The 72,089-nt window shown below is 43.9% G+C and overlaps 1 protein-coding gene across 5 annotated transcripts; it reads right to left on the bottom strand.

The window, feature by feature from the left end:
• Window positions 1–37,056: 37,056 nt before the first annotated feature.
• Window positions 37,057–70,466, bottom strand: PKM (pyruvate kinase M1/2). Of its 5 annotated transcripts, none has more exons than XM_036456981.2 (11): window positions 70,329–70,466; window positions 58,120–58,286; window positions 57,639–57,730; window positions 48,585–48,716; window positions 47,935–48,121; window positions 47,096–47,366; window positions 44,602–44,752; window positions 44,241–44,393; window positions 40,581–40,747; window positions 38,431–38,612; window positions 37,057–37,770 (listed from the first exon to the last, which is right to left on the bottom strand). In XM_036456981.2, exons 2-11 carry the CDS (start codon window positions 58,271–58,273, stop codon window positions 37,664–37,666), a joined length of 1,596 nt encoding a protein of 531 aa, XP_036312874.1. In that variant the 5' UTR covers window positions 58,274–58,286; window positions 70,329–70,466; the 3' UTR covers window positions 37,057–37,663. The 5 variants fall into 5 exon arrangements, with proteins under 5 accessions (XP_036312874.1, XP_036312865.1, XP_036312884.1 ...); XM_036456972.2 differs by lacking the exon at window positions 70,329–70,466 and adding an exon at window positions 60,668–60,783; XM_036456991.2 differs by lacking the exons at window positions 40,581–40,747; window positions 70,329–70,466 and adding exons at window positions 41,147–41,313; window positions 60,668–60,761.
• Between the last annotated feature and the right edge of the window lie 1,623 nt (window positions 70,467–72,089).

Genomic DNA, 72,089 nt, shown 5'->3' with positions numbered 1-72,089 from the left:
CTGCAAAGGAAGCCCCCACCCCACCATGGAACCCCTCTTGCGTGGATGCCCAGTCCTAAGGAACCTGGCCAGCTCTGCTGCCTCAAACTGTACTCCAGCTAAGGATTCACATTCCTGAGCAATGACCTAGTTTTAAGGAGCTTGCTGGGACCTTTTCCTTCAGGGAGAAGCCCTGATTGTCCAAATAATGGAAACTCCCTAGAAACGCCTGCTCTTGCCAACATTATTCAACATTGCTCTGAAGGTTCTAGACATTTGCACAAAAGCAAGAAAAATAAATATAAAAAGACTCTTGTTTATTTGAAAGATGGTAAGATTATTCAGAGGACATACTATAATCAATTGGGGAAAAAAACAACAACATAAGAAACTGGCCAGATATTCTTATACTTAGGCACTGGGCTTGTTACAGAAAACCGGAGAAGAATCAAGCAATACTTAGAGAGATGGAGTTACATTTATTACGCGTGGGTCCAGAGGAAAATGTCTCTCAAATTCTGGGCCCCAACATGGAAGAACTTTCCCTATTTATATGTTTTTACCTCCTTTGTCTCCCAAATATGGGGTGTTTCTGGCCTCCTTTGCAAGTTCTTAAAGAGCCCTATGTGCAGGGGCCTTGAGACCTCACTCAGAGGCCTGGCCAGGTGCCAGCACTGATAATTTTTTTTTCCTGGGAAGATTTAATGGTCTCTCTGAAGTGCAAGTAGTCTTATTTTTCTTATTATTTAAACAAGCAAGCATTTACAGAAGCAGAATAGCAGGGTTAAAATTTCTAAAGCAGTTCTTATATAAGATGGATGCTTCAGGTTAGACAGAGCTGTGATTGGAATAGAAATATAATGACCTCTTATGGAATTAATTATTATTTGGTAACAAGATTAACATGAAAATCAGTAGTTTCACCCTGCCTGGTGTGGCTCAGTTGCTAAGAGTGTGATCCTGTGCACCCAAAGGTGGCGGGTTGAATTCTTGGTCAGGGAACATACCCAGATTATGGACCCCATTCCAGGTCCCAGGCAACCTATCAATGTTTCTTTCTCTTTTCCTTCCTTTCTCTCTCTCTCTCTCTCTCTCTCTCTCTCTCTCTCTCTCTCTTTTTCTCTCTCTCTCTCTCTCTCTCCTTTCCCTTCCTCCCTCTCCTCTCCTGCTTCCTCTTTCTCTCTAAAAACAAACAAACAAAAAAAACCCAGAAGTTTCTCTGTAGACCTGCAATAAACAGTTGTAAAATATATTTGGGAAAATTATTCTTATATATCAACAACACACATAAGATACCCAAGAATAAACATTTTAAAATATAAAGAAATATGAGAGGAAAATCGCAAACATTTTAAAAATTACATAAAAGGTGACTTGAATAAATGGAGAGATAAACTCTGTTCTTGAGTGGGAAGATTCAAAGTTTTAAAGAAGCAAATTTATCTCAAATTTAATTTAAGGACTTTGCCCTACCATATGTTAGAACAAATGACAAAGCCAAATTAATTAACGTAACATAGTATTTGCTAGTTTAGTAAAGATTAATAAACCAATAAAACATAAGTCCAGAACATTACCTATGGGTATATAATTAAGAACATATTTCAAATAAGAAAGAGAAGAATAGATTGTCCAATAAATGGTATTGGGACAATTGGCTACCAAACTACCAGTCACAAAATAAATTCAAGATAGATTAAAAATCCAAATATTTTCTAAATTAATAAAAAAACTAAAATAAAATAGAGGAAATTATTAAAATATCAGGAAATGTTTAAGCAAAATATAAAACCCAGAACACATAAAAATATGAAACCCAGAATACAATAAAATTAAAAACCTTTCTACATCAAATAATGAACTGGTACTTTTTATTATTATTGATTTTCAGAGAAGAATGGAGAGGGAGAGAGATAGAAAAATCAATGGTGAGAAAGAATAATTGATTGGTTGCCTTTTGCACGCCCCCTACTGTGGATTAAGCCCACAACCCGGGCATATGCCCTTGACCAGAATTGAACCTGGGACCCTTCAGTCCACAGGCCAACACTCTAACCACTGAGCCAAACTGGGTAGGGCTGAATTGGTACTTTTTAATATTTAATGAGCTCATCCAAGGCAAAAGGAAAAGGTAAAGTAATAGAAAAGTGATTAAGAAGGATATGAAGGCAATCTGGCTGCCACATCTGTCACCCCATTGATCAGGATTGATTCGGCTGATCTGGCTGACTAGGCGGGTGTCCCCCTCCTCCCTCACCGATCCATGTGCGTCCCTCCCGAAGCTGCGCGCTCGGTCGAAGAGGACGACTTTCCCCCAAGAGGAGAGGACCGGTCTTCAATCAAGGGTATACGAGTAGCTGCGCTCCCCTGCTAGAACCTCCAAACAAGCTCTCAAGAATATGAATAGGCCAGTTACAAAAGAAATCTCTCTGTTTATAAATATTTACCTATCTTGTTCATACATATTTAAAAATTATAATGCTCAACATTACCAGGAATGTTGAAAATAAGCATTCTTTATACCTCATGATGAGAGTGAAAGCTAAATTAACCTTTCTGACATATATCAATGACTTAAGAAATGCAAATCCTGCCCTAACTAGTTTGGTTTAGTGAATAGAATGTTGGCTGTGGACTCAAGGATTCCAGGTTCTATTCCAGTCAAGAGCATGTACCTTGGTTGTGGGCACATCCCCAGTAGGGGGTGTACTGGAGGCAGCTGATTGATGTTTCTAACTCTCTGTCCCTCTCCCTTGCTCTCTGTAAAGAAATCAATACCATATATATATATATATATATATATATATATATATATGCACATATATATATATTTTTTTTATTTTTTAAGAAGAATGAAATCCAAATCCTTTGACCCAGCAACTCCATAACTCCATTTCACAGAACTTGGTATCTATAATCCTATCTAATAAAATAATAATATGCAAATTGACTGTCATTCCAATACACACAAGATGGCTGCCCCCATGTGGTCAAAGATGGCTTCCCCCATGTGGACACAAGATGGCCACCACAAGATGGCCTGCAGAGGAGGACAGTTATGGGCAATCAGGCCTGCAGGGGAGGGCAGTTGGGGGGGTGGGGTGGGACCAGGCCTGAAGTGGAGGGCAGTTGATGGGACCAGGCCTGCAGGAGAAGACAGTTGGGGGAGACCAGACCTGCAGGGGAATACAGTTGGGGGGACCCAGGCCTGCAGGGGAGAGCAGTTGGGGGTAACCAGGCCTGTAGGGGAGGGTAACTGAGGGGGGGGCAGCCTGCAGGAAAGGGCAATTGGAGGGAACCAGGCCTGCAGAGGAGGGCAGTTGGGGGGTACCAGGCCTGAAGGGGAGGACAGTTGACTAGGCCTGCAGGGGAGGATAGTTAGGGGCAAGCAGGCCGGCAGGGGAGGGAAGCTAGGGGCAATGAGGCTGGCAGGGGAGCAGTTAGGTGTTGATTAGGCTGGCAGGGGAGTGGTTAGGGGGTGATCAAGCTGGCAGGCAGAATCGGTTAGGGACAATCAGGCAAGCAGGCAGGCCAGCAGTTGGGAGCCAGCAGTCCTGAATTGTGAAAGGGATGTCCCAGATTGTAGAGAGCGAAGGCTGAGCTGATGGACACACACATCCCTCCTCAGTAATCTATATAATAAAGAGCAAGGTCATAATGACTATTATAACTGAAGGCTTGACCAGACCGGAAGTCAGTGCTGGGTTACCCTGCCAGGTGGGAGTCAGTACCAGGTACCGGCTGTGCCAGGCGGGAGTCAGTCTGGGCTCGAGTCAATCCTAGGTCATGTAGGTGTAAATGGTAAGAAATAGAAACAAGGCAGACCTATTCCCTCCACATGGGGAGATATTGGCAGAAGAATAGCAGGGAGCCAGAACTCCCTCCACCTTATAACAATAATGAATATCCATCCCCCTTCCCTAACACACACACCTTGGGCCAAGTGGGGAACCTGGACTTCTATTCTTTTCTTGAAAAGATGAAGAATTCAGCATAACAACTTATATAGCATCTCACCCTTCCCTTACCAGAGCAGTATCAAAGCAAAGCCAGGTAAAACAGGGTTGAAAAAGACACAGAGTTTCATAATGCTCAAAATTTCTAGGTTTCAATTATCAAATTATTCATAGCAAGAAGCAGAAAGATCTAAAACTGAATAAAAAAATAATAGATACTAACACTGAGACAGTAGAGAGGACAAAGTTATTTGAGAATAAGTTTAAAGCAGCCATCAATACAATCTTTACATGAGTGATTTTAAACATTCTTAAATGGGGAAAAAAGGAAGATATGGCAAATAAGTAGAAAGTCTCAGCAAAGAAAATGAAGCTATAAAGAAGAACCAAATGAAAATTATAGTTATAATAACTGAAATAAATAACTCAGTGAATAGGCTGAAAGCAGAATGGATGGAACAGAGGAAACACTCAGGGAACTAGAAAATATAACAATAAAGATATCCAATGAGAATAAGGAGAACATGGGCTTGAAAACAACCGAAAAAGATCAGAACCACAGAAACTAGTGGAGACATAACAACAACAACAACAACAACAACAACAACAATAAATAAATAAATAAATAAACAAACAAACAAACATTTAGAGTCCAGGAAGAAATTAAAGGAGATGGAGCTGAAAGAGTACTTGAAGAAATAATGGCTGATGCCGAAACCGGTTTGGCTCAGTGGTAGAGCGTCGGTCTGCGGACTGAAAGGTCCCAGGTTCGATTCCGGTCAGGGGCATGTACATTGGTTGCGGGCACATCCCCAGTAGGGGGTGTGCAAGAGTCAGCTGGTCGATGTTTCTCTCTCATCAACGTTTCTAGCTCTCTATCTCTCTCCCTTCCTCTCTGTAAGAAATCAATAAAATATATTTAAAAGAAAAAAAGAAAAAAAAAGAAATAATGGCTGAAAGCTCTTCCAATTGGTTAAAAGACAGAAATCCTCAATTTTAAGAAGATGAACAAAAACAAAATGAGATAAACCCAAAGGTATCAACACCCACATCATAGTCAAACTTCTAAAAAATAAAAACAAAGAAAAAAACTTGAAAGTTCTGAATGACCAATAACACTTTATATATAAGGAAAAGTAATTCTCATGAAAGAGAATTAGAAAACATAAAGTCTAAAAATAAAAGAACTGTCAACAGAGTCTTATTTCCAAAGAAAATATCCTTCAGCAATATGGAGAAAATCAAGACATTTCAGGAAAGAGAAAACACAAATGTAAACAAGAATTGATAAAGAATAATATCCAAATCTTAAAAAATATATGAAATATATTCAATATCACCTATCCAGGTAAACTCTAATTTATTGCTCCATTACTTATTTATCAGGCTAGCTAAAATTAAGTAGGTTTATAATATTAATTATTGGCAAGTATCTGCAGGATCTGGAACTCTCATTCACTGCAAGTGATTGTATAACTTGGATAAAAGGATGCAAAACTGTATCTACTAAAACTAAACATATGCCTACAGCATGAGTCATTAAATTTACTACTTTTATATATCCAAAAGACATGAGCATATAGATCCTAAAAATCATATGTGAAAAGATGTTTAGTGTAGCTTTATTCATAATATTTTAAAATTAGAAACAACTTACAAATCTGCCTACAGGAAAATGGAAGAATGGTAGTAAATTCAAATAATAGAATACTACACACGTACCAAAAAAAAAAAAAAAAAAAGGATAAAATCCTGTTATGAAGAATAACATGGGTTAATTTCATAGATATTATGTTGAGCAAAGGAAGTGAGACACAAATGAGAATGCATCATATAAAACCACTGATAAGAATTTCATGAACTGATGGTACTATCAATGATTATAAAGGTCAGAAAATTAAGAAATTCTGAGTGTAATAGCAGAAAGGGAGATGAAAGAAACTTCTAAAGTCTTGAAAAAGATTCTACATCTTATATTGGGTGTTACATATGTAAACAAGTTTGATCTCTACATTTTCTACATACCAGGTGGAGTTTAATATAAGTGTTTTCAAGCACTGAAAGCTGCTTATTATTTGAGCTTGGGTTTCTCAACTTTCAGAGTCTTCATTATGTCATATTACCATCTGAAGATAAATAGTGACATAACAATCTAATTCTACAGCTCAGTAACCATGCAAAATGAAAGAGGATTTATCCTGATTAAGAACTCTGGCCCTGGCCAGTGTTGCTCAGTGGATAGAGTGTCGGCCTACAGACTGAAGAGGGTCCCGGGTTCAATTCCTGGTCAGGGCACATGCCAAGGTTGCAGGCTCCAACCCCAGTAGGGGGCCTGCAGGAGGCAGCCAATCAATGATTCTCTCTCATCATTGATGTTTCTATCTCTCCCTCTCCCTTCCTCTCTGAAATCAATAAAAATAAAACATTAAAAAAAATACAGCAAGCATCAACCACATGTGCCTTCTAAAAAAAGAGAACTCTGGGTCGAGGATCCAAGATGGCTGCTCGGGTAGACACCTAACCGCAGCAGCACACAACAATTTCAATGGAATACAACTAAAATGTAGAGTGGACATTGCCCAGAGCTACAGATAGTCGACTGACTGAAAATTCTACAACAAGAAGGAAAGAGAAAACCAGAAGGAAAATCAGAGGAGCTGAAAAAAAGCCTAAGGTACTGAGACATGCTGCGCACTCGCACGCACGTGCGCGCGCGGAGAGGTCGCAGCCGGAGAGGAGGAGGGCTGGGTGCAGCCTGGCGTTCCCTAGCAGGAAGGAAATAAAACCCCCAGCCTGGGCTAAACCCCCGAACTGGCAGCGCTGACCCCCAGTTATGAGCCAGACCCTGGGGACCCAGGCTCCGGTGGGGGAGACGAGGCTGTGAGGCAGAATCCCAAGCGAGCAGCGAAAAGCAGGGCCCCCGGAGTTGCGCGCACATTGTGCGCAGAGGACTGAATGTTGACTTTGATGCTGGATTACCCTAGCGTGAAGAAACAAAGCCTCCGGCAGCGCTGTGCCTCAGTCCGGACTGCTCTGAACCCCAGTCCTGGACCAGACCCTGGGGACCCAGGCTCGGGCAGGGGGAGATGGGGCTGTGAGGCGGAATCCCAGGGGAGTGGCGAAAAGAGGAGCCCCCAGAGTCGTGCACTGCGCGCAGAGGACAGACTGTTGAGTCTGATCCTAGGCTCCCCTAGCGGGAAAGAGAAAAAAAAACAAAAGCTCCAGACTGGAGGAATGCGACAGGGAGAAGGAGCCCCTGCCGGACACCAGCCAGCCGGGCGCCAGCAGGGAGCCGGGCAACGGGGCCCCCAGGGGGGGGGGGGTTGCCCTCGAGCCATCACCCTCTGAGCGCGGGCAACGGAGCCAAGGCCGGGGGCTGCTTCCTGGGAGGCACCGACCCCGGCAACAGGCTGGAGCAGCGCGGGAGCCCGCGGAGAACAAAGGGGTGCCACAGGCCAACCTGCTGAGCTCCCAGGACAAGGAGGAAGAAACCAAAGTTCTCAATGTGAAGAAATCAAGTGAGAGCAAAAGATAGTAAAATTACTTAAGAAAGAATACAAAGAAGATCTTGAAAAATCAAAGACTAAGTCAGAACTCAACTCACCAGCCAACATTGCAACATAAATGCGTTTGAAAAAAAAAGGACAGAATGTTGGAACAGCGGCGGCCAGGCCTAGAGTGGCCAGGCACAAGGCATTGGCAACCGGGCCCGGAGCAGCAACGGCCAGGCCCCAGAGCAGCAGCAGCCAGAACCAGAGCAACAACAGCCAGCACTGGAGCAGCCAGACCTGGGGCAGTGGCAGCCAGGCCTGAGGCGGAGGCAGCCAAGCCCAGGGTGGCCAGTCCAGGAACACCCAGACCCGGAGTGGCCGGGCCCGGAGAAGCCGGGCCCAGAGCAGTCGGGTTGGGAGCAGCCAGGTCCAGAACAGCAGTAGCCAAGCCCGAAGCATCCAGGCTGGGAGCGGCCAGACTCAGAGTGGCCGGGCCCGAGGCAGCCGGGCCCAGAGCAGCCGGGTCTTGTGCGGCCAGGCCCGGAGCAGCAGCTGCCAGGCTGGGAGCAGCCAGGCCCGGAGCAGCCGGGTCTGGTGCAGCCAGGCCCAGAGCAGCGGCTGCCAGGCTGGGAGCGACCAGGCCTGGAGCATCCGGGTGTGGTGTGGCCAGTCCCGGAGCAGCGGCTGCCAGGCTGGGAGCGGCCAGGCCCGGAGCAGCTGGGTCTGGTGCGGCCAGGCCCAAAGCAGCGGTTGCCAAGCTGGGAGCAGCCAGGCCTGGAGCAGCCGGGTCTGGTGTGGCCAGGCCCGGAGCAGCATCTGCCAGGCTGGGAGTGGCCAGGCCCAGAGCAGCTAGGCCCATAGCAGCCGGGTCGGGTGCGGCCAGGCCCGAAGCAGCAGCAGCCAGGTCCAGAGCAACTAGGTCGGGAGCAGCGGTGACCAGACCGGGAGCAGCTGGTTGTGGAACGAACCAGAGCAACAGAGGCCAGGCCCGGAGCAGCCAGGCCCGGAACAGCTCGCTCCTCGCCTGCCCCTGCCCCACGGCTGCCTCTCAGACATGGATGGAAACTTTTGTGGGAACTTGAGGGTCTGCTGAATCAAGTGATGAAGGCTTAGATCTGGATGTGTTGAGTTAGTATAGCGCTGGGGTGTTGATCTGTGAGTGCCTTGGGTGGGGCCTGGATGAGGCTGGTTGACCTATTTGGAAATGTCTTTTGTGTGAAATGTATCATTGGGCATGTGGTGGTATTATTGATATGAGAAAATGCTAAGTAACTGATTTACTATCTGAAAAGGGATTTACTATCTGGGAAAGGGAGGGAGGAAGAGACTGAACATAAACTGCACCTATGAATGAGGACAATGGGGGATGGGGAGGGGGCGGAGGATGGGGTGGGAACCTGGTGGAGGGGGGAAGAAATGAGGAACCTTTGTAACAATATGAACAATAAAGATTGATTTAAAAAACAAAAAACAAAACAAAACAAAACAAAAAAAAAGAGAACTCTGAAGAAATCATACTAACAATTCAATATAATTCACCAAATATTCTGCATAAAATATCATCTCAAATGGAATGCCATTTATGATTCAATAATTGGAATTTAAGAGGAAATAAAAGAGTAGGTCTTTTGTTATTCTCATAGTTTGGGGACTCAGTAGTAATACTGGTAAACTATTGAAAAAGTAGGTGTTTATTTTTCTATAAATATTTAAATTGTAGACTGTAAATTTTTAGCCTAAACATACTTTAATATATTTTTATTGTTAATTTTAAAGAGGAAGGGAGAGGAAGAGAAAAATAGAAACATCAATGATGAGAGAATCATTTATCAGCTTCCTCCTTCATACCCCACACTGGGGATCTAGCCTATAACTCAGACACGTGCCCTGACGAGGAATCCAACTGTAACTTCCTGGTTCATAGGTTGATGCTCAACCGCTGAGAAACACCAGCCAGGTAGCCTAAACATACTTTTAAAAAAGTGAATGTCAAATATTGGGAAATGAGACATTAAAGTAATATGTAATCCTATATAATAAAAGGCTAATATGCAAATCAACCAAGCAGCAGAACAACAAGTTGCTATGGCATGCACTGACCACCAGGGCAGACACTCAATGTAGGAGTAGCCCTAGTGGTCAGTGCTCTACCACAAGGGGAAAGCCGCTCAGCCAGAGACCCTAAGCCAGGCTCACTGCTGGCAAGTGCAGCGGTGTGGCAGGAGTCTCTCCCTTGGGGAATGGGCCTAAGCCATCAGTTGGACATCCACCTAGGGCTCCTGGACTGCAAGAGGGCACAGGCCAGGCTGAGGACCCGCCCCCCCCTTCCCCACCAAATGCACAAATTTTGTGCACTGGGCCTCTAGTCTATAATAATAAAAGCATAATATGTTAATTAGACCAGATGATCTTCCAGATCCCAGGTGCCAGAGGGAAGCCAGTGCCGGCAGCCTGGGGAAGGAAGGCCCACTCTTTTTTTTTTTCTTTCTTTATTGATTAAGGTATTACATACATGTCCTTATCCTCCCATTGTCCCCCCAATCCCCCTCTCATGCCCTAACCCCCCTGTTATCTGTGTCCATTGGTCAGGCTTATATGCATGCATACAAGTCCTTTGGTTGATCTCTTCCCCTAACCCCCACCTTTCCCTATCTTCCTTCTGAGGTTTGGTGGTCTGATCAATGCTTCTCTGTCTCTGGATCTGTTTTTGTTCATCAGTTTATGTTGTTCATTATATTCCATAAATGAGTGAGATCGTGTGATATTTACCTTTCTCTGACTGGCTTATTTTGCTTAGCATAATGCTCTCTAGTTCCATCCATGCTGCTGCAAATGGTAGGAATTTCTTCTTTTTTACTTCAGCATAGTATTCCATTGTGTCGATGTGCCACAATTTTTTGTTTTATTTTTTATAGCAAAGGTTGAAATTTATTGAACAAGTACAGACTCTCTAGTGGGGAGAGGGAAAGAATCTCACAGCACAGACTCCCACATAGGGAGGGGGAAAGAGTCCCTGAACCATAGATTTTTAATTCACTCATCTGCTGATGGGTATTTAGGCTGTTTCCAAATCTTAGCTACAGTGAATTGTGCTGCTATGAACATAGGGGAGCATATATACTTTCTGATCGGTGTTTCTAGTTTCTTGGGATATATTCCTAGAGGTGGGATCACTGGATCAAATGAGAGTTCCATTTTTATTTTTTTAAGGAAATTCTATACTGTTCTCCACAGTGGCTGCACCAATCTGCATTCCCACCAACAGTGCACAAGGGTTCCTTTTTCTCCGCATCCTCACCAGCACTTGTTGTTTGTTGATGATAGCCATTCTGACAGGTGTGAGATGGTACCACATTGTTCTTTTGATTTGCATCTCTTGGATGATTAGTGACTTTGAGCATGCCCCTCACTGGGGATCAATCCTGCAATCTGGGCATATGCCCTGACTGGAAATTAAACTGTAACCTCTGGTTCATAGTTTGACACTCAACCACGAGGCCATAATGGCCAGGCACAATTTAATTTTTTATATCTATGTTTCTCTCTCTCTCTCTCTCTCTCTCTCTCTCTCTCTCTCTCTCTCTCTCTCTCTCTTTCTCTCTCTCTCTCTTTCTCTCTCTTTTCTATTTTTTGTAGCAGTCCCTTTAGCATTTCTTGCAGTGCTGATTTAGTGGTGATAAACTCCTTTAACCTCTTTTTTTTGGGGGGGGGGGCGTCTTGGAAGCTCTTTATTTCACTATCTATTTTGAATGATAACATTACTGGATATAGTTATCTTGATTTCAAATCCTTGATTTTCATTACCTTGAATACTTCACACCATTCCCTTCTGACCTGTAGAGTTTCTGATGAGAAATCAGCTAACAGCAGTATGGGAGTTTCTTTGTAGGTAGCACATTGCTTTTCTATTGCTGCCTTTAAGATTCTCTCTTTGTCTTTATTTTTGGCATTTGAATAATGATGTGTCTGCATGTGGGCCTGTTTGGGTATTTCTTGCTAGGGACTCTCTGTGCCTCCTTCATCAGGTTAAGGAAGTTTTCTGTCATTATTTCTTTAAACATGTTCTCTATCTCCTGTTTAGTGTCTTCCCTTCTGGCACACCTATGTTTCATGAGGACAGCTCCCTTAAGCTGTCCTCCTATTTTCGTTGTTGTTTTTTGTTTTTTCCATTTTGGTTCTCTGATTGTTGATTTTTTTCTACCCTGTCTTCTAATTCACTGATCCAATCCTTGTTTTTTTCTTAATATGCTATGTATTCCTTCCACTGTGTTCTTTATTAATGCCATATCATTCTTTAAAATTACTGTATCTTTTTTTTCATGCTGTTAAACATCTTTACCATCATTATTTTGAACTGTATGTCTGATAAATTTCTTATCTTTATTTTATTTAGCTTTTCTTCTGGAGAATTCTCTTGTTCTTTCATTTCGGGCTTGTTTGTCTCCTTATTTTGGCTGCCTATTTGGGTTTATGTCTGTAGATAAATCTGCCACGACTTCCAATCTGTAGTGCCAGACAATGTCAGACACTGTTTGTGACTAGCCCTGAGTATTGTTTGGAGCTATCAGCAACAGACAGCTTATGGTTCTCTCTTCTGGGACTGGGTGCATTTGGAAAAGACCAATATGTGCACCAGAGTCTGCTTTTCCTAGCTCCAAGCCCAGAAAAAGATCAGGCAAAAACTCAAAGCCTCCAGAGATCTTCCTCTTCCTGCAGTCTGATTGTTATCAGACTTGATTAACCTCAGGCTAATGACCACAGGGTAGGCTGATGGGTTTTCCAACAGGGTGGGACAATTGCCTTCCCCCCAGGCAAAAACTACCTGGATTAGGAAGGTCTGTGGGAGAAAGATGTTCTCCACAACCTGAGGGAATAACTCAGCACAGGAAACCTAGGTGTCTGCCTTCTGAGCTCCAACCCAGATCCCCCCACCCTGAACTCTCCTCACACAGCTCCAGACCATTCTGCCTTCTCTCTGTTGGCCCCCAAGATGAGCGGCTGCACATGAAATGTTGTGCACTGGCCTTTTAAGAGAGTTCCTGCATTTCCAGCCATCTTTTGCTGGCTGACAACAACCCTGCTGCTTTTCACAGCCAGATGTTCTGTGAGCACCTTTGTCAGTTCTGGTTCTCTGGGCTAGGGAGCCAAATTTGTGGTTTAAACCCCAGAGTTCTCAGTGAGCCATCCTGTCAGGACTACAGATGATTTGTTTGGAAGCCTCATCAGCCCTTTCATACCTCTGCAACTCCTACCAGTTTATGTGTACCTGTAGATTCTACTTTCCATCCTTGGTTATCAGGGTTCTGTCTAGCTAGTTCTCTGTTAATTTTTCAGGATGATTCTTCTGTAATTTAGTTGTATTTCCAGATTGGTGATGGGTGTGTCAGCATAGCTTCCACTTACCCCACAGCCATTTTAGAATCCCTGACATTAATACTTTTTAAATATATATATAATTGATTTTTTTCAGAGAAGAAGGGAGAGGGCTAGAGAGTTAGAAACATTCATGAGAGAGAGACATCAACCAGCCACCTCCTGCACATTTCGTACTGGGGATGCACCCACAACCAAGGTTCATGACCCTGACGGAAATCGAACCTGGGATTCCCCAGACCACAGGCCAACACTCCATCCACAAAGCCAAACCGGTTTCAGCAACACTAATACTTTTCACTATGACTTTAGGTAAGCTTCTCCTGTCCTCTGTGCCTTAACAACCTCATAAGTTGATTGACATTAAATGCTTATGTACATGGCTCACAGGAAGTGGTTGGAAATTGCAGGTGTTATGATCTAGCTACTGTTGCCAGTCTCAGCACCAACTCCAATAATAACTACTGTTGATCAGCATGTTGGTGAATGGACAGTCTTACATACTGTTATGTTTAGGGCAGTGTGAGAAGGCTAGATACATTTTATATGTAGATAATCTCAGATCATAAATTCCATTTCTAACAATTTATTCTTAGAAAATAATTGGACACATTTAAATGCACAAGAATGTTCACTGAAGTGTAGTTAGAAGAGAAAAAAAATAAGGCATAAAACTATGGTTTATTCATAGAATAGATGGCTATGTAAGAATTAAAATAATATGTATCACCCTAACTGGTTTGGCTCAGTGAATGGAGTGTCAGGCTGTGACTGAAACGTCCCAGGTTTGATTCTGATCAGGGGCATGTATCTTAGTTGTGGGCACATTCCCAGTAGGGAGTGCAGGAGGCAGCTGATCGATGTTTCTCATCGGCGCTTTTAACTCTCTATCCTTCTCCCTCTCTGTAAAAAAAATCAATAAAATATATATTTTAAAAATAATATGTATCAAGTTGTTTATTAAAATTTATTAAAAACAGGTCTGAGAAACCAAGATGGCGGTTTCATATGCTGCTGTCTCGCACAATTTCAAAACTACAACTAAAAGACAAAATGGACATCATCTAGAACAACAGGAAGGCTGGCTGAGTGGAAATTATACAACTAGAAGGAAAGAGAAAAGCACACTGAGATCACAGGAGCTGTAAAAGGCAGAGGTACAAAGGAATACACATGGAGAGGGCTGGCAACTGAGTATGCAGCTGGCTTTCTCAAGCAGGAGGGAGAGAAAAGCTCCAAACTGCTCTGAACTGCAGTTTCAGGTGAGACCCTGGGGACCCAGACTCATTCAGGAAGAAACTAAAGAATCCAGCAGCGGGAGAAACTCAAGGGCGGCTTTCTTTCAGAGGTGCTTGTAGAAATTACTGCAGGACACTGAGAACCAGGGGTCTCTTAGGGCAGGGCTGATGGAAAGCCATTGTTGTCTGCTCTGCCCTGAGACTCTGCCCCATCCAAGCTGAGCACAAAGGCTTTTGAAAGTTTTGTCTCATAAGGGTGTCTCCATCACAGAAGTTCTCCCAGCATAGACACAGCTGATCTTCATAGCTAATTGGCCTGGAGGTCAATTCCTCCCAGTGATACCAACAATAATCAAGGTTTAAATACAACAAGACTGCACACACAGCGCACAAAGGGGTGCACCAAGAGTGTCTATCTCAAGTATTTGGGGAGGCTGAGCCACTGGTCCCTAATGGACACATAGCAGACAAAGCCATCAACTCAGGGAAGCAGCTAAAATGCGGAGACAAAGAGGCAGGTCACAAATAAAAGAAATGGAGAAAAACAAATGGCTAGATATAGAGTATAAAAACAACATTTATAAGGTTACTCAAGAATCTTCTAGAAAATGCCAATAAATTTAACGAGACCCTAGAGGATATGTAGAGGATATGAAAAAGGACCAACTAGAAACTAAGCATACATTGACTGAAATAAAAAATATGTAGAGATCCAACAGCAGACTATAGGATCACAAGAATCAAATCAAAGATTTGAAATACAAAGAAGCAAAAAACACTCCTCTGGAAAAGAAAAAAGAAAAAAGAATGCAAAAATATGAAGATAACTAAGACCGGTTTGGCTCAATGGATAGAGCGTCGGCTTGGGGACTGAAGGGTCCCGGGTTCAATTCCAGTCAAGGGCATGTACCTTGGTTGCGGGCACATCCCTGGTAGGGGGTGTGCAAGAGGCAGCTGATAGATGACTCTCTCTCTCATCGATGTTTTTAACTCTCTATCTCTCTCCCTTCCTCTCTGTACAAAATCAATAAAATAAAATAAAATAAAATAAAATAAAATAAAATAAAGAAGTATCTTTTCACTTTTCTTTAAAAAAATATATATATGAAGATAGTGTAAGGAGCCTCTAGGACAACTTCAAGCGTACCAACATCAGAATTATGGGGGTGCCAGAAGAAGAGAGAGCAAGATACTGAAAAACTATTTGAAGAAATAGTGACCAAAAACTTCCCCCATCTGATGAAAGAAATAGCCTTACAAGTCCAAGAAGGGCACAGAACCCCCAAAGGAATCCAAAGAGGACCATACCAAAACACATCATGATTAAAATACCAAGAGCAAAAGGCAAAGAGAGAATATTAAAAGCATCAAGAGAAAGACTGGGGCGGGCGGGGGTGGGGGGGAGGAAAATGGCAGCAGAACAGACAAACTTGATCTGAGCCTAGTCCCAGAGCAGATAGAAGGAGCGCCTGAGAGTCGCTCAGGGAGTGTTAGTTGGCAAGTTAATGGATAGTAGAACTCTAAGAGAAGGAGGGGACTTCTGGACAGGGTTCCCTGACCAAGCAGCCCACACTGTGGTGGAGACCTCTTCTGGAGCTACAGGCTCAGAGGGGAAACTACTACATCTTGCAAGGAAAAGTGGATCTTATCTGAGGCCTGAAAAACCCACAACAGTGGAGACCACCAAACAGCTGTGAAGTCGCAATCGGCGCAAACACTTGAATTCAAGGGAGTTCTTCAATCACTCATTGAAAGGTTAGATTTTGCTGGGGATAATGTGAGGGATCTGGGTCCTGGCTGTGGTGGTGGCAGCTGTGGCAGCTGCTGTAGCTGTGTGGCCAAGGCAGCTCCAAAAGTGGCAGCGGCCGGCAGAGAGAAACATGTGGGCTGCGAGACCCTGAGAACTGGGGAAGTATGTGCCCACAAAAGCCCCCCACCCCCCTCTGTTGGGTCTGGCGTGATCCATGATTTTAGAAGGCGTTCTTCAAGGTTGCTAACAGAGGAGATCTCTAAAAACCAAGCCATTCTGAACTGACATGGAGGGAGAGCACAAAAATTTGAAAGTGTGCAGACTGCTTGAATTTTCGCACTAACTCGACCTGTGCACACCTGGGCTTGTTCCCCTTCATCCCCTTGCTTCTGAGTACTAAACAATGGCTACCCAGTTTGGCATATCCTGGGAGACTGCAGGGGGAAATTGCCTTTCTGGAAACCGCGGATCAGATCAGGGAGAGACTATCCAGGAGCCAGCTCAGAGGCAGTCCACCTCCACAAACTGGTATAGAGTGCCATAGAGAAAAAAGGCTAGAGCAGCCAAAAAGACGGGGAAGTCAATCCAGAAACACTGCCTCCTAGGGGCTGAATTACAAACTGACTTCTTTTATTATTACTTTTAATTAATCAAAAATAAAGGGACATAAGTAACTAAGAAACAGCCTACTTAAAAATAAGGACTAGCTTACAACACTGAGGTGCAGTCGAACGCAGGCAACTGCAATACTATCTGGACTGAGAAACAGGCATGCCAAACAGAATAACAGAGGAAGTGAATGACCTTCACTACTGCACATTTTTATGCTAATTTTCCTATTTTTTATTTTATTTTCATTTTTTGCATATTTTTCTTAAGAAATTATATTTTTTCTTTTTTACTCACTTGATTTTACCTTTTTAATTATTACATTTTTTAGTTTCAATCATCATTATTTCTACTGCTATGTTACATTTTTTGTTTCCTTTTTCTTTTTTTTTTAAGTGCCATTTTATTTTCTCTTTATTTTACATTGTGATTAGTGTTTTTCATTCTATTTCCATCTTTCCTATAGCATCGTTTAACCCTATTTCAACTCGACCTTTATGCCATCACTCTCCTCCTAACCTTTCCTTTCTTGGCATCCTGTTTATCTTAACCCTTTCCTGCTTTAGATTTTCCCTATTCTTTCTGTATACCCCCTGCTAAAATTTTCACCCTACTTACCGTATTTTCCGGCATATAAGACGACCCCCCTAATTTTACAGTTAAAACATAGGTTTAGGCCTATATTCGCTGTATAAGACTACCCCCCACTTCCGAGGCAACACCAGTTCTTTTTTTAATAGACTGCCTCTCTGACTCTGGCCAATCTGAACAGGCTTTTTTTCATTTCAAAGGTCGTCTTATACGCCGGAAAATATAGTATATATCTAATTTCCAATCCCCTGCTCCAAGTGCATACATACCACTCTCTTCACTATCTTAACTATCAAAAAAAATTTTTGTTTTTCTCTCTATCCTTTTGTTGTTGTTTGCGTGAACGTTGATTATATTGAATTTTTATGCTTTTTAATGAGGTTGATTTGCTTGTTCTTTTGTTGTTGCTTAGTATTATTTATTTGCTTTGTTTTGTTTGTTTTTTTACTACTGTTTCCCCTTGCCTTGCTTGATGTTAGTGAGTGTTGTAGTTTGTATTAATCACCAAGTACTACTGTTGCTGGAATTTGCTAGGATTAGTGGTTGTTCTATTGAAATTTTCTACCCATATATATAGTTTGTTCCCCTTTTCTCTCTTAGTCTCTTTCTTGTCTCTCTCTCTTTTTTTTTTCTTCCTGTTTCCCAGTTTCATTTTGACACTGTTTTTTTTTCTTTCTTTTCTTTCTTTCTTTTTCCCTCTTTGTTTTTTACTCTTCTTCTTTCTCTCTTATCACCTAATTTGCCTTTCTCTAGTGGTCACCTTTATTAGAGGATATTAATATTGCAAATACATTTTTGTTCATACAAAATACATTTTGTGTTGTACCTGGTGGTGTTGTATTTTGTGCCTTTAAATCAATGCAGGAGAGAGATAACTACATAACCAGACATCCTGAAAAGAGAGACCATGGGGAGACATAGAAATAGCATGCACATGAAAGAAAAGCAGGCGTCATCAGAAAAGGAAGTAAACAAATTAGAGACAAGCAACCTATCAGAGCAAGAATTCAGAGAAATTATCATAAGATGGCTAAAAAGAATGGAAGACAAATTTGACAATATGAGTAAGAACCAAGAGGAAATGAAGAAGAACCAAGAAGAAATGAAAAATGACATCATTACTGTAAAGAAATCAAAAGAAAGCATCAAGAGTAGACTAGAAGAAGCAGAGAACTGCATCAGTGAGCTAGAAGACAAGATGCAAAAAAAATACCCAATTAGAGCAGCTTCTGAAAAAAAAAATTAAAAAGCAGGAGGAGAGCCTAAGGGGACTTTGGGACAACACAAAACAAAACAATATTAGAATAACAGGGGTTCCAGAAGGAAAGGAATGTCATAAAAAACCTGTTTGAAGAAATAATGACAGAAAACTTTCCTGAGATAGAGAACAAAAAACCCACACAAATCCAAGAAGCTCGCAGAGTCCCAAGCAAAATGAATCCCAAAGACCAATGCCAAGGCACATTATAATTGAATTGGCAAACACCAACGACAAAGTAAGAATCTTAAAAGCAGCCAGAAAGAGACAGAAAGTTACATATAAAGGAACCCTCATCAGACTAGCAACTGATTTCTCAACAGAAACTCATCAGGCCAGAAGGGAATGGGATGAAATATACAAAGTCATGCAAAGGAAGGGTCTGAATCCAAGAATACTATACCCAGCAAGGCTATCAATCAAAATTGAAGGTGAAATCAGGAGCTTCACAGACAAAAAAAGACTGAAGGAATTTATCTCCACCAAACCAGCAATGCAAGAAATATTAAAGGGTCTGCTGTAAAAATAAAAAATAAATAGAAAGCGAAGAAGGAACACAGTGGTATAGAATAAAAATGGCGACAAATAAGTACCTATCAATAATAACTTTAAATGTAAATGGATTAAATGCCCCAATCAAAAGACATACGGTAACAGATTGGATAAGAAAACAAGACCCGTATATCTGCTGTTTACAAAAAAATCATTTCATAAAAAAAGACACACAGAGACTGAAGGTGAAGGGATGGAAAAAGGTATTCCAGGCGAATAAAAATGAAAAAAAAGCTGGGGTAGCAATACTTATATCTGACAAATTAGATCTCAAATTGAAGGACATAACAAGAGATAATGAAGGCCATTTCATAATACTAAAGAGAGCAATACAAGGAGAAGAAATAGCCCTGGTAAACATATGCACCCAATACAGGAGCACCCAAATACATAAAAAAAAAAACTGCTGGAGGACATTAAGGGAGAGATTAATAGCAATACAATCATAATATGAGATTTTAATACCCCACTATCACCTTTGGACAAATCATCTGAATAAGAAATCAGCAAAGAAACATCAATCCTAAATGACGCACTGGAATTAATTGACATCTTCAGAACATTTCACCCCAAAGCCACAGAATATACATTCTTCTCTGCCAAAATCGGTTTGGCTCAGTGGATAGAGTATCAGCCTGCGGACTGAAGGGTCCTGGGTTCGATTCCGGTCAAGGGCATGAGCCTTGGTTGCGGGCACATCCCCAGTGGGGGTGAGCAGGAGGCAGCTGATTGATGATTCTCTCTCATCGATGTTTCTAACTCTCTATCTCTCTGTCTTCCTCTCTGTAAAAAATAAATAAAATATATTTTTTAAAAAAAGGATATACATTCTTCTCAAGTGCACCTGGGTCATTTTCAAAGATAGACCACATGTTGGGACATAGACAAAATCTCTTCAAATTCAAGAAGATAGAAATCATACTAAGCATTTTCTCAGATCATAGTGCCATAAAACTGGAAATCAACTACAATAAAAATAATCCAAAGAAATCAAACACATGGAGACTAAACAGCATGCTATTAAATAAGGACTGGATTACCAGAGAAATCAAAGAAGAAATAAAAAGAAACATCATGGAAACAAATGACAATGAAAACACAACAATCCAAAATCTATGGGACACAACAAAAGCAATCTTGAGAGGGAAGTTCATAGCTCTACAAGCCTATTGCAAAAAAAAACAAGAAAAAATGATAATAAATTATCTAACTATTCAACTCAAAGACTTAGAAAAAGGGCAACAAGAAAAGCCCAGTGTAAGCAGAAGGAAGTAATAAAATCAAAGCAGAGATAAACAACATAGAGACCAAAGAAATAATACAAAAGATCAACAAAACCAAGAGATGGTTCTTTGAAAGGATAAACAAGATAGATGAACCTCTACCCAGGCTCACTAATAAAGAGAGAGGCCCCAAATAAACAAAATCAGAAATGAAAGAGGTGAAATAACAACAGACCCCGCCGAAATACAAAGGATTGCTACAAAATACTATGAACAACTCTATTCCAATAAACTGGATAACCTGGAGGAAATGGACATATTCCTAGAAAAATATTATATGACCTTCAAAAACTCGATCAAGAAGAATCTAAAAAACTCAAAAGACCAGTGACTTAGGAAGAAATTGAAGCAGTCATCAAAAAGCTTCCACCAAACAGCCGAAATCAGTTTGGCTCAGTGGTAGAGCGTAGGTCTGCGGACTGAAAGTTCCCAGGTTCGATTCCGGTCAAGGGCATGTACATTGGTTTCGGGCACATCCCTGGTAGGGAGTGTGCAAGAGGCAGCTGGTCAATGTTTCTCTCTGATTGACGTTTCTAGCTCTCTATCTCTCTCCTTTCCTCTCTGTAAAAAAATCAATAAAATATATATTTTTTTAAAAAGCTTCCGCCAAACAAAAGCCCGGGGCCAGATGGCTTCACAGGAGAGTTTTACCAAACATTCAAGGAAGAGCTAAAACATCTCCTCCTCAGACTATTCAAAAAAATTCAAGAGGAAGAAACACTTCTAAGCTCCTTTTATGAAGCCAGCATCACCCTAACACCAAAACCAGATAAATACAACACAATGAAAGAGAATTACAGGCCAATATCCCTCATTGACATAGATGCCAAAATCCTCAACAAAATTCTAAAAAATCGGCTCCAGCAGCACATCAGAAAGATCATACACCATGACCAAGTAGGATTTATTCCAGAATGCAAGGGTGGTACAATATCCTCAAATCAATAAACATGATACATCACATAAAGAAATTGAGAAATAAAAATCATATAGTCATATCAATCGACGCAGAAAAAGCATTTAATAAAATCCAATGCTCCTTCCTGATAAAAATTCACAAAAAGGTGGGAATAGAAGGATCATACCTCAACATAATAAAAGCTGTATATGATAAACCCACAGCCAACATCATACTCAATGGGCAAAAACTAAAACCATTCCCTCTAAGAACTGGAACAAGACAGGGATGCCCACTTTCACCACTCCTGTTTGACATAATACTGGAAGTACTAGCCATTGCAATTAGACAATAAGAAGAAATAAAAGGCTTCCAAATTGGAAAAGAACAAATAAAATTGTCCTTATTTGCAGATGACATGATGAAAAAAAACTAATAGACTTAATAAATGAATTTGGCAATGTAACAGAATACAAAATTAACACCAAGAAGTCTATGGCATTTCTATACACCAATAATGAACTTACAGAAACAGAGACTAAAAAAGCAATCCCACTTACCATAGCACCAAAAAAACTAAGATACCTAGGAATAAACTTAACTAAGGAGGTAAAAGACCTATATGTGGAAAACTACGCAACACTGAAAAAAGAGATAGATGAAGATGTAAACGGATGGAAGAACATACCATGCTCATGGATTGGTAGATTCAACATCATCAAAATGTCCATACTTCCCAAAGCAATTTATAGGTTCAATGCACTCCCCATTAAAATACCAATAGCATAATTCACAGACCTAGAAAGAACTCTGCAACAATTCATCTGGAACAAAAATGACCCTGGGTAGCCACAGCAATCCTGAGCAAGAAGAGTAAAGTAGGAGAGATTTCAATACCAGATATCAAGCTGTATTACAGAGCCACTGTTTTCAAAACAGCCTGGTACTGGCATAAGAATAGACATATAGATCAATGGAATAGAATAGAGAATCCAGATATCAACCCAAATCACAATGCTCAATTAATATTTGACAAAGGAGGCATGAACATACAATGGAGTCAAGACAGTCTCTTCAATAAATGGTGTTGGGAAAATTGGACAGATACACGCAGAAAAATGAAACTAGATCACCAACTTACACAATACACAAAAATAAACTCAATATGGATACAGGACTTATAAGACAGAAACCATAAAAATACTAGAGGCATCCACAGGCAGCAAAATCTCTGACATATGCCAAAAGAACTTCTTCAATGATACTGCCTCTAGGGCACTGGAAGCTAAAGAGAAAATAAACAAATGGTACTACATCAAAATGGAAAGTTTTTTTTACAGCAAAAGAAACCATCAACAAAACAACAAGTAATCCCACTGTATGGGAGAATATATTTGTAAAATGTTATCACTGATAAATGTTTAATCTCCAACATTACAGACAGCTTATACAACTAAATAAAAGGAAGATAAATGATCCAATTAAAAAAAAAAGAGCAATGTACCTAAATAGAATCTTTTCAAAAGAAGACAGAAGGAAGGCCAAGAGGCACATGAAAACATGCTCAAAGTCACTAATTATCCGAGAGATGCAAATCAAAACAACAATGCAGTACCATCTCACACCTGTCAGAATGGCTATCATCAACAAATCAACAAACGACAAGTGTTGGTGAGGTTGTGGAGAAAAAGGAACCCTCGTGCACTGCTGGTGGGAATGCAGACTGGTGCAACCACTGTGGAGAACAGTGTGGAGTTTCCTCAAAAAACTGAAAATGGAACTCCCATTTGACCCAGTAATCCCACTCCTAGGAATATACCCTAAGAAACTAGAAACACCAATCAAAAAGGATATATGCACCCCTATGTTCATAGCTGCACAATCTATAATAGTTAGGATTTGGAAACAGCTGAGTGCCCATCAGCAGATGATTGGATAAAAGAACTATGGCACATCTACACATTGGAATACTATGGTGCCATAAAAAAAAAAAAAAGAAAGAATTCTTATCATTTGCAGTAATCTGGATGTAATTGGAGAACATTATGCTGAGTGAAATAAGCCAGTCACTGACAGAAAAACACATGATCTCACTTATTTATGGATAATAAAGAACATTATAAACTGATGAACAAAATGATAGATACAGAGATAGTAAAGCAACAAACAGACTGTCAAATTATAGCGGGGAGGGTAGGTAGATATGGGGGAAATAAGAGATGAACCAAACGACTTGCATGCATGCATATAAGCATAACCAATGGAAGAAAAACTCTGGGGAGGCAGGGCATGTATGGGAGTGGGGGCAATTGTAAGATATGTATACATATAATACCTTAATAAAATAAATAAATAAATAAATAAAAGCAGCAAGAGAAAAACAGTTACTTATAAGGGAGCACCCATACAATTGTCAGCTGATTTCTCAATAGAAATTATGCAGGCTGGACAGGAGTGGCAAGAAATATTCAAAGTGGTGAAAAGCAAGAAACTACATCCAAGATTACTCTACCCAGCAAAGTTATCATTCAGAATTGAAGGGCAGATAGGAAGCTTCACAGATAAGAAAAAACTAAAGGAGTTCACCACCACCATACCTTCTGAAAGGTATTCTTTAAGAAGAAGAAGAAGAAGAAGAAGAAGAAGAAGAAGAAGAAGAAGAAGAAGAAGAAGAAGAAGAAGAAGAAGAAGGAGAAGAAGAAGGAGAAGAGGAAGAAGGAGAAGAGGAAGAAGGAGAAGGAGAAGAGGAAGAAGGAGAAGGAGAAGAAGGAGAAGAAGAAGAAAAAGGTAAAGATAAAAATTATGAACAACAAATATATATCTATCCACAAGTGATTCTAAAAACCAAGGGAATAAAAAATCTGATGAATAGTATTAACTGATGAATATAATAGAATCAGGGGCATAGAAATTGAGTGGACTGACAAGGGGGAAAGAGGAATGGTGGGTGGGGGAAGAGACTGCACAAAAATGGTACACCTATGGATGAGGACAGTGAGGGGGTAAGGGCAGAGAGTGAGATGGGAACTGGGTGGAGGGAGTTATGGGGGAAAAAAGAGGAACAATTTTAATAATCTGAACAATAAAGATTTAAAAAACATGTCTATTAACATGGACAGACAGCATTATATAACATTTAAAAAAGCATTATATAGAACAGCATCTATACTAATAAACGCCTAGGTGGCATTTCACCCTCACATCATCACAAGATGGCCACCCATGACATCACAAGATGGCTGCCACAAGATGGTTACCAGAAGATGGCCTACAGGGAAGGGCAGTTGGGGGCGATTGGGACACCATGGTAGCAGTTAAGCATCAATCAGGCCAGCAGGGGAGCAGATAGAGGGCAATCAGGCTGGCAAGCAGAAGCAGTTAGGGACAATCAGGCAGGCAGGCAGGTAAGCAGTTGGGAGCAAGCAGTCCTGGATTGTGAGAGGGATCCCAGTTTGGCAAGGGTGTAGGCTGGGCTGAGAAACACCCCTCCAGTGCACAAATTTAGTGCACCAAGCCTCCAGTGTATAATAAAATAGATGTAGGAAGGATGCTCATAAAATTCTAACAATATTTTTCTTCATGAATTGGGATTTAGATGTTCTGTTAATTTTCTTTTTTAGACTTTTTCGTATACTAGTACTTGCTTGATTTTTCTGATCACAACAAATGATTTCATTTGGAGCTAAGAATTCAAAGGAAGAAGGAGGATATAGCACAACAAACAAACAACACAAAAACTTATTCCTAGGGCACAGCAATATTAACTAATAGATACCTCTGAAATTTCAAATTCCTAAAACATCATTATTCCTACATGGAAACCCTCAGAATCCAACAGAAAAAAAGACATTGATTTTAAAAATAAACTTTGAGCCTGCCTGGCATGGCTCAGTGGATGAGTTATGAACCAGTAAATCATGATTCGATTCCCCATCAGTACTTGCCCATGTTGCAAGCTCAAGGCAGCCAATCAATGATTCTTTCTCATCATTGATGTTTCTCTCCCTCTCCCTTCCTCTCTGAAATCAATAAAAATAAATTAAAAATAAATAACTAAACTTTGCCAAATCTTCACATATAATAAAACTTATAAAACACACACACACACACACACACACACACACACACACACACACGTAAATTGGTGTGATCTGAACAAAGTTGATGGGTTTATATCAATGTTAATTTTCTGGTTGTTATTGTGCTACTGCCATGCACAATTTGGAGAAATTGAGTGAAAAATACATGAGATCTCTGTATTATTTTATACAATTTCATGTAAATCTACAATTATTTCAAAATAAAAAGTGTATTAAAAATTAACTTTGCACCTTGAAATGGTAAAATGTTAAGTTTTTCTTAGAGCTGAAGCTAAATTATCAGTCTGGGTCTCAGATTCTCAAAACTGAGGCACTGAAGAGAAACTAATTTTTGGTGACTAGGCTATTACATAACCTAAGAACCTTTAAGTGAACCAGATGTGATGGTATAGATGAAGAAAGGGAGGCTCAGATCCAGTAGTAGCTCAGCATTAATTACTGGAGCAAGGATTTGTGTTCAGCTCTTTCTGAAATGCATGCTTTTCCAATTGTTATGTCACAGTGACTGCATCTACTAATGACTTAAAGCACACATGTCAAACACAAGGCCTGCGGGCCAAATCCGGCCCGCCAGGCCTTGCAATGTGGCCCGCACTGCGCTGTCATCACTGCACTCCGCTGCGTTCCATCACAATGATGCGCGGTGACATAGGAGGCTTGTGATCTCGCCGGCTGCCTCGTCGGCCGCCGTACTTGCTATCTATTACGCATGTGCATAGATAACAAGTCACACGAGATTCAGGAGGCGTGACCTATAATCTGGCATCCGATGTGGTTGTGCGGGTGGCAGAGAAGAGGAGAGAGTGAGTGTGCGGGCATAAAAAATACACAGCAGAAGCTGCCAGTTCCTGGCATAAAGTGCAGGCATAAAAATCGCAACAGAATCTGTTATCTGAACCCAGCCAGGCATTTATTAACTGACTTTTTTTCTCTCCACTCCATCTGCCAAATCAAGCTATCCCTGTGCAGTTTTCACCTTTCTTCTTCTAACGCAGATTTCCAATAAACTACAATACATCTTTTACTGCCAATATTGATCCCAAAATGTCCAGGAAAAGAAAAGTTGACGGTGAAGGCAGACAATTTAATGACAAATGGGAAAATGAATACATGTTTGTACTTAGAGAGGGCAAACCAGTGTGTATATTGTGTTATGAGACAGTGTTGGTGATGAAAGAGTACAATATACGTCGTCATTTTGACACCAAACATAATGTTAAGTATGGCAAATATACTTTGGAAGAAAAGCATAAAATTGTTAAAGAACTAAAAGGCAAACTACAATCACAGCAGCAAATGTTTACAAAGGCTACAGCGAAAAATGATGCTGCAGTGAAAGCAAGCTTTATAGTGGCTGAAGAAATTGCCCGTACTTCAAGGTGTTTTTCAGAGGGTGCCTTTTTGAAGCAATGCATGCTAAAAGTGTGTGAGCAAGTATGCCCAGACCGGATACAGAGTTTTCAAAATGTCAGTTTGTCAAGAAACACCATTGCAGATAGAGTTCAAGAACTCTCAGGAAATCTATCATCACAGCTGGCCGAACAGGCATGCAATTATCTCGCTTTTTCACTTGCTATCGATGAAAGCACAGACAACACTGATACAGTGCAGCTGTCCATCTTTATACATGCTACGAAGACCGACCTCTCTGTCACTGAGGAACTTTTGGATGTAGCTGCCATGCATGGGACGACAACTGGTAGAGATATATTTGAGGCTGTGGAGAAATCTATAAATAATTTTAAATTACCCTGGAAAAAGTTGGTGGGGCTAACTACCGATGGCGCACCTTCAATGTGCGGAGAAAAGAAAGGCTTGGTTGGACTAATGAAGGAAAGAATACAAAAAAGTCACTGCCACACACCCTTGATTACTTATCATTGCATTATCCACCAAGAGGCTATGTGTGGAAAAGTTCTGGACATGAATGACATAATGACCACAGTCATTAAAACTATTAACTTTATACGGGCACGTGGCCTGAATCATCGCCAGTTCCAGCAGTTTTTACAGGAGGTGGGTGCAGAGCATGGAGACGTGCCATACCACACAGAAGTAAGATGGCTGAGCAAGAGCGCAGTCCTCAAAAGATTTTTTGAGCTCAGAGAACAAATTGCTCTTTTCATGGAAAGTAAAGCCCTTGCCTGAACTGTCGGATCCCGCCTGGCTATGTGATTTTGCTATGATGTGTGACATATGCGAGCATCTTGCCCAACTGAATCTGAAGCTGCAGGGACGCAAACAAGTCATCACGAAGATGTCTGACATGATCACAGCATTCCAGCGTAAACTTCAACTATGGAAGTCCCAACTGGAACAGAACAATCTTGCCCACTTTCCCGTTTGTTTGAGTATCTCAACCACTATTTCTGGTACTTTTCCTTGCAGTCGGCTGGCTACCAAAGTTAGCCGTTTACTAAGTGAATTTGAGCGGCGCTTCTCTGACTTTAGAACACAGCACTCAGGCTTTGACATCTTTGCCAATCCTTTTACAGTTGATGTCAACAATGTACCCCATCACCTTCAGATGGAGATAATCGAGCTGCAGTCTGACAGTGGCCTGAAATCAAGGTTTCAGGATGTTGAAATTGAGGACTTCTACCCTCTACTGCCCCCTGACTCAATGCCAGAGCTCCGACTTCATGCTGCCCGTATTCTATCCATGTTCGGGAGCACCTATCTTTGTGAACAGATGTTTTCAATAATGAATCTGAACAAAAACAAGCACAGATCACGCATTACCGATGACAACCTCCATGCTGTTTTGCGGGTTGCTACAGCCCAAGAAATAAAACCGAACATTGACTCATTGATCCGGGGAAAATGGTGTCAGACATCTAGCCAGAAAACAAAACAATGAGCATTTTAGGTACATTCCAATATTACTGTTTTGCTTGATACCAATATTACTGTTTTGCTTGATAGCATGTGAGTTGGTTAACAGCACTGTTAAGGAAAAGATTGTTCCACTCATTTTAAATTCACATTTCTGGTTAACATTGTCAGTTTATGACTGTTCAGTAAACCATTCAGCCCGCGATTTAGGCTGGATTTTAGATTTTGGCCCCTTCTCTGATTAAGTTCGACACCCCTAACTTAAAGGAAAAGAAAAAAAGTTATTCCATATAAAATAACTAAATAAATATTTAAGTGGATGAAAAAATGGTGGAGTTCTAATTGGTAACAAGGAATATATGTGCCTACATGTGAATATTATCCATCACATATATCACTATAGCCCTGATTATTAGAAAGTTCTTTCCAACACACAAATAAGCCTAATTCAAGGAACAAACCTATGTCATCATGTTCCTTCCACTATCTGTGTGACCGCTGAAGAGTTTGGGCTATAACCACTTATAACTTCTCTTCTCCTGAGTGATATTGAAAGACCCCATATCTTTCCTACTGCTGCTTTTACATGGAGCCAACTGGTTATTGCCAGTCTCCAAAGCCCTCCATCTTTATGGACCACAGTTGACAGTTTAAGAGACTCTAGAGTCCAGGCAAGAGTTTCAGGGTGGGCCTGGGAACTCTGGAAACTTTGGGCAAAATTGTTATATCTGAACAAAGAGGTATGTATCTGAAAAGAGAGCATTCCATTTTTATTAGATTTTTTAATGTAACAAGACTACGAAAATTATAGGAAATACAACTTTAATTTGAGATGCAACAAAATGGATTTAAAATATAAATTCCAAAACTGATTACTTAAAAAAAAATATTCAGCTAGTAATAAATACCATTGGTACTTTGATTTGGTCTCTAAATACCATTTCCCACTAAAAGGAACCTACAATTCTTAAAGAAGTGGCTGATTCCATATTTGGGGCAGGGAATGCACAAATGGCATAAATTACCTAATCATACCAGAAGGCAAGGAAGCCATCAAAGACTCAGGTTATGGCACAAAGATTCAGGAGTCTTTGAGGGCGGAAACCAAGATGGCGGCATAGGTAAACATCTAGACTGCTGCCTTGCACAACAATTTCAAAAATGCAACTGGAAGACAGAGCAGACATCATACAGTACCACTGGAAAGCTGGCACAGTGAAAATTCTACAACTAAAAGGAAAGAGAAAAGGACACTGAGACCCAGAGGAGCTGTGGAGGACAGAGGTGAAGAGACTTAAGCATGCGGGAAGAGCAGGTGGCTGAATATGTGGCTGGCTTACTTGCAGCAAATGGATAAGTCAGGCAGCAAGCATGTGGATAGGTTTCTTGCTCTGGAGGAAAACAAAACCTCCCGACTGCACAGAACTCCAGTTCTGGGTCAGATTAATTTAGGGAAAAACTGGACTATCTGGCAGAAGGCAAAACTGGAGAGCAGCCTTCTCTCTGAGGTGCATGCAGCCATTGCCTAGGGACACTGAGACACAAGGGCCTTGTTAGGCAGGGCTGTCTGGAAACCAAGGCTGTCTGCTCCACCCTGAGATTCCATCCCATCCAAGCTGAGCACAGAACTCTCCAAGTGGAGACACAGCTGATCCTCACAGCCAATTGGCCTGGAGGTCAACTCCCCTTAGTGATACTAACAACAATCTAGTCTTAACTACAACAAGACTGCACACACAGCGCACAAAGGGGTGCACCAAGAGTGTCCACCTCAGGTAACTGGGGAGGCTGAGCCACTGGGCCCTAATGGACACATAGCAGACAAAGCCACTCCATCAACTCAGGGAAGCAGCTAAAATGCAAAGACAAAGAGGCAGGTCACAAATGAAGAAATAGAGGAAAGAAAATGACTGGATATAGAGTTCAAAACCACAGTTATTAGGTTTTTCAAGTATTTCCTAAAAAAGGCCAATAAATTTAACAAGACCCTAGAGGATATGAAAAAGGACCAACTAGTAACTAAGCATACACTGATTGAAATAAAAAATATTATGCAGAGATCTAAAAGCAGACTAGGGGATCGCAAGAATCAAGTCAAAGATTTGGAATACATAAAACACTACTGGAAAAGCAAAAAGAAAAAATAATCCAAAAATATGAAGATAGTGTAAGAAGCCTCTGGGACAACTTCAAGCATACCAATTATGGGGGTGCCAGAAGAAGAGAGAGAGCAAGATACTGAAAAACTATTTGAAGAAATAGTGACTGAAAACTTCCCCCATCTGGTGAAAGAAATAGCCTTACAAGTCCAGGAAGAGCACAGAACCCCCAAAAAAAGGAATCCAAAGAGGACCATACCAAGACACATCATGATTAAAATGCTAAGAGCAAAAGACAGAGAGAGAATATTAAAAACAGCAAGAGAAAAACAGTTACCTATAAGGGAGCACCTATACAATTGTCAGCTGATTTCTCAACAGAAACTATGCAGGCCAGGACAGGAGTGGCAAGAAATATTCAAAGTGATGAAAAGCAAGAAACTATTGTACATCCAAGATTACTCTACCCAGCAAAGTTATCATTCAGAATTGAAGGTCATATAAAGAGCTTCACAGATAAGAAACCAAACCAGAATTAATGAAATGCTGCAAGGTATTCTTTAAGAAGAAGAGGAAGAAGAAGAAAAAGGTAAAGATAAAAATGATGAACAACAAATACATATCTAACAACAAATCAATCTAAAAACCACGGGGATAAAAAATCTGATAAACAGCATTAACTGGTGAATAGAATAGAATCAGGGGCATAGAAAGGGAGTGGACTGACAATTCTCAGGGGGAAAGGGGAGTGAAGGGTGCGGGAAGAGACTGGACAAAAAGCATACAACCTATGGATGAATACAGTGGGGGCGGTGGGGGTAGAGGGTGGGGTAGGAATCTGGTAGAGGAAAGCTATGGGAGGGGAAAAGAGGAATAATTGTAATAATCTGAACAATAAAGATTAAATTTTAAAAAATAAAGATTCAGGAGCCTTTGAAAATGAGACAAAGAGTATTAATAAGAATGGTGTCTACAATGAATTGAAACACATCAAATCTTTTTAAACAAAAATGACTCATTGGTCACCTTTTGTGGATACTAAGGACCCATTTTATTATTTTGAAAAATTGTAAATAAAGAGTTTTACATTTTTAATTCTGCCTTTCTAGTACTAGCTATACCTCAGGGTAAACAAATAGTTGAAAGAGGAAACATTTTTTATGGAAAGATTCAAGCCAATAAATGATGAAAGAGTGATAGAATTAGAGCAATATCATTTTACAATCCCTAATGAAATAACAGATTTAAATAAGATAATCATCAGTGGCTGTTGATAAACAGCATTAACTGGTGAATAGAATAGAATCAGGGGCATAGAAAGGGAGTGGACTGAATTCTCAGGGGGAAAGGGGAGTGAAGGGTGCGGGAAGAGACTGGACAAAAAGCATATAACCTATGGATGAATACAGTGGGAGGGTGGGGGTAGAGGGTGGGGTAGGAATCTGGTAGAGGAAAGCTATGGGAGGGGAAAAGAGGAATAATTGTAATAATCTGAACAATAAAGATTAAATTTAAAAAAATAAAGAGGCAAAGAGAAATAACCAGATGTGCTTCCCAATGTTCTTCCTCAAGTGCTCAATACCTCTTGAATTTGAGCAACATCTAGACCAACTATTTAAAGGAAATTCAAGAGCAGAGGAATATTTTTAACACCAGCAAACTGGGAAATGGAACAGGACAAATAATCCCATTTTAATAAAGAAATTGCAATAAAAACAAACAAAAAATTGAAGTTTTATATTGTGGAAAACAACCCCTTCCTTCTGGCATCTGTGCTGTAGCAGGCAGGTCCTCCTTGGGGAGGCAATTTTTTTTCTGAATTACATAGGAAGTTCCATGGCAGGGACTTCTGCTCTCCCCCACCCCACTTTATTTCCTACATTAGTAAACAAGTAGGGAATTCATCAAAGTTTCAAAGGTTGGTGATAGAGAACCAGTGGTGACAAATTGATTTCCTGCAGCCCAAGTGAATTGCAGCCAGGGTGAATAGCAGCATAGTGGCCAAGATGGATTTCATGCCAAAGAATGATTTTTACTTCTCAGAAAGGAAAAACAAATAATTTCCTGGTGTCTGGACTCAGACACTGGGCACTAAAGTGGAAGGCTGTACTGTTCTCAAATTCATGGACTTTCTCTAAGTAGTTACAGTAAAGAAGAAATCTTATCTAATAAAGAGGAAATATGCTAATTGACCATCATGTCCTCACAAAAATGGTGGCACCTCAGCCAATAAGGAGGAAATATGCTAACTGACTGCCATGTCCTCAAATATGGCAGCACTCAGTCCTCTCAGCCCTGCTCGAGCGAGCAGCAGCCATGTGTCTGCCTCCAGAGTCCCCCAGTCCTCTCAGCCTCCCAGTCTCCCAGGGCCAGCCTGAGATGCAGGCAAGCTTCAATGGTGGCTGCCCAGCTGACACTGAGGCTTGCCTATGGCCTGGATGGCAGGTGCCCAGCTGCCCAGGACTGCCCGAGGCTGAGGTAACCAGGTCTGGCCACAGCTTGAGCTGCCTGCAGTGGCAGCAGAAGAGGCGTGCTCACTGGGTTGCCTCCTGCCCCTGAGGGCTCCTGGACTGTAAGAGGGGACAGGCAAGGCTGAGGGATACCCCTCCAGTTGCATGAATTTTCATATACTGGGCCTCTAGTTGTAAACAAGAAGAAATGAAATGCCTTCAGAAATAAAATTAAAAACACACACACTGATTGACTGGATGGAGAAGGGCTTTAGGGAGTCTACAGTCCAACTGCCCTTACCTAGAGGGTAGAGGTGACACCCTCTACTCACCTCTCTCCCTCCCTACATCTCTGGAAGTCTGCTCTGAAAGGAGCTAGACTTTAGAGCCATCTGGAGGTGTAAATGGACAAAGCAGGCCCAGAGAGAAAAACCTGACTTGTTTCTAAGTCACAGCAAAATAGGAACAGTAATAGGCTGAGAACTCACTTCTGATTCCCTGAATGAGGCCCTTCATGTTGGTCTGATAAATATGGTATGTGGCATTCAAAAACCAAAACTGCGGCTCAACCAGGGTGGAGTCACCCAAGCAGGTAAGTGGAAGAGCTTCAGGAAGGCTGGCTGGCATAAAGCCACCTTTAGTACTGGCAACCTCAACTTCGGGAGGCATCATAGATGAATGAGTTGGCAGAAAGGTCTGCACTATAGCTTGAGAACTTGCCTGAGCTAATTTTTTTTTTTTTTTTTTTTTTTTTTTTTTTTTTTAAATTTGAAAGCAACCAGTAACATCAAGACATAGATGGGGCCTGGGCTGTCCCCTCGAGGCTATTCAGAACATTCTCCCAAAGGCAAATCAGGAAGAAGAATTTTGATTTGCCCCCAGCAGAAACTCCTGAAAGCTCCAGCCTCTTTCGGGTTCATCCTCTACTATTTGCTCTAGAGCTGCTCACTGCTTTACTGGTCCTGTCAAACTGCAGCCTCACACCTGACTGTGCCTGTCAACGTGGACGGGACTGGACTCCAGCCAATGTGATCAGAGGACTGTGGAGGGGGCTTGCCAGTTGCCCCAGTGCTGACTAGGGGTGCCAGGCTGCCCTTCAGAGCTCAGACTGTGGCACCCTGGGAACTCAAGATTTTACAGCCTCACCCACCGGTTCTGTCTTCACCAAATATTCTCCTCTTTCCACCCTACCTTCACCAACCCCTAAAAAAGCCCCATGACCTCAGGGGCAGAGGCCACAATTCTTGATGTCACAGAAACACCACCTTCCACCTGCCCTGCCTCCCTGCCCTTTCCCTAGGTGCAAGAATTTCCTTCCTCCCAGGGCGACTTTGGATCAAATCTTGAGGCTGAGATCGGCCCCAGCCCGCCCCACCAGGGATGGGCCAATGCTTGGGTGTGGCCCACTCGTGCCAGGACAGCTCCATGCTGTCTCCTGGGCAGCCCTGGGCCTGATACAATTGCAGCCTGATATAATTGCACACCCAGCTGGGAGGGCAGGAAAGCTGACACCCCACCCCTGATCAGTAGGGAAACAGCCTTTGGGTGGGGAACAGTTAGGGGTGGGAGTCAATATGGCTAGAGAATGATGAATGAATGAATGAATGAATGAACCAACGAACGAACAGGAATGATGGTAGAGGGTGGTGGTGGACTATGGAGATGTCCCAAGGAGGGTTCTCTCCGGCGCTGGGACCTCCCTCATCCCCACGCGCAGAGCACAGTAGCTGGGACAATGTGCCTAGCTGTGAACACCCCAAAACCTGAGAAACACAGCTCTTGAGCTGAGCCTACATTTCCGCGGGCGGGAAGTGCCTACCTCCCGGCAGAAGGCACCCAGGCGCATCGGGCCCCACTCCTCCCCTCCCCTGAACCAGGCAGGCGGGTTGCAGTGCCTTACCCGCCAGCCGCCCCTTGTCTCGCCCAGAGCAGTCATAGATCCGCCTGAAATCCAGCGGCCCAACTAACACAGGCAGTCCTCGCCCTCGCAGCCGGGAGGGCCCACCTCCTGATGCCCATTGGCTGCCCTCATGGGACGGGCCCGCTCATTGGTCGGTCCTTCCCCTCTCCAGACTCAAGGTGGGGCACAGATCTCCACGCCCCTTTCAGAGTCTGAACCTCCATCCGAGCACAGCAAAGGTCTTGGGTTCCCTCCAGGTTCTTCCTCTTCAGCCTTCTGAGTCTCTTCTCGGAGCTCTGCAACCAATTCCAGCCCTCCTCAAAATAAACCCTCCCAACACAGAATTCCAGGATAGCTTTCCATTTCTCTCTACACCAGATAATTGAGGATCTGAGTAGAGAATACTAGAGGCAATAGTGAAAAACTGGGAGCTAAATGATGCCATACACTTTGCCCAGAGTTGAAAACTTCACTGTGGCCCAGGCAAAAAAACTCTTGGAGAAGTCTGGGAAGGACTGAAGATGGCCAGGAAATCAAGAGTGAGGAAGCACAAGTAGAAGAGCTGAGATTAGTGGTGTTAATGAGATGACAATGAACTGGGTCTTGAGAATGGGATCAAATTTAGGTTCCCCCAACTTTTTTGGCCTGCAGGCCCCTTCCCCCTATCTCCACCAGGTAGAGCTTAATCCTTGGGAGACAGGGAAAGGTGCAAGTGGATTTGGCTCCATTCCCAAACCTCTCCCACCTCCTTTACCCAGCTGTGTATCACAGAGAGAGGGCATAGGAAGGCGTAAGGCAGGGGTCTTCAAACTACGGCCCGCGGGCCACATGGGGCCCGCAGAGGAGTCTGATCCGGCCCGCCAGGTTTTTTGGGCAGTGAGCGCAGCCGAGGTGTTACAGTTCGGCCGCCAGGACCTGCATATACACTGTCACTGCACGGCCGCTCTGACCCCTCTGCCTCTTTAAGAGCACAGTGCCTGCTGGGGCTCAGAGTGTGCGACGTGCCGCCGCACAGGCACGTCTGTGCTGTGCTACGCGGCAATGATGTAAAAAGGCTCCCGCTTCACACCCAGGCAACGTGGTGTCTGTGTGCTGTGCCTGCCTGTCAGTGAGGTTCTCCTCCTCTCCCTCCACTGCCTTCACCAAAGGTCGGTCGAAAGTGCCAGAGAAAGAAATTTTTGCCAGATGGGGGGTTTCTGCCCGATTGGGGGGTGGGGGGTTGGTGACTCATATGAAAATTCCTCTTGGGGGGGGGGGGCGTTCGGTGCTGAAATCAAAATTCTGCCAGTTGGGGGGTGGGCGGTGGTTGGGTCAGGGCTTCGGTCGGTGCTGAATTGCCCATATGGAAAATTCTGCCAGTTTTGGGGGAAAGGTGTTCGGTGCTGATATGAGAAATCAAAATTCTGCCAGGTGGGGGGCGGGGGGGGGGACTTGGACCAAGTCTCTTTGTGGAAGAATTGAGACTGACAGCATGCCGCCCCAGCCAAAAGCAGGCCCACAGTTCCCATTGAAATACTGGTAAGTGATCTGTTTATTTATAAATGTTCTTCATTTTATTTATATTGTATTTGTTACCTTTTTGCGAAATAACATATGTGCAGTGTGGGTAGGAATTAGTTCATATAGTCCGGCCCTCCAGCTCTCTGAGGGACCGTGATCTGGCCCCACTTTAAAAAGTTTGAGGACCCCTGGCGTAAGGGGTACTAACAGAGCACAAGTTTGAAACTGTTCTGGGAACTTTGGAGCAGCAGCTGTCTCAGGAGCCAGATCTCATCCTATAGCTCCCATCAGGGGCCTCTACTGCATGAAAGCCTAAGGGGAGGGCAGGGCAAGGACCACTCCAGTTTACCCACCAGGACAAGAGGAAGGGGCCCTGGTCACTGCCTTCTCATCTGATTCAAACAAGCCATAATTTCCCCAGCAGGAGCCCAAGCAGAGGCTCAGATGACGATGATTGCATCAAAGGGTCACAGGTTTGATTGTCAGAGCACATATCCAGGTTGTAGGGGAGGCAACTGATTAATGTTTTATTTTCTCTCTCTAAAAATCAATAAAGATATATTCTTGGGTGAGAATTTTTAAAATATATTTTATTTAATTTTTACAGAGGAGGGAGAGGAAGAATTAGAAACATCGATGAGAGAGAAACATCTATCAGCTGCCTCCTGTACACCCCCCACTGGGGATGTGCCCACAACCAAGGTATATGCCCTTGACTGGAATCAAACCCGGGACCTTTCAGTCCGCAGGCCGACGCTCTATCCGCTGAGCCAAACCGGTTTCGGCGGATGAGAATTTTTTTAAAAATTCCCCCAGCTGCAGTCTTGGGTATTGATTTTAGAAACATTCTTGCTTCCCAACCAGAATAGATACCAAAACCTGGGTATGTGCCCTGACCAAAATCAAGCCCCATGACACCAGTGCACAGGACAAGAATTTCAATCAATTGAACCATACCAGCCAGGGCTTCAGCTTTTACACGCCGCCTGAAGGGGGCAACCTATGCAAGTCAGCTACTAATGGTTCACCTTCTAATTCAACTCACTATGCAACTCTGCGCTGTGGAGATGGACAGGTTGCCAGGTGGCCTGAGCTGTCCAGATTTGCCACCAGGAGCCTTGAGGCTCATGCTATTATGCCCTACTCAGAGGATAGGGATCACCATCACTCCTTTCAGAAAAAAGAGGCAACAGGTGCTTTAGCTGTTGTTTATTGACATATAAGTAGGCTGTATAGCAACAGGCCTAGAGGCATCTGCAGTACTGAGGATAATAAAGGTGGAGGATGGAGTTTGTCTGCAGTGACAGCTGAGTGGAGTGAAGGAACAGAGGTGCAGTGAACAAGATGGGAGTTGGGGAGGCTAAGGAGATTAAAGAAGCAAGTGAAGGCCAGGGCCAGAGTCTGCTTAAACTGGAACCACTGCCTTCTCTAGCCAGCCATCTTCTAACCCAGGCCAGGCTTGGGAGTTCTCTGAGTGTCCATTTCTACAGGAAGTGATTGGAATGTACAGAGAAGCAGGAGCTATTGCCTTCTATGTTCAGCTTTGGAGCCTCCAGTCCTGCACCCCTGTCTGTCTTGCTTAGGTAGGGCTGTAAGATGGGCAGCCTGGGTCTAAACTATACCTTACCTGAGCAGGGTCTTAAAAATAGCTACTTTACTAAGGCCCTAATCTTCTTCCCTGGAGCCCCAGTTCATGGGTGGCACACTACAGCCCCAAGTGAGCATTGCAAGCATCGCTGGCCTAAGGGATGGGTAGGGGGAGGGGATGGGACAGGAGCTGGAAGAAGGGTTTTGGGGCCCATCACGGCACAGGCACTACACGCATGGTGTTGGTGAAGCCAGAGCCAGGACGCCACCCAGTCAGCACGATGACCACATCTCCCTTCTTGAAGAAGCCTCGGGCTTTGCCTAAAGGAAGAGAAGAGATGTGGATGAGTAAATGCCAACTCTGGCAGGTATGAACTTGGGACATTGCCCCACTCCCAGAGATAGCAAGCAGGGCTGGATGACTATTACTTCTTTATACCACAAGGTGGCCCCAGATTCAAAGCCAGGTAAAGGGGAAGAGGACAGTCCTGAGATCTCCCTATCACTCAGATGGCAGACTTGGCAGGGACCTTTGGACATCACTCATTTTATGCACCAGAGGATGGAGACCTAAGGTTAGAGCTAGCTGCTTCCTCTCATTCAATGGCACCTTACACTTACAGTGGGACAAAGGCCACATCAGTACATAATCTGTGTGTGCCACCCCACAGTGCAGAAAACCCAATAATGAGCAGATGCCAAAGAATGGACAAATCCTTTGGCTTTGGGCCATAGATTGAAAGAGTGAGGAGACAAACTGGACTGTTCAGCCTCACAACTCAAAAGCCTTCTTCCTGCCTGGGCTCAGCCCAATACTTCAAAGACGGGGATGGAGGAATCAGAGAGAACATTCCCACTGACAGTGGCCAGCCAGGTCTCTTGCACCCTAAGGTCTGCAGGTTCCCTTTCCATAGCATCCCAGAGAGCTCAGTGTGCAAGCACCTCTACCACAGGCTCCTGCCCTTGTTCCCAGTCACTCACCAACATTCATGGCCAAGTTCACCCGGAGGTCCACATCCTCAGCCCAGGCCTCCTGCACTGGGTCCTTACACACCACAGGGAAGATGCCTCGGTATAGGTGGGCCTGGCGAGCTGTCTGGTGATTACGAGTCACAGCAATGATGGGAGCACGGGGGCGGTATCTGGCCACCTGGTGAGCAGACCTGAGAGGGGATGAAGGACAGGTAGAAGATACTGTTAAATAATGTTCCAGAAGCCTCCCAGCGGCTTCAACTCCAACTCACTATGACAGCCTGAGGCGTTGGCCACTTAAACATCTACCCCCTGGGTCCCTGTGGGAATTCCCATGGCTGGGGCAGCCCCTCTTCCTGTATTTTCCACAGCATAGTTGTGAGACCCATTTGCCCTCCACCCCTCTTCATAGGTCCAGAAATCCTCCTGACCCAGAATGGTCAGTTTCACCCACTTTCCTCACATGGCCCATAGTTGGCAGAATGCCCCCTCTGAACTTTTCCATTCTGGCACAGGAAGGCAGCCCTCATCCAAGCTCACCAGTACCCATTTCTCTAGATGTCAGTAACTCCTACAAGCTAACTAGCAGGTGACTAGTACCTAACTCTTGACACCTGTAAAGAACAGGAACAGAGCCTACCAACCCCCTGGATACCTACAACACAAGCTGCCTTCCATACTGCTAGGCCCTCCAAGACCCCATGTGGCCCCCAGGTCTCCAGGTCCTGAAACAGTTCCAGTAACTGAGCTCTAAAGATTGAACCAAACCTGAGTATCTAAGTGAGGGCAAGTCCAGGAACTGGCAGTGCTGGTGTGGGAGGCTCTGCTTGGACAGGTTCCTCTGGAAGGTAGGGGCCTCTCTGAAGCCCAGTGTTGGGTACTTCCTATATACTTGCAGTTGCAGGAGTTGGAGAAGAGTGTGCAGGAGTGACTGGGCCCCAGAAGGCAAGCTATGAGGACACTCAACAGGTGTCAATGAAACTTATACCGTATTACAGCAGAGAATGCCCAGCTTAAGGCCTGCCTGGCCTCTACAAGACTTTCAAAGGGAAGCAGTTGCTGAAATCAGGACAAGCTGTGACTGAAATCCAAGATAGGAGCTCAAAATAGCCAGATAGTAAAGGTTGGACCTTTTCATAAATGTCAACCCCAATGGTTGGGGCTGATTACCCAGAACTCTCTGCTGAAGGCATCTGCAAAAATCTAATATCTGGTTAGTCCCTCCTGCTGCTTCTCAATGCATGGAGACTGCCTGTTTGCTCCTCTTCCCGGAAATCCAAGCTGTCCTGTGGGCAGGGACGAGGAGCATACCCCAAGACTGTCCAGGGGATCCTAAGTCCATGGCCAAATAGGCCCCAGCTTGGCTGGATGACAACATGGTGACTTTTCCTGGGCCAGAAATCACTTGTCTTCGAAGTTCAGAGATAGAGAGGGGCTCATGCACCAACCATCGGGCATGTCAGTGAACAGCACTAATTTTCCAAACCAAGCTTTTAAAAAGCATACAATAACTGAAAGAAGCAAAGCTGGAGGTCTGCTACTATTTTAGAAAACCAGTCTTTAAATACCAAGTAATTAATTGTCACCGAAACTAGTTTGGCTCAGTGGATAGAGTGTTGGCCTGTGGACTGAAAGGTCCTGGGTTCGATTCCGGTCTAGGGCATGTACCTTGGTTGTGGGTACATCCCCAGTAGGGGGTGTAGAGGAGGCAGTTGATCGATAATTCTCTCTCATTGATGTTTCTCTCTTCCTTTCCCTCTTCTTCTCTCTCTTCCTCTCTGTAAAAAAAAAAAAAAAAAAAAAAAAAAAAAAATCAATAAAAAAAATATATATTTTTTAAATTGTTGTAAGTCTATTTGTAGTTAAGCAGTGAAGTCTTGATGGTGTAAACTTGCTTTGAAGCCAAATGATTCCCATGCCTTTCGAGTGCTACCTAGAGTCCTTTAGAGCCCTGGGGGGGAGGGGGGGGGCTCTGCTCGTTCCTGGACCCTGGCCTGGGGGCTGAGGGAGCTCCTTCCGTTGCAGGGTCCAGGTGGCAGGCAGCAGGGTCTTACCTTGGCTCAGTGTCATCTGAGCATTGTTCAATGCACTGCTCCAGGACCCCCAAGGAAAGGTGCCACTGAGCAGGGCATTCCCAGGGAGCTGCTGCCACCTCCTACCTGCCAGACTTGGTGAGGACGATTATGGCCCCACTGCAGCACTTGAAGGAGGCCTCCACGGCGCCCACGGCGGTGGCTTCTGTGGGGTCGCTGGTAATGGGGGCCAGGCGGCGGAGTTCCTCAAATAATTGCAAGTGGTAGATGGCGGCCTCTGCCTCACGGGCAATCTAAGGGAGCAACATCCATCCAGAGGAACGAGAGGGGGACAGAGCTTTGTCAGAGCTGTGTCACAATGGGAGAGGGAGAGGAAGAGTTGCACAGACAGCTGGTGAAGGACACATCCCTCGGTGCAAAGGCCAAGGGGAACCCAATCACTGCAGGTTCTGAGCTGACCAAGAACAAGACTCACAGAAACCAGTCCTTCACCATGTGCCTGTGACACCACTTGTGCCTACCAAGCTTTGTTTCTGCCCTGCCCTGAGCTCCCTTGACTAGCTTCCTGCAGACGAAAAAAAGAGGCTCTGAGCCCAGGCCCTAGATGCAGGGCTGGACCCTGGCTGTTTTCTAGAGCAAGCTAGAGCAAGATGCTGGTTATCCTACAGAGTTACCTGCCTTTAGGGCCCTACCTGCCAGACTCCGTCAGAACTATCAAAGCTGCTGCTAAACACTTATAAGAAGCCTCCACGCTGCCCATGGCCATGGCTTCCATGAGGTCTGTGGAGTGACTTGAGCCTCGCACAAGTTCTTCAAACAGCTGGCGGTGGAACATGGCTGCCTCAGCCTCACGAGCTATCTGTAAGGTTTAGGGCAAAGAGGAGGCGAGGAAAGGGAATGAGGAGGGAAAAAATATGAAACAACAACATGGAAAGACAGAATGGGGAATTAATCAGAAGAGAAGGTAACCTTAGGTTAATTGGCTAAATCTGCCCTTCAGGCAGATGCAACGAGGCAGGGTGATACAAGCCAGTTCAGGGATATGTGAAGAATTTCCAGTCTCAACTGCTGCTGCTTCCCCTCCATCAAAGGGGAAATTGTTCCTTCCATTCTGGAAGTTATTTTGATTGGGAGTGGGGGTGGAAGGAGACAATATGGTTGCAGGTTCCAGTACCTTAGCATGGAAACATGGCCAGACTTGGCCCAGACCACTCCCTGGCAGGACTTGATCACACTGCCTCATGACACAGCTTACAAGAAGAAAACAGGCCATCCCTCCTCACATGGCTGTCTAGTTCTCCAGGGCTTCCTGCCCAGCTTCCATGTACACATGGAGCACTTGGTTTGGCATCGGACACAGGGGTGTTCCAATGGCCTCCCATGGAAACACATGAACCCGCTGGAAAATGAAAGCCATGAGGCTTAACTGTGTTCTAAGCAGGAGGGTAGAAAACTGGCAAATTTGTCAGAATGACTGAACAGCCATGTGGAGACAGAGCCTGTGGAGGCAAGTTGAACAAGACATCTGATTAAAATCTAAATGAAAGTCTTGAGAATGCCACTGAGTTATTTATAGACCATTTGCTCAGATAACACAAAAAATTAGAAAGAAAATTTAAGCTTTAGAGGATTATAATGCCATTACCAACAGCTTAGAGAATAATGGTCGAGGGAAGAATCAGTAATATTATCTCATTAATTTGACAGATATGTGGCAGGATTCACTAGTTTTCTCTCTTCAAGAATGGAATGCATGCAGCCCAAAGGACAGGGGAGAGGAGCAGAAACAGGAACTGAACCAAACCCGGTACTGTCTGGCCCCTAGTTACAGACCATTTACTGCATCAGTTAAGACACAGGAGAAAGCAGTTAACAGTTAAGAGAAGCTGTCAGCCAGTGTTAACTAGGGACATAGAAAGGACAGACCAGCACCACCTGGCCTGGACCCCATAACTTATCTTTTGAGCAGGGCCATGTAATCCGAGCCCTGCAGTTCAGCTGTCCATATGTTATAGGAAAGATTGGGGTCTGGAAAAAATGGACATGAAGTGAGAGCCCAGAGCCTGATTCTTAGTCTCTGACCTCAGTCAAGCCCCTGTGGAGACCTGGCCTTACCTCCTGTGATATTAGTGTTATGGTGCAGAACACTGGCTTTGAAGTCAGATATTGGTCAAACTCAGGCTTTATATTACTATGTACTCCTCATCTATAAATCAGATAACTTCTATATCACCCAAAGGCTATGAAGATTACATCAGTCTACACAGGGACTTACCAAACATTTATACAGTGAATATTTAATGCGAAGTCTATAATTAAACATATCCCATCTAATTCATTTTACAGATAAGGTCTAGAGACACATTAAAGTCCCTACATGTTCCATGGTTCAGTAAATCAGGTCACTCTTGTACCTGAGGCCATACATCTAAGCAAGGAAATCAGAGACTGGTAATGTGTGGAGAGGCCCATAAGTACACCAGCAGCCACCCCAGAGGTCACTAGTTCAAGGCCCACTGGCTCCTGGAGAGAGAATAGCTCAGGGTGACAAGCATCAAAACAGCAAGTTTGTCTCACAAAAGGGTGCATACTCGCTAGGGCCAAGGTACACAGACATGCCAGGGACAGGATTTCCTCATGGGGAAATCCATGAAGGATACTGAAGACAGCCGAAAGGACAATTTTTGTTAAGACGTTTCAGTTCACCACTGAAAACGTATGAAACTGTAAATGACCTCTTCTCTGGAAGCTAGTTAAACCTAATAATTGGACACAGAAAATGGGGGAAAGAAAGATACTTAGTCCAGAGGTTCTTTTTGGGAAATGCAGGAGAGGAGGTGTTGCACAAAGGGCATGGGGTCTTCTGTTGATTGAAAGGAAGTAGGAAGTTAAAGAAAACCCATTTCAAGATAAGATACAAATTCACTGAGCTACACATTATAAACACCGACCTAAGACTATTGTGGGCAATTTGTAGCATTCATTTTCTCAGGCATTGTAACCCTGATAGCTGGTTCCTATGTCAACACTTCAGTAAGCTCTAGAGCAGGAGAGAACAAGCCGTGACACACAACCAAGCAGTGGGACATGCAGAGCAGAAAAGCCTTGAAAAGCTAGTTAGCTTCCTGAACAGGGAGCGGGGGAGGGGGAAGGAGGGGAGAGAGTCTACCAGATGCTCTCACTCCAGGACCAGGCAGGATCAGCCATCCTTCCACCAGTCTTTATTTGTGAACCTGTCGCCTGTCACTTAAACCTCACTTTTTAGTCTGTGAGTGCAACAGCTCAGCACAGCAGGTCCAGCTGCAGGCACCATGCAAGGCCAGCTCACAGTCAACTCAGTGTGGACAACAGTCTCCAGTACAGGCCCCTGTGGAGGAGGCCCCTGTCTGTGGGAAGGTGGGGAATCAAATGGACACCAAAGAGGATGGCTAGGAGCAGGAGGCATTGGCCTTTTCCAGAGTAGGGTAGAAGTACTAGGTCCTCTGTGCTATCCAGAGGAAGAGGTACAGCTATCTCGATTCTTAAGCCAAGGGAAGAAGCCAGAGTGATTGGGCTGTCTTATGAAGGAGAAAACTCCAAAACAGAGGGAAACAGGAGGGAGGCTGTGGGAGGGAAGGCAGAACAGAAAAAAAACAAGACACCCCCCGCCCCACTTGTGTTGTGACTTGAAGGACAATAAAAAATGTGGGTGCAGAAGCTTAAATAAAAAGCATGGCTCTGTACAACAGCTGCCTCCACCCCAGCCTGAGCCTGAGCTGGGGAGACAGGCAGGCCCCAAGAACTCACCAGGTGCTGCATGCGCACAGCCTCCAAGGGGTAGTCCCCTTTGGCTGTCTCTCCAGACAGCATGATGCAGTCAGCTCCATCCAGGACTGCATTGGCCACATCACTGCCCTCAGCCCGGGTGGGACGGGGTTTTTTGATCATGCTCTCCAGCATCTGAGAGGAGACAGCATTAGTGAGACATGGACTGGGCTGTCTTCAGAGATGAATGACTGCAAGCTGATTCCCTGGAGAGTGTGTATGTACACAGAGCATGGCTTTGGGTAGGTGCACAGGGGAAAGAAACATGTGTGCGTGTTTGTGACGTGGGGAAGGGTCCGTGGAAGAAACAGTGAAAGCATCTGTAGTGAGAAGAGGCACATGCCTGCGTGGCACAGATGACAGGCTTCCCAGCTCGGTTGCACCGCCCGATCATCATCTTTTGAGCAAGGAAGACCTTCTCTGTAGGGATCTCAATGCCTAGATCACCACGAGCCACCATGATCCCATCACTGGCTTCCAGGATCTCATCAAACCTGATGGAAAGGTGGAAAAAGAGAGGTTATGTGGAACAGGGGTCACTGGTATGGTAATGCAAGGGAACTTTTCCTGGGATCCTCTGCCTTAGCTGTCCTTGCAGAAGAGCCACCTATGTCATCACTGATGCATGGAGGTGGGATTTCCAGCTACCTCATTCTCTATAGTGGCCCAACAGTTTAGTATGCTGGGTTTCTTCAGTACTAGTATGGCTACTTCATTAGGGACAAGGGGGGGGGGTGTGTGTGAAGTTTTCTCTCAAGTCCCTCAGGTTCATTTCTTTTCCATCTGCATCTTAGATGGCCCCTCCTGAGGTCTCTCTCTTATCTATACTCCCAAGGCAGAAAGGAAACCTAAGGCTTGCGAAAAGCTCCCAACACAAAAGTCCATGGCCTCTTCCAGCCAAGGAGCCTGAAGGTTGCTCCTGGAGGCTGCCGTCCCCACCCCCCAAACTTGCTGAAGGGAAGCAGACATATGGCTCTGCCTGGCCTGGGTCCAGGATGGCACATCCAAACTGCCTAATACAAAGGACACCTACACAAAGTCAAGGACCAAAAGGTCACAACAGTCGGTAGGGCTGCTCCTTCCATCCTCCATAAGCACATGCCTAATCCCCATAAGTAGGTCTAGGGTTTTAGGTGCATTGAGTTGTGTTTTTAGTATGAAACAAAAGAACAGATGTCACCACAGTGGCCATAATCATTTGTTGGGCACCGGGGAGGTTGTGAGCTAAGCTGCGACAATTTAAACCTAGAGGAGAACCATATGCCTCCCTCAGGAAAGCTGGTATCATGCCTGGTCACTGAGCCAGCTGCTTTCTAAGTGAACACTAGGAAGCTATAATGTTCAGTAACAACCCCAGGCCCTGAGCTTCCTTCCAAATGGCCCTTTCTTAAGGAGCCACCCTTTCCCAGCTCGGTTGATCATCATATTTTGAACAAGGAATACCTTCTCTGTAGGGATTTCAATGTTGCCTTTCCTCTGGGTGACCCCACATTCCAGCAAACACAAGTAGTACTCCTGGTTAGGCATATAGCATGATGGCTCCTGATCTTATGAACAGTAACCCTGTCCTCTCTAAGGTGGATCCCTGGGTCTCTGGAACAATGACATGCCAGCATTCCAATCACCAGGAAAGCTGTTATAAAATACTAGAGGCCTGGTGCACGAAATTTGTGCAGGGGGAGAGGGGTATGCCTCAGCCCAGCCTGCACCCTCTCCAATCTGGGACATCCCTCTCACAATCCAAGACTGCTGGCTTCCAACTGCTCACCTGCCTGTCCTCCTGATTGCCCCTAACCACTTCTGCCTGCCAGCCTGATCACCCCTAACTGCTCCCCTGCCAGCCTGTTTGCCCCTAATTGCCATCCCTTGCCGGCCTGGTCACCCCAACTGCTCTCCCTTGTAGGCTCAGGTCCCCCCACAACTGCCCTTCCCTGCAGGTCCAGTCACCCTCCACTTCCCTCCTCTACCAGCCTGGTCACCCCTAACTGCCCTTCCCTGAAGGCCTGATTGCCCACAACTACCCTCCCTTGCAGGCCTGGTCCCTCTCAACTTCTCTTCCCTGATGGCCATCTTGTGTCCACATGGGGGCAGGATCTTTGACCACATGGGGGCAGCCATCTTATGTGTTGGAGTGATGGTCAATCTGCATATTACTCTTTTATTAAATAGGATAGAAGCCTGGTGCATGGGTGGGGGCCAGCTGGTTTGCCCTGATGGGTGCCCCGGATCAGGGTGGGGGTTCTCTTGGGGTGTGGAGCAGCCTGGGCGAGGGGCCTGTGGTAGTTTGCAGGCTGGCATGACCCCCCAGCAACCCAAGTGGAGACCCTGGTATCTGGCATATATTTACCTTATATAATTGAAACTTTGTAGCCTGGAATGGAGCCAAGCCTCCTGCTTGCTCTGTGGTTGCCACCATTTCTGTTGAAATTTATTTTTATAATTGAAACTTTGTACATTTGAGTAGAGGCGTAGGCTGGCAAGGGCAGGCGGAAAGCTTGGCTTCCTCCATTGCTGGGGAAACCCAAGTCTCCCTTCTGCTCACTCCATGGCTGCAGCCATCTTAGTTGGGGTTAATTTGCATACTCGTTCTGATTGGCTGGTGGGCGTGGCCTCTGGGTATAGTACAGCAATGGTTAATTTGCATACTATTCTTTTTATTAGATAGTATTGTACCAATGCCTTCCACTTCTTCCCTACAGATATTCTGGTTTGGTGGGTCTGGAACAAGCTAAGTCTGCATTCTGATACACAGGCAGCCAGGTACTCAGAGGATACACCTGTCACCTCAGAGAGCTGGGCTGGGGCAGAAGAAGGTGGGGACAGATGGTGGGACTTACCTCCGAACTCCTTCATGATTTTCGATTTTGCTGATTATCTTGATGTTCTTTCCTTTTTCTCCCAGGACCTTTCTGACCTCATGGACATCAGATGCTTTGCGAATGAAAGATGCGAATACCATATCTACATTCTGTTCCACCCCAAACCTCAGATCCTGGATGTCCTTTTCTGACACGGCAGGCAGATCCACTGCAGCCCCAGGGAGGTTCACACCCTTCTTGCTGCCCAAAGTGCCACCATTCTCCACTTCTGTTATCAGGAAGTCAGCACCTGTGTAAAATGGAGTAGGTGGGGAGGCAGGGCAATGAGGGCATGCGTCCTCAACATGAAGGGGAGAAACAAAAAGCTGCTCCCTCTGTCCCTGGTACAGTGAACTGGGAAGCAACACATTATGGGCAGTTGGAATCATACTGCCAGAGTTCAAATCCCAATTCCACTGATTGTATAACTGTGGGCAAGTCAATTAACCTCTCTGTGCCTCAGTTTCCTCACATGTTAAATAGGAATAATACCTCCTCATAAGGTTGTCTTATAATTTAAACAAATTATCATGTAAAATGCTTAGAATAGTGCCTGGCACTTAAATTAGCTATCATTCTCAGACACACTGGAGTCCTGTACATATCACATTGATGGGTGGAAGAAAGAAGCAGGAAGCTCAAAGCAGTGAGGATGCATAAAAAGAAATCTTATATACTACCCAGGAGCATAATTATGCAGGACTCAAGTTTTCTTTTGAGGATAAGGAGATATTATAGAAGTCAGCACCCATGTGAAATGGAGTAGGTGGGAAGGTAGAGCAACAAAATTTAGAGATGGAAGCTAGTTTTAAACATACCTTTCTCCTTCACCTGCAGAGAAATAAGTCCGTCATCCACATAGATCTTGCTGCCCACTTCCACCACCTTGCAAATATTCTTGTAGTCCAGCCACAGGGTTTTTTCATCACACTTTTCCATGTAGGCATTATCCAGAGTGATCTTGAGAGTGGCCCCTTTCTTCAGCTCCACCTCCGCAGTGCCGCTCTGCAGACAAGAGAGTAAGTCCCAACTCTAAACTTTAGAGGCGACGCAGGCCCTTTTGGCAGGGAAAGAAATGCTTTCCTCCAGGGAACAATGCTCAAATCTTGTGTAGAACTAACAGTAAAGATCTTTGCTTAAGGACTAATCATATTGCCCAACTTAGTATATTTCAAAGAAATAACCCCAGAAATGCCTACAAATGTTCTAGTTATGCTATTTAATGACGGGGAAAAGAGACAAATTACTTCCCAAAGGTAGAGATCTGAAAGTAATTTTTTAGAATAATTTTTTAATATCGTTTTTTAGTCAAGTAGATTAAATCAACATTTTCACAGTGATGAATACAACCTTCATTTATACTCCTAAACTCTGAGGAATGTGGCTTCCAGAACAGCAGAGATAGCTGAGGACATCTCTGGGCCCTGACTCCTGCACCTTCCCTCTCACTTCTCCTCAGGATACTCACGCCCTTGATGAGCCCAGTTCGGATCTCAGGTCCTTTAGTGTCCAGGGCCACAGCAACTGGCCGGTAAAGAATGGGATCGGAAGCAAAGCTTTCAGTGGCCGTGCGCACATTCTTGATGGTCTCTGCATGGTACTGGGGGGAAGAAGGGGAAATGATAAGCGTCCTCTCCCATGGTAGGTCAAGATCTAGCACTGGAGCTGATGCTGATGACTCAAGAAAGACCAGTGGATGTTCTAGGCCTCCTCCACCATTATCTAGTCCAGCGGTCGACAACCTTTCGGACCTCACGGACCACCAGTGGTCCAAGGATTACTGGTTGGTGACCGCTAGTCTAGTCTCAGCACCATCAGTGCACTGAATACCCACCCTGCTTATTTCAAGCTCCTTGGCTTCCATCACTTCTACCACAGCACTCATTCACTTCAAGGGTAAATCTTAGAAAATTTTCAAAGTATTGCCACAAAAAAACCATTAAAGGCATGGGTGTAAACATGTCTCAACATAAAGAAGCCTGTGTTCCCATTTTATAACAGCTAAGATCCCATCAGTAGATAAGTGGATAAAATAGCTGTGGTACATTTATACCATGGAATACTATGCAGGAGTAACAAAGAAGAATCTCTTACACTTTGAGAGTGCATGGAAGGACCTGGACAGTATCATGCTAAGAGAAATAAGTCAGTTGGAGAAAGACAAGTATCACATGATCCCACTCATATGTGTAATCTAAGTAACAAAACAAACTGATGAAGGGAGTGGATCCAGCATGGAACAGAGTGCGGAATCTCAGAGGGAACACGGGGAAAGGGGATAGGGAGAGGTAATCAACCAAAGACCTTGTATGCATATATGCATAACCCATGGACACAGACAATAAGGTGCTTAAGACCAGGGGTTGGTGGGGGGGGGGGGGGGGCAATGGAGGGGGTTAATTGGGATAAAAGGGGACATACGTAATACTTTCAACAATAAAGAATTATTTAAAAAAAAAAAAAAGTACTTCCTCTAAAACCTATAGTTCTACTCCTCAGAAGCATTTGCAAAACTTTTTTCCATTTCTTATATTTGGTATTTTCTGTATATTTCAAAAACAAAGAGGAACTTTGCAACTATTCTATTGTTGGCATTATGTATCTTTGGCCTGGTTGATTATATATCTTTGGTAGGGTTTATGTACTAAAATGTTTTTCCTTCTTCCTTTTCTATGATCCTCAATAATTTGGGGGCAGTGGGGGGTTGGGGGAGAAAGAGAGAGAAACCTGTGTCCCTCAATGGTTCTCTTTTTCTCAGAACTCATCAAATAAAGCAGAAAACAGGAGTTAAAAGGTCCAGGCTTGTTTAAATAATACTGCTCTGTCAATCAAATGCTGAGTAGATTTGGTAATTCTGAGCTTTTCCTCTATTGATTCCAGCTACAATTCAAACCTAAAGTTATTTACTTAAGTAACAGTGGCCCAAGCTAAATAAAAGGTGGCCTATTCCTAAGGTCATGCAGGCCTATTTTCACAATTACTTTCAAGAGACTGAAGTGGAATAGGGAAAGATGAAAATATGCTTTTCTCTGAACTAAATGCCCTTTGCTATTTTCATTTCTCCCTTGCAACAATCCTGATTTCAATCTTCTTTCTTTCTTTTTTAATAATTTTTATTGATATCAGAGAGAAAGGGAGAGGGGAAAAAAAGAGATAGAAATATCAATGATGAGAAAGAATCATTGGTCAGTTGTGTCTTGCACATCCCACACTGGGGATTGAGCCCGAAACCCAGGCATATGCCCTGACCAGGAATCAAACTGTGACCTCCTGGTTCATAGGTTGACACTCAACCACTGAGCCACTCCGGCTGGGCCAGTCTTCTTTCTTAAGTCCTTTCTCTTTTCCACTTGCCATTACCATTTGACTCAAAGCTAAGATGTCAAAGTTCTTAAAAAGTGTAATCAATACGACATTGCTGATAACAGAGGCACCTCCCTGAGCACTGTGTGGGCCTTGTCCTTTAACCACCACTGCCCAGGAGAGCAGCTCATGCAAGTAGGAGGCCAGAGAGAGGAGCTAAACCAGAGTTTAACCTCCAAGCATGGCGTTGCCTAAAGTTTGTGTCTGAAAATCCTCAGCTTCTAATTCAGGCACACATTATAATGAGGACCACTGGCTTTTTGAGGTATAGGTCCTTATTATAAGTTATGAAAATTTCTATTGCTGACTTGCAATAAAATAGTACAGAATAGAATACAGAAATATTTTAAAGGGATGGGTGTTGAATACTGTCAAATACTTTTTCTTCAGAATTGATGTAAGAGAATACATTAAGTACTTAGAACAGAAATGAGCACACAGTAATTATTTAATGAATGTTACCTATTATCATCTTCTACTACACTGATCACACTTGAATCACAATGTGAACTATGTGTCTAAAATAAAATTTACTTGGTCAGGGTCATGACTTTAATACACTACTGAATTTAGACTGTTAAATTTTATTTATGTTTTCTGCATCTTTCTATGTGAGACTGGTCTAGTGTACTAACCTTTAGTACTAACTTGTCTGGTTTTGCTATTGTCCTTGTCTCATTTTAGCCTCAGGCTTTTAAAGAACATATTGGCAGGAAAAACCAAGATGACGGCTTAGAATAGATACCCGAATGCAGCCTACCACAACTTTGAATTTAGAACTGGAAACGAGGGGAGGCATTGCCCTGAAGCACCAGACGGCTAGCTGAGAGGAGGCTCTGCCATCTGGGAAGGAGAGAGAAGGCACGCTGACCCTCAGGAACTGTGAAGGTATGGAAAACTGTGCGCGAAAAGGTGCTGGCTTACTCCCGGCGCGGGGAGAGGGCAGACAGCTAACGCGCAGCTGGCTTTTCTTGTCCGAGAGGAAAACAGAATCACCCTATTGCTCTGATAGACGGCCCCAGTCAGGGAGGTTGGACTGTCAGGCAGCGGGCAGAGATCTCTCCAAGGCGTGTGAAGCCAGAGGCCATTACTGCGGGGAGGAACTGATGGGAAAACAAAGCTTGTCTGCACCAACCTGAGACTCTGCCCCATCCAAGCTGAGCACAGAAGCTCTCGCAGAGGCTGGCTTTCTCTAAGGAGGGACTGGCCGGAATCCAAATCTTGTCTGCGCCTTTACCAAAGAGGTGCGTATGCCTGCAACCAATTTTGGGAGACTCACCAAGAATAGGACTTTTCTAAGGCGAGACTGACAGGGAACCAAAGATTGTCTACGCCACCCGGAGACTCCGCCCCATCCAAGCAGAGTACAGAAGCCCTCCTAGCTGAGATACTGCTGATCCTCACAGCCAACTGGCTTGGAGATCAACGCTTTCCAGTGATACCAACAATAAGCAAGGCTTAACAACAAGACTGCACACACAGCCCACAAAGGGCTACACCAAGACTGTCCACCGCAGGTAACTGGGAAGGCTGTGCTACTGGGCTCTACCAGAACACCTAGAACCCAAAACTATTCCATCAAATCAGGGAAACAACTAAAATGCAGACAAGAGGAAGGACACAAAGGAAGGAGATAGAGGAAAAGAAGATTGGACACTGAATTCAAAACTACAGTTATAAGATTATTCAAGAATATCCTAAAAAAGGCCGATAAAATAAATGAGACCTAAGAGGATATGAAAAGGGAGCAACTAGAAATAATAAGGGATCAACTAGAAATGAAGAAAACATTGTCTGAAATAAAAAATATTACACAGAGTCCTAAAAACAGAATGGAAGATCGCAAGAATCAAGACAAAAGATTTAGAACACAAAGAGCCAGAGGACACTTCTCCACAGAAGCAAAAAAAAGAGAATCCAGAAAGTTGAAGATAGTGTAAGAAACCTCTGGGACAATTTCAAGCGAACCAACATCAGAATTATGGAGATCCCAGAAGAAGAGAGAGAGCAAGATACCGAAAACATATTGGAAGAAATAGTGACAGAAAACTTCCCCCACCTGGGGAAATAGACTTACAAGTCCAGGAAGCCCGCAGAACCCCAAACAAAAGGAATCCAAAGAGGACCACACCAAGACACATCATAATTAAAATGCCAAGAGCAAAAGACAAAGAGAGAATATTAAAAGCAGCAAGAGAAAAGCAGGTAGTTACCTAGAAAGGAGCACCCGCCAAAACCGGTTTGGCTCATTTTTGGCTCAGTGGATAGAGCGTCGGTCTGTGGACTGAAAGGTCCCAGGTTCGATTCCGGTCAGGGGCATGTACCTTGGTTGTGGGCACATCCCCAGTAGGGGGTGTGCAAGAGGCAGCTGGTCGATGTGTCTCTCTCATCGATGTTTCTAACTCTCTATCCCTCTCTCTTCCTCTCTGTAAAAAATCAATAAAATATATTAAAAAAAAGAAAAAGAAAAAAAAGAAAGGAGCACCCATACAATTGTCAGCTGATTTCTCAACAGAAACCATGCAAGCCAGACAGGAATGGCAAGAAATATTCAAGGTGATGAATAGCAAGAACCTACAGCCAAAAATACTCTACCCAGCAAAGCTATCACTTAGAATCGAAGGCCAGATAAAGAGCTTCACAAATAAAAAAAAGCTAAAAGAGTTCATCACTGCCAGAACAGAATTATATGAATTGCTGAAGGGGGTTATTTAGGAAGAGGAAGAAGAAAAAGATAAAAATTATGAACAACAAATACGTAACTCTCAACAAGTGAAACTAAAAACAAAGGGAATTAAAATATCTGATGAACAATATTAACTAGTGAATATAATAGAAGAGGAGTGACCTGATGATTCTCGGGGAAAAGCGGAGTGGAGTGGGGGTTGTGGGAAGAGACTGAACGTAAACTGCACCTATGGATGAGGACAATGGGGGATGGGGAAAGGACAGAGGGTGGGGTGGAAACCTGGTGGAGGGGAGCAATAGAGGGGGGCGGAGGGAGAGGAACACATCTGTAATAATCTGAACAATAAAGATTTATTAAAAAAATAAAAATAAAAAAACAAAAAGAACATATTGTCAATATTTCTATACTTATCTTAGCACTGGAACAGAATAACAAAGGGTTTTACTCTTCCTGATGGAGAGATACAATTCAACCATCAAAATCATTTGGGCCTGGTGTTCTGAGCAGAGGGAAATCTTAGTCATTTTTTTTCATTTTCTTAAGGCTGCCAGTCTGTTAATATTTTCTACTTCTTGGGAAATAATTTCATTTCAATAGGAAACCGTTCCTTTCCTATGATCCTCAATCTTGACTACGCTTTCCAGTTTTTGCTTTACTGGTTTTTTCTTTTTTTGCCCCAAAGAATCAGCTTGTGGCTCAATTTGTCAAATTAATTCCTTTCCTTTACCCTTTTTAAGTTATTTTAGGTTTCCCCCCTAGTATTTTGTACTAAATATGTATTTATTTCACTTAGTTTCAGACTCTTGCTTTCTCACAAGTGGATTTAAGTTTACAAGTTTTCTGATTACTATATTAGACTTCACTCTCAATTTCCATAAAAAGATAAGCCAGAGAATGTGGTTTTTATAATTTCTACTTTATGAAACTTTAATTTTGGTGGTCTAATATATTTTTTAATTATTAGCATATTTTCTTTTGTTTTGAAAAAATATTTTTACTGATTTCAGAGGAAGGGAAAGGGAGAGAAATATTTAATGATGAGAGGTCATCATCAATCAGCTGCCTACTGACGACAACCTCCTGATTCACAGGTCGACATTCAACAACAAAGCCACACCAGCCCACATCAGTGTTTTTAAATAAACATGCATTTATGTCTTGTAGACAAAATCATATACACATATCAATTAGATCATCAGGTATTATATTACCAAATCCACTAAGTTGGTCATTTTTTGGTAGGCGTACTGAAGTCTTACACTGTGGCTGTGGCTTTGCTGGATGTCACCAATTGGTAAAGAATTGCATCACTTGCCGAAGCCGGTTTGGCTCGGTGGTAGAGCATCGGTCTACAGACTGAAAGGTCCCGGGTTCGATTCCGGTCAAGGGCATGTACCTTGGTTGTGGGCACATCCCCGGTAGGGAGTGTGCAAGAGGCAGCTGGTCAATGTTACTCTCTCATCGATGTTTCTAGCTCTCTATCTCTCTCCCTTCCTCTCTGTAAAAAATCAATAAAATATATTTAAAAAAAAGAAAAAAAAAGAAAAAAGAAAAAAGATTTGCATCACTCAATGCTGCCCTTGTGGAAAAGTCTAAATTTAGGTTAGTCAAGTCAGTATTTCTGGTCAAAATGGCATTATGGGACCACATATTCAATAACAACACATCTTGCCCATGTGAAGTGATATTAAAAGTGGGGGCTAGAATACTGTGGTAAAGCTGTGAAGAGATGAAATGCAGACAGTGGATATTTCTCTGTCAGAGTGAGAGAGAAAAAGCAATTTCAATGTTCTGCTTAGAAGAGTATTTAAAATGTTAAGAGCCCAGCTGCTAGTCTTGTACATCAAGAGCCATGATGTACAGTCAAAGTATAACTTGTTTACATTATATCCTATATAATAAAAGCCTAATATGCAAATTGGCCAAACAGCCAGCTGGCAGAGGGGCAGGGCCAGCCCACCAGTCACCTCTAGTCACCTCCTGTAGAGAAAGGCAATCGGTGATGGTCGTGGTGGTGGTAGTGGTGCAGTAATGGGGGGTGGGAGGTAAGGGGACAGGCCGGCTGCCGAAGGAGACCAGACTGCAACTTAGGGCTCCCTGCCATCAGTTCAACATCCCCCGAGGGCTCTCAGACTTTGAAAGAACACAGGTGGTCTGAGGCGCCCCCCTCTCCCCGAGTGCACAAATTATCACGCACTGGATCTCTAGTTTTATAATACGAGTAACCCTGGGCACGAATCCATGCAGGAGTAGCTCACTGCTGCTTGCCTCAGCTGGCCAGCCAACCCACCGCTATTCATAGCTCTCCACTGCACGTAGCTGCCCTGCCCTCCTGTAGCTCTCCCCAGCTCATAGCTCACTGCCCCGCCCTCCTGGTGATTGGGTCATTATGTCCAACAATGTAATGACCATTAGCATATTAGCTCTTTATTATATAGGATTATAACAATTTCAGATCAGCTTTCAAAGTCCAGATCCCAGGGACAACCTCATCCTGGCCAAAAACTGAAAATAAACCTGCATGAGGGACTTGGTTTTTTGTTTTGTTTTGTTTTGTTTTGAAATTTCAATTCTAATCTGTGAATAAGAGTAAAAGCACAGATTGCCTCCAAATGTCTCTTTAAGTTAAATCCCAGCCGGGACCGGTTTGAGCGTTGGCCTGCGGACTGAAAGGTTCCGGGTTCGATTCCGGTCAAGGGCATGTACCTTGGTTGCGGGCACATCCCCATTGGGGGGTGTGCAAGAGGCAGCTGGTCGATGTTTCTCTCTCATCGACGTTTCTAACTCTCTGTCCCTCTCAATTCCTCTCTGTGTAAAATCAATAAAATATATTTAAAAAAAAAAAAGTTAAATCCCAGAGCCAGCCCCATCCAGCAGGTGCAGCGGGCAGCACTTGCCCTGGCCATGTCAGGGCTGTGTGGTTTTGTTTTACTGGGTGGAAGAGGCCACAAAGCTCAGTTAAAGGTCAACATATTAAACTCTATTTCTGCTCCCTGCATACAGGGGACCCTGAATCCCTGATCCAGCAGCAGGGATCAATAGTGAATCCATTTTCACTGTCTTTAGCTCTCTTTTTAGGCTAAGTAATTCCTGGTGACTCCTGCGAAGGACCCCAACCTTTGGAAAATTAGGGAATGTCATGGTGTGTTTTAACTGCCAGAGGTGCCTGCTGAGCAGTTCTGTTGAACTTGGTCAAGTCCCCATGACATTTGGAGGGCGGCTACCTGCCAGGCCATAGGCTGTTTATGGGAAATGGGTTGGGAACCTATGATGAAGTCTCAAGTTTCCAAAGAGGAGGAATTCACCTCTTGGATTGCTTTTCCTGAGGCTTTATTTTTAGTCTAAACTTAACACCAACTTCCAAATACCAGAGAACAACCCCTCACCCCCTGCCCATATAGGGTAGCATTCTCTTTATTCTGAATAAGAAGTACAGAAGGCACAAGTGGAGAAAGTTTGGCCCTAGTCAGTTTTGCTCAGTGGATAGTGTCAGCCTGCGGACCAAAGTCCATCAGGTCAAGGGCATGTACCTTGGTTGCAGGCTCTTCCCCAGCCCAGACCTTGGTCGGGGCTCATGCAGGAGGCAACCAGTGGATGTTTCTCTCTGTCTTTCTCTCTCTCTTCTACTCTCCCAACAATCAATGGAAAAATATCCTCAGGTGAGGATTAACAACAACAAAAAGAGCAGGGAAAGTTTGCCTCATCCATTATTCTTCTATCAATGCCAGTGTTAAGTTCCAGGACCTATGGTTGAGCCTGAAGGCTTTTATAAAAGGCATTCTGACCTTGGGAGCAGAGCAGGAATGGAGGAGTTCCCAATAGCTGCCACCTGGTCCCTGCTAAGGCCAAGTCAGCTTATAAACAGCCCCAGCTTCCTGGGAAAGTGTTAGGACTTGAACCCTTGGGAAGGGAGAGATTGGGAACACAATGTTGATGAACTGGGGAATTAAATGCCAAATAGTGTTAGTTCTTTGTGAGATTGATGCTAACAGGGCACCTGCTAGTACTTTAAACTCAGTCCTTAACTTGCCATAGTGGAAACCATTCTCCTGGACCTGCCCAGCTATCTCGGTCTAAACTAGGCCAGAATCAACATGCAGGGTGACCTTCTGGTTCATCACTGCATTATGAGCTAGTACAGAAACCTGTGTGCGAGTGTCAAGACCTGTGGCCAGGGCACCTAATGGCTCAGGGAGGGTTCCAGTAGAATCCTTCCACTTTCCTTTGTGAGGACTAATGGTAGCCCAGGTATGTGAGAGAACCATGGCCATTGACAAAAGTCTTTGTTTAAGGCGACATGGCCAGTTGAGATGTCAAGAGAGAGGAAAAGGAGAGAAGGAATAGGCTAGTGAAGGCCATTTTCCCACTGGCTATAAACCTCAGCCTCGTTCTTGCCTGGTCCACTGGTGCCAAATAAACACTGCATCTTGCAAGACCTATCAGTGGCCAAACTGCCCAGCCAAGGCTCACCTCGTGAGTTCCATGAGAAAAGTTCATGCGAGCCACATTCATTCCAGATTTAATCATCTCCTTCAGCATCTCCACTGATCGGGAAGCAGGGCCTAGTAAACAAAGTTTTAAAGTCGTAAGTCTTAATTATTCAAAGAATTAATACTAGAAACTTGCTTAGGATTAAAGAACTTTTTAATATGTTGCTCTCCCTGAAGGCAGATGTCCAACCACAGAATCTTGGTTGCACAGAGAATGACAAGATCTACCCTTGGTCTTGGAGATGATCTTACGGAGATACTAGAAGGGAGATGCTGTCTTAATTTTGCTTTAGCAGAAACAAAGCATACTATTCTTTATTGCAGCTTCCTATGATATGAGTTCCCACAAGAATCTGTGTAGAATCTCACTCACCACCCAGGTTTGCTACATTTATTCTTTTTAGGAGAAAAGATCACTTCAACATGAAGTCTTGTGTTAGAGGAGAGATACGCCCACTCACCAATGGTACAGATGATGCCAGTGTTCCGGGCAGTGATAGGTGGCGAATCAATGTCCAGGCGGCACATGTGCTCGAGGAATGTGTCAGCCATGGCTGCATGCAACTGCTGTGTCTGAATGAAGGCAGTCCCAACATCACTATGGGGCTTCGACATGGCTTCTGAGGTCCTGGGTCCAAGGGAATTGAAGACCATGATGAGTTTGAGAAACCTGGGGTGTTCTTCACTGCTTGGCACAAGAGGCCATTTCCTGCTTACACATTAACTCAATATGTATGTTTTGTGCACAAGCCACAGGGTGCCTTGCATTCTCTGACCATGTGGGTGTTCCTTAAGTCAGGCAAAGGGCTCACGGGACCATGAGCAAGTAAAACCTCTGACTCCCAGGCATCCACTCTAAGCAGACCTCCCTCACACTGGCCTAGTTTCTACCTTGACAGCTTTCCTCATAATCCTATAAAAATTATCATTTTACAAGCCCGGAAGGAGCTTACTCAAAACAAAATTGTAACCACCTTCCAGTGATATAAACAACTGACTCCTAGTTTAGAGCCCCAATAAATCAGATCTTCATATAAAAAGTTGTCTCAGCTACAAATATCTGCAATGGGTGGGGCATTCACATCGCCTCTTAACAACCCACACAAACCTCAAGTGATATTCCTAGTTCTAAAGACAACCACAATCAGGCAGTCCTCCTAGTCCAGAGTCCTAGATTTTCATTCATCCAAAGCACCATATAAATTCATTCAACTTGCCCAAGGAGGACCCAGCCCACTGATGGGCAATAAAAACCAATCCCCAGCAAACCAATCCGAAGAAAAGTCCCACCAGAATTGTGACTGCAAAATCTTTTGTCCCAGGAGTATGTGCCTAAAAACCACATCTACTTTTGCTCAGGACTTTAGGATATGCAAAGCAATTTGCATAAAACCAAGGATAACCACAATGGCTCTAGTCTAGTTCTAAAAAGAGCTATATTTGAACAAGAAATTAAAGTTGTTTCTCAAATCTTTTTCCCCAACTGATTTCCTGATGCACCATCCTGATTCCCCTTTGAAGTCTGACAAGCACACCACACCCAGTAGCAAAGACCATCTGATCTGTTCCAGGTAATTAACCAGCCAATGTTACAATTCTGACAACTGTCCTGACCTTTGCTTTTCTGCATTACTAACTTTTAACTAAACTCAATCAGCCAGCTAGCTGATTTGAGACAAAAAGTGAGAAGCTTGTGGTCAGTGCTCTGAAGAATTGTTAGGCAAGAATGCAGCAGAAGTTTGACACTCCTCATCAGTAGGCTGTCCCTTTCCTTCAGTTCTCAGACCAAGGGCTATTCTTCTAAAGCCCTCAAGCTTAAATGCTTCAGTCCAGGCCAAGAACAAACCCCTTTTTAGCCTTGGTCCACCTCTTGTTCAGTCTCAGGGCTTCAAATACCTGCAAACCCCTCCCAATACATATAACCTTTTTACTTCTCTTCCTCCATCCCTGACTTTGTGGGCTTTCTGGGTGGATCCAGAGACCATGCAACTAAACTCATCTTGGCCATCTTCAAGATATCTGGTAAAAGTCCCAAAAGCTTTGTAACCAGTTGTAAGCAAATCTTTTGTCAGCTGTTAAAAACGAATGGCTATAAGTCTTCAAATACAAAATTTAAAACTTTTAAAATAAAAAAACAAAATATCGGCTAACTATTCCACATAACAAATACACTGTTCCTTTTCAATGTGCATTTTCTTGTAACTCCCTAATATTTACCAGGTCCCCCAAAATCAACGTCAACCCTCTCCTCCATGACCTATTTGGTTCTGTACCTTTAAGCACTTGGACATATCCCAGTGTCTATCAAATACCTTTTCTTTTTCTTTTCTTTTTTTTAAAAAAATATATTTTATTGATTTTTTACAGAGAGGAAGAGAGAGGGATAGAGAGATAGAAACATCGATGAGAGAGAATCATCGACATCGACCAGCTGCCTCTTGCACATCCCCTACCGGGGATGTGCCCGCAACTAAGGTACATGCCCTTGACCGGAATCGAACCCAGGACCTTCCAGTCCGCAGGCCAACACTCTATCCACTGAGCCAAACCGGTTTCGGCTATCAAATACCTTTTCGTGTGTCATAATGCCTCTCTGTCAAAAATCAAAGTTGTATCTCCACTCTCCCATGCCAAATCTGAGGAACTTCTGATTTATGGCAGGATGGCTGGACAGCCAAATCCCTGTACTTGCACTTACAGTTGAAGCAGGGCTTGCACGCCTTCAGAACACCCAGCCAAACTTAAATAAGTATGGCTGTTAAGGGAACACGACTGAGGAGATGTACGCTGCAGGTGGCATACAGAGCCAAAAAGGCCTCGTTGGGGCCTCCAAGTAGAGAGAGCCATCCAACCCAAAGACATTGTCATGAACAAAATAAGGTCTGAATGACTGGGTTGGAGTAACTAACCCCACTCTTCTTTAAAAGCATCAGCTGGCCCTTCACTAGACCTGAGACATTAGGGTCTCCTTGCAAAGATCTGGCTGGGGCCAATGATTATTGGTCATACCTCATGTTCTCTTGGCTTGGGCTTCCGGTGACATAATGCTCTTTTTTTGGCCCAGGGTAGCTCCTTGGCCCCACTTGCAAAGACTGCTCGGAGCTGAGTAAGGTTTTCCCTGCAGAGCTGTACAAGGATTAAAGTGAAAGCCAAGTGTAACTAAAGCTCTTTGGGGAAATGGAAAAATTACTTTAATAACCAGGTATCCTGGTGGTACCTGCTCCAAGAGATTCAGCTATGTTACAAAGAAAACACAGGCTTCCCAAGAAATGTCAAGAAACCAATAACAGAAAATTCACAGGTAAAAGTTAGTTCTTACTGGTCCCTCTATGATGCTTTATCCCATACCCTAACACAAGATGGCAGGCAGGGGAGGGCAGTTGGTGGAGATTTCTTTCCCAGTAAAATCTTTTACTACTGCCCTAGCTGGTTTGGCTCAGTGGGTAGAGTGTCGACCTGTGGACTAAAGGGTCCCGGGTTCGATTCCGGTTAAGGACACCCACATGAGTTGCAGGCTCAATCCCAGTAGGGGGCATGCAGAAGGCAGCCAATCAGTGATTCTCTCTCATCATTGATGTTTCTATCTCTCTCTCTCCCCGTCTCCCTTCCTCTTTGAAATCAATAAAAATAAAAAATATATTAAAAAAATATTTTACTACTATACAAAAACCTGATTCCTCTTCCTTCTTTTCAGGTGATACAGACACTAAATTAAACATACATAAAAGGACTAGAAGGATAGCTACCCAAATATTAACAGTATGTTATCAGGGTGATAGGAGTACAGCAAAATTTTTCTTGTTATTGCTAATGAAATTACTAATATGAAAAACTTTTATAATAAGAAAAATTATAAATATATCTCTTCTAAAAACAATGTATTTACAAGCATCCTGGTAAAAGTGTTGAACTTAAAAACAAATATGATGCTCTGGCTGGTTTGGCTCAGAGGATAGAGCGTCAGCCTGGGGACTGAAGGGTCCCGGGTTCAATTCCGGTCAAGGGCTCATGCTTGGATTGCAGGCATGATCCCCAGTAAGGGCCATGCAGGCGGCCATGCAGAATTAATGATTCTCTCTTATCACTGATATTTCTCTCTCTCTCACTTTCCCTCTCTGAAATCAACACACACACACACACACACACACACACACACACACACGAGGCCCAGTGCATGAAGTTTGTGTGTGTGTGTTGGAGGGTATCCCTCAGCCCAGTCTGCACTTTCTCCAATCTGGGATCCCTCTTATAATCTGGGACTACTGACTCCCAACCACTCGCCTGCCTGCCTGCCTGCTTGATTGCCCTTAACTGCTTCTGCTTGCCAGCCTGATCATACCCTAACCACTCCCCTGCCAGCCCAATCATCCCCAACTGCCCTCCCCTGCTAGCTTGGTCCCCCCCAACTGGCCTGATTGCCCCCAACTGCTGTCCCCTAATCGCCTGATCGCCCACAACTGCCCTCCCGTCGACCATCTTGTGACCACATGGGGGCGGCCATCTTCTGTGAGGATGTGATGATCATTTTGCATATTACCTCTTTATTATATAGGATATAACAAAAACAAAACACAAATATGAATCTCCTGATTCAATTGCTGTTTTATATACTTCAGGAATACTCTGTTTGAGTGTAGCAGGTAAGATAACGCATCTTAGGCCCTAGGTCACAATTGGACAGTTTCACTGGATTACAAAGGTCAACCCCACCCTGCCAGTGTGGCTCAGGGGTTAAGCATTGACCTATGAACCAGGAGGTCATGGTTCGATTCCCTGTCAGGGGACATACCGAATTGCAGGTCTGATCCCCAGGAGGGGGCATGCAGGAGGCAACTGATCAATGATTCTCTCTCATCATTGATGTTTCCATCTCTCCCTTCCTCTCTGAAATCAATAAAAACATATTTTTAAAAAATGTCAACCTGATACATTCAGAACCTCAAATCAAATAAATAAAATAAAAATATTAATAATATAGTTCATAGCCCTATCCATCTGGCTCAGTGGATAGAGCGTCAGCCTGTGGACTGAAGGGTCCCAGGTTCGATTCCGGTCGGGGGCATATACCTTGGTTGCAGACACATCCCCAGTAGGGATTGTGCAGGGGGCAGCTGATTGATGTTTCTCTCTCATCGATGTTTCTAACGCTCTATCCTTCTCCCTCCTTCTCTGTAAATAATCAATAAAATATATTTTTTAAAAATATATAATTCATAGAAAAATTCAATGCCAAAACCTGTTAGTTACATGACCAAATCAAGCAAACTTCTTTTCCTATTTAGTCTGTCCTCAGGCTTCATAGCAAAATCTTTGTTACAATGGTTTTCTAGTACAGAAGGCCTGCCTCCAGGACCAGGAAAGACTATTAGCAGATTCAATTATATGAAGCTCAAACACTAACCCTATTTCACCATCTCAAATTAAATCAAGGTTTACAAGCTCTGATCTTATGTTCACCCAGTTTTATTTGTTCACAAAAATGACTAATAAAAACTTATTTGGTTTTTGAGTGGAAACACATACCAGCAATAAAAAAAACCTTGCTTGTAAGTAAGTTGTTCCAGACTCCTACAAGGTCTCAGCATGTCATTAAAGGCTTTCACCAAACCAGAGATCTCATATTTTACCCCTGGCTCATCAACCAACTGGTCTCCCCTGCCCGTCTCCAAGGACCTCCAGGAACCTCTTCTGCAGAGCACAAGCTGCCAGACCCACCAACCACCTAGAATTTTGCCTAAAACACTTTCTGGAAAGCCACAGCCCTGGTTTCTCAGGGCCTGCCTCTGGGAAGAGCTCCCCTCCTCATGCTGGCCACCTGGACAGTGCCTGCCAGACATGCTGCCCAGCCATGTCAGGCTGACTCACTACTGCATCCTCCTCCTTGGGAGGCACAGACATGCAGAGCCAACCTCCGGGCAGCAGTGGAAGCGCAGTGTATCCACTGATGGTGGCAAACGCCGTGCCCAGGTACAGGAGCTTTATTCTTGAGCCTGAGCCCCTGTAGGGCTCTCTTCCACAGAGCCATTTCTCCTGTGTTGAAAACAAGACACCATCAGAGGCCTCAGGACAGGCTGACAGGACAGAGGAGGCAGTCAAGTCAGCTCAGCTTTAGGTGCTCCTATTTCCACCTTTCCTTTCTTATCAAGTGGCTCCTGGCTCTCTAAAGCTATTGTATCATTCATCCCACTCTTCAGAAACCAGCAGGGAGTTGGGGGATTTATAAAAAAAAACAACCCACCAACATGCTACTTCTTAGAGTCTATACTGTTGGCAAGCTGTTCTGGGAAAGATTCACACTTCACTTCACCAATGCTATGGCTCAGAAAGGCCCAAATCATTCTGCTCTAGTAAACACCCTGACCTATGAACTTATACGTGCATATGCCAATTTTTAACCAGCCAGAAATTTCTGCACCAATTTTGCTTTGATGCCAGTCTCACCACACAGACTAACTCAATAATGATGACATCTGATGCCTACAACTGTCTTCCTCACTCTCACATCAATTTCCTACTTGGGCCTTCAAGTCTCTAAGAGAGCATGAAGGCCTTTCAATTCCCAAATCTTTAGAAGATCAACATTCATTGCAAAGTTTACATCACAATATCTTGGACAAGGCTTCAGGACAGCCTGCTCTCTAGCTATGTTTCCAGATGATGGAGCAGAGAAATATAATTCCCAAGGGTGGCCCTTATCTGACTACGGCAGCAAGAAGATCCAAATGGGTGCTGGGCCAGCCACAGAACCTAGAGTGTGGAGTGAATGAGCATGCATCCTGATGTTCAGTTAGAGTAAGGACAGTGTATTTGCACATAAAGTGGGTTATGGAGGGTAAACAATTTTTAACTAAGAGATGTGAATTATAAGTCATTGCTACCTTCAGCAAGCCCATAACAGAAAGCAAAGTCTAGTTTACTTGGTTACACAAAGTGGGTTCAAGTAAAATTCCCTTGCTTTTTATTTATTCAGAGCTAGAATGAAGTGACTTAAACCTTATAAGCAGGAACCAAAGGTCATTTTTTAAACTAGAGTGTGGAACAGGACACAAAAGGGCCCAACCCCAAATGGAACAGTCAACTCCAGGGCAGGAAGTCCCATGTCAGGGAAACTTCCATGTCCTCAGATGCCAAGGATTTCTTGGTTTGACTGCATATGCTCAAAGCAGAGAACTTGTTTCAGCCCAAAGAAGGAAGTTTGGGTGAAGCTTTGCTGTGTTATGTTACGGTGCTTCCTACTAGGCTTAAGGTAATAAGCAGTGCTTCCAGGCATGGGATTCATATTTTGGTTTGGGCTCTTCCAAGTCAAGTACAACCAGGCTGGGTGGTAGCCTTAGCATTTAAAGGAGGAGCCGACCTGCATCATAACTGGAGGGAGAAAAAGGAGGGCAGTGCCATCTGGCCAAGAGCATTGACCTAGATAGTATGACTGGTCTTCTTACAATGACCTTAGTAGGTTTACTTTTTTGTTTTGAACTAAAGAAATATTAACATCTGTATATCTGCCACCAGAACTGACCATTAACATTTAGCCAAATTTCTTTTTAGTCTTTAAAAAAAAAATTACAATTTTATAGTTTATTCTTCTCCATCCCCAGGTACCTTCAGCTCTTCCACACCCCATCAAAAACATTGACATCAACCATTATCACACATTTTTTATCCTTCTAGTTCATTTAAGTGTGTCCATAGCTATACTGAGCCCTGTAATATTGCTGTTCTCTACAATGCACTTAATAGTATACTGTACAAATATCATTACATTTGCCTTTTAATTCAGCACATTTAACATCTATGCAGTTAATAGATCTAATAAATTCATGTGAACTACTATACCAGCCCACTGCACAGCTAGATGCTTTATTTATAAATTCCCTTACTGGTTGGCCATTTCCCCCCATCCCCATTATGCCAATTTTCCCCAGCTTTCAATATTGTAACTTTCCTAGTATATGTCTCAGAGTGCAGGTGTGAGTTCTAAATACCTAGAAATAAAATTCCTGAGCCATAAGGTATGCTTATTTTCTACTTTACTAATTATTGCTGAATTGCTCTCCAAAGTGGTTATATCCATTTAAATAACCAGTATATCAGCTCTTCCCTTACTACCCCTTCGCCAACATTTATACCATCTGATGGGTAACTTTTGTTAGTCTGCTCTCTAAAATAATAACAAAAGAGGGATATTAGATATCAAATCTTTACCTCCCTACATTTTACCTAGAGCAAAACTCTAGAGCTTCTCCAAAATGTTCACGGTTTTGTCCCATACCAAACTGATTCAGCTGACTCATACCTGAGACAGGAGAGACACCTGTAGTCTAAAGTGAAAGAAATATTATCTCTCTGTAGATTAATTAAAGATGTTTAGAAGGGATGGGCTTCTTTCAGAAAATTTTTTAGACTCTATCAGCTAACCTGTCTCATACTCAGAAATCCTATGACCAGCAACCTCACTGCCCTATCACAGTGGGGTCCTGGCATCTCCCCACCACAGTCCCTGCCTGACTTCCAAAAACAGCTTGCTGACATCAGGAAAGAGGCTTAGAGCGCCAGAGCTTTGCCTGTGGTCAGAAGTGGGGGAGGTTAGTCTCAGAGGCCACCAGAGGTATTGCAGTCTCACTCTCCTACGTGCAGACTGGCACAAACCACTGCAGGGGTGGAACAGAGGCCACCAGAGGTATTGCAGTCTCACTCTCCTACGTGCAGACTGGCACAAACCACTGCTCAGTGGCCCAGCCCAGGCTGCATATACCACCAACCACCCCCTTTGGCTCACCTTTTCCCAAAAAGCTTCTTTGACAAAATTCTGAAGAAGCAGATTATTCATTTATTTAGTCTCAGAGAATGTATGGTGGCATTAAGAATGGTCTTCATTTAGCTCTAACCCAATCTGTACCAGAATGTGATGCTTCAAGTGATGACTCAAGGTACTATAAGACCTTTTATCAAATAAATCACTATACTTCTCACAAGATTGCAAGAAAACTCTGCTCACATTCTTGTGGTGTGCCAGTCAATTGGATTTTAATGTGGATCCTCAAAATGATTCAGAAATAATAGTATCAAATGAGTCACTTTACCCACCTTGCCTTAGCTATGGGTCAAAATAACATCTCGTCATGTCTTCATAAAAGCTGAAGCAAAATAGATTAAAACTTATGTAGTATAAGGTTTTGTTAAAAATATATTTTTATTGATTTCAGAGAGGAAGGGAGAGAATCATTGATCGGCTGCCTCCTGCATGCCCCCTACTGGGGATCGAGCCTGCAATCCAGCATGTGCCCTTGGCTGGAATGGAACCTGGGACCCATCAGTCATCAGGGCTACGCTCTATCCACTGAGCCAAACCAACTAGGGCTAGTATGAGTTTTTAATGCAAGAGTGGGATTTTTTCTACCATCCAACTTACAACCATTTCCTCATTTCTTCCATTGCCTCAACATTAAGAAATAAAAGTTTTAAAAAATGAAATGGTTTTCCCTATGACTCCACATTGATGTCCCAACATTCAAGGCACAGAAATAACTCCCATAACGTGCTAGCTGTTTGGAGTCATGGCTACAAAATTTGCCAAATCATTTAGGGCGCATTTCTTAAAGACCCACTAATGCTCTTAGTTAAACTGTAAATTCAACACTAAATTTACTTCTAATGCAGTGATTAAAATGAGAGCGGCTGTAGTAGACAGGAAGAGACTAATGTCCATATCATCTGATTCAAATCCAGTAACTCATAAATGAGTTCAAGGACATTCTTCCATGTCATATTCAAGTCAACTATAGCCCTTATCTCAAGAGTTTGCCACACCCACCCAGAAGGCTCTGGAATGCAGATGCACAGACTGGATATAGGTGTCTGCTGCTCGGCAGTTCTGCTCTTCGGAACAGTACTGAGCTGGGGCCCTGGACCAACCATTTTTCACTTAGCTGAGATATTTTTAACTAGGAAATGCACGTTTCATTATTTGACTCATTGAAAGGAAAGAGAGGACTTTTTAAACCTGCAAAAATCACAATATAGTTTTCCACTCACCCAACGAAGAGAATTCTCTCAAAAGCAGTTAAATTGAAAGGCTGAGTCATCTTCCCCACAGAGCCTTCCTGCCCCTACCCCCAAAGATGCTGCAATATACCAGACCTTCTGAACAGCCTCACTATATTTCCCAGCAGCATCCTTGAATAACCAGAGGACAAATTATTTGCTAACAATGCTTCAGAGTGGTAGTCCTGACCTAGGCCCTCCTATTACCCTAGCGAGTGGCCACACCTCAGTACAGCCAGGAGGAGGCTACTGCCATCCTAATTTCACACTTACCAGCTGGCTGGGCAAATCCTAGAATCTAGGCAGATGAGAGTAGAAGATAAAGATTTCAGTCTTAGGGTTGCAAATTTGTTTCTTATAGCCAAACACTAAAGACTGAAATCCCCCACTCCCTTGCCTTTTTGTCTAGAAGTCCTTATTCTCAGGAGACCAAAAAAACCCCCAACAAACAAAAAAAAAAACACGGTTGCAAATAGAGTTTCAAAGTAACGCAGTTACTTTGTAAACACTGTACCAGGATCCCTGAGGAAATATCTGGCATTTAGAGACTCCCAAGGATAACTATGAACTGAGTATGGGGATGATATGAAGATGAGCCTTCATGCCCAATTATGTATTCATTTGTTCAGTGACTAAAAGTATACATTTGGAGGCATTTCTTTTTGAGATCTCATCATAGATTAGACACTGCACTGACAGTGATGTAAGTGTCTAAAAACCAGTCTCTCCAACAATCAGGAGGAAAATGTTACTCCAGGTTTCCACAGGGAATAACTGAACTCCTGAGGCCAAATTCCTTTCATTATTTTTATCAGTATGTTAATGAATCAAACCTAATCTTAAAAGCTTGCTAACAACTTCCCAATGCCTCTATCCTTCAGGCTCTCTGGTACCAGAGAGGACTAATATCCTATTTTGAAGACATGCATAAGAAGCCAAGGGTACCTTTCCATGACCTTGCCTTTAAATAACCTTCAGATCATAAGGTTCTTTCCTATTAAACTCAGTGTGATGCCACCTTGTGAGGCCTCCTGGCACCCACCACCCCCTTCCCCAAGCAGGAAAGGCATACCTTCCTCAGCACGTTAACCAGTGATAACTTCTCTATTAAGATTGTGAACCAAATATCAAGAGTACGACTGAAATTTCTTTTGAGAGCCGAAAACCGACTTCTGCACATGAGCCACGAAGTTTCAACGGCAATGTATTTTGTGGAAGAGCCACACTCACGGGCCCAAAGAGCTGCATGTGGCTCTTGAGTTGCAGTTTGCCGAGTTTGCCGATCACTGCCTTAGCCGGTTTGGCTCCCTAGATAGTGTTGACTGAAGGGTCCCAGGTTCGATTCCGGTCAAGGGCTTGTACCCTGGTTGCGGGCACATCCCCATTGGGAGGTGTGCAGCAGGCAGCTGATAAATGTTTCTAACTCTCTTTCTCTCTCCCTTCCTCTGTAAAAAAAAATAAAAATAAAAATAAAATTTTTTTTTAAAAAATCAAGAATTATTTTTTTTTTTAAAGATTGTGAACACTGTGGACTATGACCGATCTAGTCATCCCTTTCCTCCAAACAACTCCTAGCACACAGTTTTTATTGAATGATCGCGGTCTGTGGTGCCAAGCCCACACCTACCCTATCCCACACAATCTGGGAGCATCTGTTTGGCAGCGGGAAGCAAAGGCGTGGCCTCCGCGCCGCCTGCGCGGAACCCAGGCGGACACGGGGCGGTCCCAGACGCCCGCCGCTACGTGCAGCCCCACCGCGGCGGGATGGAGCCCGGCGACGCTCTCGCAGAGGTCGCAGCGCCGCGGTCACCCCCATGGAATCTGGGGCGTCCCAGAAGCATCCACCCTTTCTTCTCCTGAGGCGGGAAGGTCACAGGTTACATAACCCGGACCATCGCACAACCTGCACTTCGGGCGGTGACCGGGCCATGCGCCCGGGGCTCCGGAAGAGCCCGAGACGGATGCGTGACGGAGAAGGGACCGGACAGAGATGGGAGATGGGGGCGGGGAGTAGACGGACGTGACCAGAACGGAGTGGGAGGGGCGAGGACCGCGCGGCGCGGAGAACAGAGATGCGGAGGAGCAGACGGAACCGGAATGGAGGGGAGGGGCGAGAAGCGGAGCAAGAACGGGGTGGGGGTGGGTATGCAGAGGGCACAAGGACTTGAGTATGAAAGAACGGGGGGATGGGAGCTAGAGGACCTTCGTGGAGAGGTTACAAGGAAAGCATCAGAATGAGGGGTTAAAGAGCAGATTTAAGATGAGGAGGCGAAAGGAATCGTCTTCAGAGTTAAGGGCCAGGCAAGCAAGGGAGCGGGAGGGGGAGAGAGGAAGAGAAGAGCAGATTAGGAGGGAAAGGTGGGTAGGCGAAGATGGGGCCCGAATGAGAGTAGGGATTGAGGCAGGAAAGGGGCTAGCTGACCCATTTGACTTTGGAAGAAACGGGAGCTGGGATCTTTGCTTTGAAGAACAGGCCCTGGGTGCGAGCAGCTTCTCCTCTCCCTCAACCCAACCAGGTCCAAGATGCCCAGGATCCAACGCCGCCATAGAATGGGTGCCAGGAATCCGCACTAGCTGGGCCGATGGGGTCTAGGTGGGCACGCGTGGCGCAACCCCTGCCCCCGCTCACCTCTGGCGTGTTCCGGCTGGAGCTGCAGCTGGCAGGTCGGGAAGCTCCGGAGGCGTCGCTGCTCTGCGGCCTCTGCAGTCTCTGCTTCAAGGTTATCCCGACTGTAGGGCCGCCGCAATCCCTCCGCCGCCCCGCCCCCGACCCAATCCTGGCTTCCCCCTCGCCCGGCCCGCCCTTCTGCGTGCTCACGGCAGCAGTCACTACAGAAGGAAGTGCCTCGAGGCCGGAACGGGCTTGCAGGTTGTCCTTTTGGAGAGGACTAAATTCTGTGGCGGAAGGACACCGTACATTGACTCACGGTGACGCTCGGTGAAGGCCAATGAGGAAGCGAAGAGGCGGCAGGGTCCGCCCTCGGAGCTCTGCAGACCTCCCCCCGCCAGACCCTCGGGCGCCTTGGCCAGCTGTTGCCGCCAATTAGCACGTTGGAGGAGGGATTCTCTCCTGACCCTCGGTTCAGGTCACCCTGATGCCCTTGCCTATTGGGGCAGTTCCCAGATTTAGGGGTCCCCCGACAGCATTCCCTCAGCTCCGCCCCACCCATTCGGATGCCCTCCCTAATGCACAGTGGACTGAGTTGAAGAGGAAGTTAGGGAGCCTGAGATGGAATCAGAAGGTGGGGAAGAGTTGGATATCTGTGGCTAGTTGGAGGTTGGGCCCTCCTTTGGTGCGCACAGACTCGGGAGCTGGGGGTAGGGAGAACCGGGGAGGGTGCAATGCACTTGGAGCGCGAGCGCAAAGCCCTTTTGTTCTAGGGTTAGGAAGGACAAATTGGGGTCATGTGAATACTTTAGTAGGACTGGAATCCCTGAGAATAGAAATCCTATAGAAGGTATTAATATTAGTGCAAAACTGACCATCAGGAAATAAGAGTCAATGATCTTTGCTGGAGTCAGCACTTCTGTTTTCTACCTTGTATATTTATATCAATATTGTTGTTTTTCTTACATTTTCTCCAAGGCATTTTCCAGTTTCAGAGTAATTAGCTACCAACCAGTGATAACAAAAGTTGTATTAGTGAAACAAATGTAAACCCTTGCCTTTATTCAGTGAAGTTTTGAGAGCCGATACAATATTGCTTCATTAAAAATCGTTAAAAGACTCTTCTTTAGGTTCTTTGCTTTTCCTGGAAAATTAGACCAATGGGTGTGACCTGCTCGGGCAGACACTGCCTGCAGCTGAATCACGAGCCTTCATTCTGCTTTCCGTTAACTTAGATAAGCTGGGTGGAAAAAGTGAACCCAAAAAGTAAATTTCTGTTTGGGACAAAATCTCTTAATTTCTTCTGTGAGCCTATTTGGGTCCTTTAGTTGAAGACAGGAAGTAAATGCTTGTTTATTGAAGTGGTGAGACCACATGAAGTTGTTGAAAGAAAAAAAGGCTATGCTCTACTAGGAGAATCATATTCTTCCCTAATCAGAGAAAGAGGAATGGCATAAATGGCCCTCTTTGGCTCTTTAAATAAGTACAGCACTGGAGATATGGGGATAGTGATCTGGTCAATGTACTATGTTGCGTTTTGAAGTTCTAAATCTAGAACTGGTTCTTAAATATAAGTCCTTCTGGAAGGCTATTCAAGAAGTGATTTGTTTGAAAACCAAATCATTTTTTCCCATAAAAAATAATGCAACTTGAATTAACCCTTTCCAGACCAAATGATTCCCTGTTTTAACCATTCTTATATAATGTTTAATCTATAAATAACACTTCTTTTCTTAAAGTTATCAAACCTCCCCCTACTAGCTTTAAGTGAAGTTCTTTCAG

The sequence above is a fragment of the Pipistrellus kuhlii genome, unplaced genomic scaffold (assembly GCF_014108245.1).
Source record: "Pipistrellus kuhlii isolate mPipKuh1 unplaced genomic scaffold, mPipKuh1.p scaffold_m20_p_1, whole genome shotgun sequence".
In the NCBI taxonomy this organism is placed as follows: Eukaryota; Metazoa; Chordata; class Mammalia; order Chiroptera; family Vespertilionidae; genus Pipistrellus; species Pipistrellus kuhlii.
This window is presented reverse-complemented; position numbering and strand designations above follow the sequence as displayed.

Bases quoted from the DNA above. Each gene is read 5' to 3' on its own strand.
- PKM (XM_036456972.2), bottom strand. The intron at 48,122-48,584 runs GTGAGTATCCTG...TCTTGTCTGCAG, and splicing joins GAACTGGGCTCATCAAGGGC to AGCGGCACTGCGGAGGTGGA. The intron at 40,748-44,240 runs GTGAGTTCTTGG...TTGCTCCCTTAG, and splicing joins CTGTGCGCATGCAGCACCTG to ATTGCCCGTGAGGCAGAGGC.